The sequence below is a fragment of the Chrysemys picta genome, chromosome 2 (genome assembly GCF_011386835.1).
Source record: "Chrysemys picta bellii isolate R12L10 chromosome 2, ASM1138683v2, whole genome shotgun sequence".
In the NCBI taxonomy this organism is placed as follows: Eukaryota; Metazoa; Chordata; order Testudines; family Emydidae; genus Chrysemys; species Chrysemys picta.
The window spans coordinates 148,660,001-148,712,195 of record NC_088792.1 but is presented as its reverse complement, the minus strand read 5'-3'; the positions used below and the strand labels follow the sequence as shown (position 1 = coordinate 148,712,195).

The 52,195-nt window shown below is 60.3% G+C and overlaps 3 protein-coding genes and 1 long non-coding RNA gene across 6 annotated transcripts; 2 read left to right on the top strand and 2 right to left on the bottom strand.

Moving 5' to 3' along the window:
* The first annotated feature begins 10,699 nt into the window (after positions 1–10,699).
* CNNM3 (cyclin and CBS domain divalent metal cation transport mediator 3) lies at positions 10,700–28,913 on the top strand. Its single transcript, XM_005279238.5, is given in 10 exon segments — positions 10,700–11,060; positions 11,062–12,163; positions 22,309–22,452; positions 23,017–23,169; positions 23,460–23,629; positions 24,118–24,214; positions 24,501–24,634; positions 25,258–25,393; positions 26,381–26,497; positions 27,601–28,913. Coding segments are annotated over 9 exon segments (2,304 nt in total). The 5' UTR covers positions 10,700–10,766; the 3' UTR covers positions 26,455–26,497; positions 27,601–28,913.
* An 803-nt stretch (positions 28,914–29,716) lies between these two features.
* On the bottom strand, positions 29,717–39,481 carry ANKRD23 (ankyrin repeat domain 23). 3 transcript variants are annotated; one of them, XM_024110487.3, is made up of 9 exons: positions 39,372–39,480; positions 37,326–37,481; positions 36,581–36,709; positions 36,144–36,251; positions 33,940–34,038; positions 33,599–33,697; positions 32,929–33,027; positions 32,447–32,545; positions 29,717–31,910 (listed from the first exon to the last, which is right to left on the bottom strand). In XM_024110487.3, exons 1-9 carry the CDS (start codon positions 39,396–39,398, stop codon positions 31,809–31,811), a joined length of 918 nt encoding a protein of 305 aa, XP_023966255.1. In that variant the 5' UTR covers positions 39,399–39,480; the 3' UTR covers positions 29,717–31,808. The 3 variants fall into 3 exon arrangements, with proteins under 3 accessions (XP_023966255.1, XP_065440381.1, XP_042715261.2); XM_065584309.1 differs by lacking the exon at positions 32,447–32,545 and having other exon boundaries at positions 39,372–39,481; XM_042859327.2 differs by lacking the exons at positions 29,717–31,910; positions 39,372–39,480 and having other exon boundaries at positions 32,273–32,545; positions 37,326–37,667.
* Positions 38,944–40,529, top strand: LOC135981531 (uncharacterized). The gene is made up of 2 exons (XR_010598583.1): positions 38,944–40,215; positions 40,291–40,529. It is a non-coding gene; the product is annotated as an uncharacterized LOC135981531 (long non-coding RNA).
* Positions 40,530–41,737: 1,208 nt separating this feature from the next.
* ANKRD39 (ankyrin repeat domain 39) lies at positions 41,738–44,714 on the bottom strand. Its single transcript, XM_005279273.5, has 4 exons — positions 44,478–44,714; positions 43,810–43,916; positions 42,513–42,716; positions 41,738–42,031 (listed from the first exon to the last, which is right to left on the bottom strand). Exons 1-4 carry the CDS (start codon positions 44,569–44,571, stop codon positions 41,888–41,890), a joined length of 549 nt encoding a protein of 182 aa, XP_005279330.2. The 5' UTR covers positions 44,572–44,714; the 3' UTR covers positions 41,738–41,887.
* Between the last annotated feature and the right edge of the window lie 7,481 nt (positions 44,715–52,195).

The following is a 52,195-nucleotide window of genomic DNA, read 5'->3' as shown; positions in this document are numbered from 1 at the left end:
GCATCGCTTCAGCGGCCGTGGTGCGGGTAGCGTTGTGAGCGCGGGTGTGAATGGGGCTGGGTGGGAGTGGAGGGGCCAGGCCATTGGAGCGGTCAGTGAAAAGCCCCTTCCGGACGACATGGCTTGTGAGGGGCCTGCTGGCTGAGGGGGACCATGGCGGGCGGGAGGGACAGTTGGCTGGGGGGGCTGTGGTGTGGGGGGGAAGGGGCAGTTGACAGGGGGGCTGTGGCGTGGGAGGGGGCAGCTGGCTGAGGGGGACCATGGTGTGCTGGAGGGGTAGGGCAGAGCCCTGGCTGGGGCCGGGGCTGGGGGCCTGACCTCTCCGGGGTGCGGTGGTTGCGTGGGAGGCTTGCTGTGGGGGAGCTGCTGGAGCTGGCTGGTTCGCACTCCCCATTGACACACCAAGGGGCAGGGGGCCGACGGACTCAAGCCGGCCCAGGGGCACAGCCTCTCAGTGGATCCAGGTCTTCCCACCGGAGCATAACTGCTCCGCTGGGGGGATGGGACGGGATGCCAGAGCCCTGGGTCCCTCTGTCCCTTCCCACAGCCCGGTGCCAGGATGGCCTTTCTGGCCCAGGACCTCCTGTTTGAACTCCAGCCCACTGGCTGTTGAGCCACGTCAGCTCTCTATTTTCAACCAAAGATCCGTGCAATCCACCCCGGAGTTCAGGCAGCCCCCTTCGGCAGTGCAGTGAGCAGAGATGCTCAGCCCCTGGCTCTGGCTGGCCTACACTGAAAGGGGAAGAGCAGGGTGCTCTGGGGGGGGCAATCACTACATCTGGGCATCAGCAGAAATTAAACGTAATTGTTAATTTGTAACGCTTCTCAGCATCCTCATGGAGCTGGGGGGAGAGGAAGTTGGACAGATCTGTGTGGTTTTAAGGCAAATTTAAAAAAAACGGTTGGGTTCATATATTTCCAGTTGCTTAAATTAACCATAAATATATGGCTATGTAATGAGTTATAGGATGTAACTAAATCTGCACTTCCGCTCCTCAAAGTGACTTGGTCTGAGCGGGATTCGGTGATTCCTGCTTTGGCTCAGTCTCCAGATCAGATCTGCGTTTAGGCCACTCCAGGGCGGACAGCAGAATGAAAACCGCGTACACGAGAGCTGGTGCCCTGGTTGTCAGTGCTGCAGTGTTTGATAAAATAAGCGCTCCAGCCGCAGCCGCTGAGATGTTCATGGAATTGTTCACCTCGCAGGGGGAACTCACCTGACCCATTTGTCTTTCCCATACCGAGGCTTTAAACGGACTTTAGAAGTTAGTGCCCACAAGGACCGCTGCTTATAGGCCTCAGAGCCCAGAGAACTTTTCTACTGGTGTCCTTAATTACATAGGTGATGTTGATGTTCTGACACCACCTGCTCAGGGTTAGAAGAATCAGGATTGGTTGCCCCCACCATCAGTGATACAGTATTCCTGCTGATACAGTATACCTTACCCCAAAATGTACTGTTGGGAGCTTAGTTGTGTTAGGGAAGCAGCTCTTCATACTGTTGGATTTATTCTGTTCGGCGTTAATGGTGCGCAGAGAACAAATCTTGCACACTGATGTATTGCATGCTGATGTTTTAAAAGGGTATTGCAAAGCATATGCTGGCTGGCTGGCTTCCACGGTTGAGTTCAGATCTGGAGCCCTCGTTTGGGATCTGGGAATAGTGCTGGGTATGTTTTGTTCGTGATGAAAGCTCTTCAGGGGCTAAGCAGAACTAGAGTCTGTTCCACAGGAATCCTCCTCCTCCTGGGCGAGATGGAGGGATGTCAGAAAAATCCCATTTGCAGATCCTCAGAGAAGTCTAGAGACATTTGAATTTTCTGTGAAGTTGCTGAAGTTGTTTTCTCATGGAAAAAATGGCATTCCTGCTCCTAGCCTTTAAAGTTGCAATCCTCACGACCTGGAAAAAATTCCCCCTTCAGCCCCACCAGAGCCAAGCGCTCCTGGGAAGTGTCTAGTCCCCGTTCTGTTCGGGTCGAATCTTCCAGCTGGGGGCAGAGGAACTCCAGTTTGACTCTCCAATCCCAGGCAGAGTTTGCAGCTCTGGCAGGTGGAAAAAACTTCCTTTGAATTGTAAACGGAGCCAGCTCAGCTTCCTGGTCCACATCTTCCAGTTTTCCGGGCTAATTACAGAGAGACCTTTGGTTCCCCCAAACCTCTCTCATCCCCATTCGTGATAACCGCCATCAAAATGTGAAGGAAAGCCATTCAGTATATAGACACAGCTTCAGAGTTCCCCCAAACTCCCCCCTTAGGGTGCTCCAGGATAAAGGGTGTTTGGGACAATAAGATGAGCAGCTCTGATAATGGATTGGCGCAGGGAGTTGGTCTTTTGCGGGAAAACAAGCCATTTTGACATAGTCACTCAGGGTAGAAGCACACTGTAAAACAACGGTTCAGTTGGTCTTGGTTTCCACTGATTTCCAAGGCAGCCTGAATTTTCTCAGTCTTGATGCTCTGCCTGCAGCTGGGAGGTCGCCTCCTGTGTCATTACGACGGCAGCCCCGAAAGGGACACTGGCTCATTGGTGTCGTCTAGGCTGCTATTAAAATCTGGTTTGCTACAGTATGGCTAGACAGGGAGAGTCTGGCCTTCCCTTGCTTTGCTCCTTGTGTGACCTTATACGCCTGGGAACGAGGGGTGCAGGAAGTCCCCTACAGCATGGGTGGAGAATTCGGGATTGGTCGCCTTCCGCCCTTTGAGCAGGTGACACCATGAGGTGCAGAGAGGTGAAGGATCAGGCCCAGGCACTGTGCTGTGTGTGGATTGGGAGCAGATGGGTTTAACTGCACTCCGGCTCTGCTCATGCTGTGCTGCTCTGTCACTGGCTCTCCAGGGGAATTTGCCATCACTCTAACCCAGGCTGTTGGCAACAGCTGTTGTAACGCATCTCCCTTGGGCTCATTGGCTGGGGAGATCCGTAGGCAGTGGAGCATGGTTCCATTTACGTACTGTACCATCTCGATGCAGTTTTCGTTTGACTCCCTGCAGCCAAGGTGCCAAGCAGCAGTGGGAAGCTGTGTCCTTACCAAGCGTGCTCCATGGATAGACTCGCTGAATTCTGCCACTGACAGATTTGCTGTGTCTCTTCTCAGCACTATATTCCAGGGATGGGACCCCTTGTGTAGAAAAAGGTCCTGCGGCCGTTAGAGTGGCGGCATGTCTGGAGCACATGACTGGGGCTCAGGAGACGTAGGTGTTAATTCCAGCTCTGCCACTGCCCAGCTGTGTGACCTTGGGAAAGTCCCTTCCCCTTTTCTGTGCCTCAGTTTCCCCATCTTTGGAACTGATGAAACTCTCCTAAGTTATATGGGGATGTAGAGCAAAGTGGCACCGGAACATGTAGCATTTCTTCTTGCTCCAGCACTACACAGCGCTGCAAGATCTGTTGGGTTTTAATACAGGGCTTTCTCAAACACTGTTGGGTGCATGCCATTTCTCAGTTGGTTTGGATGCAGGTGCCAGTGTTTTGATAGCACCCTCCCAAATGGGAGGGGCCCTTTGGGCCATGAACATGCTCACAGTCTGTGAGCAGAGCTAGTGACCAAAGCCCCCAGGCCGCTCCTCAGATTTCACTGAGAGGCCAGTCCCATTGACTCCTACAGAACCACAGGCCTGAGCCCCGTGGGGCGGACTCTATTGCAGATAAATGGGATGGGGGTGCGGAGGGGAGATCCCAGGGGAAATTAATCTGGCCAGGTTAGAGAAGAAGCTGGGAAGGGAATGGATGTTAAGGCATCCTTGTGCAATTGGATCCAGCCAGGGCAGACCCTTGTAAAGTAACAGAGGTGCCGCATGGGCCGAATGAGTCACCTACCTGGACTGGGTTGCAGGATTGGGACCAACCTAGCATGCTGCTCAGCATTTTGAAAGGAAAACTCCAGTGGTTGGACTTTTTGCCAGGATTTCCCAATTCTCCCATCTGCAGAATGGGCTTTTACTTCGTTATGTTGCATTTAATTCGAACCGTGTCCTTCCCATTGAAATTCAGGGGCAGATACACACTATGCATCTCCAGTCACCCTTCCGGAGAAGTCTGGCTCCCTCCTCGGAGGAGTCTGAGCCATCCGTTGCCATAGAAATACCACAGCTTGCACAGGGATTTTTCGAGTGCATCGTTGTCCCTTGGAATTTCTTCCTTTACTGGGTACAAGTCTTTCACTTGCCGGCGCTTTTGTCTGATTTTTAATGTTCTGATTGTGTGGGAGGTTTTTTATTCTAGACAAAAGTGCAGTGGTTTCCAAATGCTGCCCACTGGGGCTGACTTTATGTAATTTATTGTGTGGGGGTTATTTTTTAAATTAAGTTTTTAATATCCATTCCTATGAGGAGAGACTCGAGAGATTTAAAAAATCCGTTGTTGTTTTTTTTAAAGAAGAAATATTTCTCTACAAAGTCTGATTGGGAAAAAAGGTGTTTTCTTCTGAAGCCTCTTTCTCCGATCACTCGTGAATTTGTGTATGGAAACACCCATGTTAATGTCACCTGTCTCTTCGGAGGCCTATGGGCAGCAGTTCTTTGACCAGGGAGTTAAATGAATGAAAACAGGCAGCTTCTCTTTCGGTACATGTCATTTCCTGTTCTGTTGGAGACCAGGAAGTGACCTCAAAAGGGATGATGCTTCAGCCATAGTCATGTTTCTCATATTCAGGACAGCACCTAAGCATGTGCTTAAGCCCCTTTGGAGTCACTGGGAATAAAGCACATGGGTAACGTTAAGCACTTCTGTCCGTGTTTTCCTGAATCGGAGCTGCATGCACGTCTGTAACTTCAGTGGGTTGATTCGCTTGGTAACTGTTCTCTCCACTGACTTCAGAGGACTGACTCCTAATCTGTGCTGTCATAAGAGTAGAATTGAGCCCCTCGTGTCCTTGGTTATCAGAAACTAGACCTGTTTCAAGGAGCAAATTGATTCCATTTAAAGGCCCAATTGATGTTCTCTCAGTAGCTTTTATGAGTCCTGTTTAGCTTTTATCCAGGATACTACAGTCTCCATGAAACAATGCCTCCATCTAGCCCAGGGGACTGGGTTCGCAAACTGCGCTGCTGGCACCAAAGTGCAGAACAAAGCGAGGGCATGTGCCGATCCAGATCAGATCTTGTCCCCACTTGGCTTCAAAGGCCCTCGAATGTTGTGGCCATTCCATAGTCTGGGGGCCTGATTCTGCCCTGCCCTGCATACAGGCACAAAGGCATTGTGTTCGGATTTGGGCACGTTTTATACTCTCTTGTGCACCAGTGCGAGTGGCTGCACAAGGGGCAGGATAGGAGAGAATCACACACATCCTCTGCAGGGAATTTTAGCTCCTCAGTGCCGGTTGTCTCCTCTCCCCTGAGCTCTCCTGATTCCTTTGGCTTTCCTTCTCCCTAGCCAATCAGCAATAACCCCCACACTGGACTCCCCAGCGTCGCTGGCTTTGCATCACTGATGGGGCCAAGGGGGGAGATCCAAATACTGTAGACAGGCCACGCCAGGTAGCAAATGACTAATATTTATTTTGCACCAGATTTAATTTGTATATGTTTGTGATTATTTTGGGGATCGTCGTTTCTTGTATATTTTTTTTTAATTGTTCTGAGTTGTGCCCTTTTAGGAGGGGATTTTGTTTTGTTTCATTTTTGAGTCTGCGTCTCTTGTCACTAAGAAATTATGATATTTGTTAAACGAAATATGGAATTTATTTTTTTGATTGGGTAATAAAATATCTCTCTATATTCCCTTCCTTCTGTGCTTTGTGGCCCCTGAAGGTTCATTCCCAGCCGTGCAGGCGGAGGCCGGGAGGCCGAATTTGCGTATGTCTAATTTCATGGGCAGTGGAGTGTCTGTTTCTGTTTAATCGTTTCTCTGTTCATGTGTTGGTGGGAAACAAATTACGTAACGTCACAAATGCTGACATTTTGGCCACATCCTCAGCTGATGCAAGTTGTTGTAGCTCCCTTGAAGTCAGTGGAGTTCTGCTAATTTACACCAAATGAGGATCTGCCCTGTGTTGTTTTATCCTATTTTCATTTCTTTATTCAGCTGTAAGGGCCAGGTCGCCAGCTGATGTAAATGGGCCGTCGCTCCATGAGAGTCAGTGGGCCAGATCCCAGCTGGGACCAATGGGCTGTCGCTCCGTGAGAGTCAGTGGGCCAGATCCCAGCTGGGGTCAATGGGCCGTTGCTCCGTGAGAGTCAGTGGGCCAGATCCCAGCTGGGGTCAATGGGCCGTCGCTCTGTGGGAGTCTATGGGCCAGATCCCAGCTGGGGTAAATCAGCATAGCTCCAGTCACATCCGTGGTCTGTGCTGCTTTACACTGTGTGAGGATCTGGCCCGTCGAGTTTAGTAAAGAGATGAAACGGGAACTGGGGCAGCACAGAAAGAAACAGAGTTTCTTATATTTGCTTCTTCATTTTCCATTCACCAATTCAAAGCCGTTAGTGCTGCCCTGCACCTCCAAAGCTAACCTACCCCCACCCACCAGCACTGCTTTTGACTCCAAGAGCAGCTGAGAATTTAAAGGGACAGGGCAGAGTTTGGGTCCTAAACTTACTTTAAAACAAAAAAAAACCCTCATTTTCCTGATTTTGTTTTAAACGAGAATCCTGATGACAGTGGCAGTGCGTCCAGATCGATCACTCTGTCTGTGGGGTTTGTAGAATGATGCCGCTTTTGCCAGGGCTTTGCAACGCCACTGCAGGGGTTTGCTAGGCCTGGAGAGCCAGAAAATGAAACTGACTTCTACACAAATGTGAAACTGACCAGTCCATTTTCACTAGGCTGGGGGCTGTGCGTGCAGCACCCTGCATGGTGGGGCCTGACCTTAGTGGGGCTTCTGGACACTACTGTAATACATCATATATAACACCACAGCATGAGAAAGAGGTTCTAAGACTAGGCCCTTACTAAGGACCTGAGGCTCTAAATACAGCCAGGCCACAGCCTGTGGCCGCGGGTGGGTGGCAGCGTTTCCCTGGGCTGTGACAGATGAAAAATGGGGTCTTTACAAGTCTGTGAACATGGGTGATGGTACGGAGCCCCCCGAGCTTTCCCATCTTCATGCTGCACCTCAGAACCGTGTCCGAGCTGGGCAGGCTGTTCTAGGCTGAACCAACGATCAAGAAAACCGCAGGATCAGGCGTGTGTCCCTGCTCCCCGCTCCACTCGCTCTCCTGATGTAGCACAGGAGAGCGGACCAGGCAAGGGCTAGGCCCTGAGCCAAGTTTTGCAGTGTCTCAGTGGCATCTGAGCCTCCCACAATAACTAAACAAAATGAGCTCACACTTATTAAGAGGCCTAGTGGGTCGGGCATTTCCCCAGAGCTCAGGAGATCTGGGTTATGTTCCTAGCTCTTCCACCGCCCTGCTGGGGACTCTAGACAAGTCATGGCACCCTCTGTGCCTCAGTTTCCCCTCCCACGCTTGGTTTATTTACACTGTAGGCTCTTAGGGACAGGGCCTGTCTATTGGTGCGCAGGTCCATTGCCACTGACTGCTGCCATGACTGGTTCGAATCTGCTTGCTAAGCCTTGGAACGGCAGAATAGGGAGGGCTGGGGCTAAGCTGGACTTGTTCTCTGGGGAGGACTGGGTGCAGAATTGCTCCTGCCCCCCTCCCCACAACACCCTCAGCTGGGACCACTCCCAAGAGCCAGTGCTCCTGCCCTGCTCCTTACAGCACCGTCAAGTGGGGGAGAGGCCAGGACTGAAGTAGCTGGGAGCTCCCCCCACATGTAGTGCTCTTGGCCCACTCCCTACAGCGCCCCCTGTAGACTGAAGTAGTGGGTGCGTCCCATTGGCAGCACTCCTGTGATGTTCCCTGTGGTGGTGTCAAGTGGGCAGCACGATATTTTGATTAAAAAACTAGAATATAAAATGCTCAGTGCCTTGGCACACAATGCTGTGATGGGGATGCGGAGGTGGGCAAGGCTGTTTAGTCAAGTCCAGAAGGGACCATTGTGATCATCTAGTCTGACCCCCTGTAGAGCACAGGCCAGAGACCTGCCCACAATAATTCCTAGCGCAGATCCGTTAGACAAACAGCCCATCTGTATTTACAGTTACATTTAGCCATATTAAAACACGTCTTGTTTGCTAGCACCCAGCTCCCCAAGTGAGCGATCACTCTGGATCAGTGCCTGTCCTCGTCCTTATTTACCTCTCCCGCAAGTTCGTGTTTCTTCCAGCATGACTTTGTTTTCTTCCAGATTATTGATAAAAATGCTAAATAGCATAGGGCCAAGAACCAATCTCTGCAAGGCCCCATTGGACACAGATCTGCTCAGTGAGGAGTCCCCATTTACATTTTGAGACCTCTCTGTTAGCCAGATTTTAATCCATTTCCTGTGTGCCCTGTTCATTTTATATCCTTCTAGTTTTTTTAATCAAAATGTCATAAAGTACCAGGTCAAACACCTTACATGACATCAGCTCTATTACCTTTATCAACCAGACTTGTAATCTCATCCCAAGGCATATCAGGTTAGTTTGGCAGGATCTGTTTTATACAAACCCATGTTGATGGCATTGATTATTATTCATACTACCCTCCTTTCGTTCTTTATTAAGCGAGTCCCATATCAGCTGCTCTATCTTGCCTGGGATCAATATCAGATTGACAGGCCTGTAATTACTCAGGTCATCTCGATGACACTTTTTGAATAATGGCACAACATTAGCTTTCTTCTAGTCTTCTGGAACTTCCCTGTTGTTCCAATACTTATTGAAAAGCAACATTAATGTTCTAATGAGCTCCTCAGCCAGCTCTTTTAAAACTCTTGGATGCAAGTTATTTGGACCTGCCGATTTAAAAATGTCAGACTTTAGTAGCTTCTGTTTAACATCAACCTAAGATACTAGTGGAACTGAAAGAGTTTTATCATACACTATAACTGCATCATCTGTTTTTTCAAAATACAAAAAAGAAATATTTATTGAACATTTCTGCCTTTTCTGCATTATTATTGATAATTCTACCATTTCCATCTAGTAATGAACCAATATCATAGGGTTTTTTTGTTTGTTTCTAATATACTTTAAAAACTCCATCTTATTGGCCTTAACTTTTGCTGGCCATAGAGTTAATAAGAACATAATAACGGCCATACGGGGTCAGACTAATGGTCCATCTAGCCCAGTATCCTGTCTTCTGACAGTGGCTGGTGCCAGATGCTTCAGAGGGAATGAACAGAACAGGGAAATTTTAAGTGATCCATCCTGTTGTTCAGTCCCATCTTCTGGCAGTCAGAGGCTAGGAAGAAACACCCAGAGCATGGGGTTGCATCCCTGACCATCTTCGCTAATAGCCATTGATGGACCTATCCTCCATGAATTTATCTAGTTCTTTTTTTGAACCCACTTATACTTCCTTCACAACATCCCCTTCCTTATGTTTTTTTTTTTAAAACCTGCTGCTTGATAATTTAATTGGGTGACCCCTGGTTCTTATGTTATGTGAAGGAGTAAATAACGCTTCCTAATTCACTTTCTCCACACTGGTCATGATTTTATAGACCTCTATCATATTCCCATTTAGCCGTCTCTTTTCCAAGCTGAACAGTCCCAGTCTTTGTAATTTTCTCTGATATGGAAGCTGTTCCAGACCCCTAATCTTTTTTGTTGCCCTGCTCTGTACTTTTTCAAATTCAAATAGATCTTTTTTGAGATGAGGCAACCAGAACTGCACGCGGTATTCAAGGTGTGGGCACACCATGGATGTCTTTGTGTGTTCCTTGGCTTCTCCTCAATTTTTGACACTGCCTAGCTTCTGATTTATAGGCATCTCCTTCCTCCCTTCTTTTTTTTTTTTTTTTTTAATTTAAATAGCTGCCTTCACTTCCCCCCTAACCCAGGTTGCTATTTTACCCAAGACAGCCTTCTTCCTTGACGGTGGGATTGTGGCTTTCTTGGCATCTAGTAAAGTGTTCTTAACCAGGTCCCAATGATCACTCATGTTTTACTGAGTACATTCTTCCTCCCAGCTGATTTGGCTCATCAAGTGTTTTCAGACCTTTTAAAGCACCAAATGCATCTATCACTGGGCTGGCCTTTCTGCTGTTTGTGCAGTCTAACCCTGATTTAGAGAAAAAGAGGTGAAATCCTGCCTCTCTGAGCCCTGTCCCAATTTGCTCAACCTCTGCCTTGGACAGGGAGAAGTTCCTCCCACACAGGTCTGAGCTGTGGGTAAGTCTAAATTAGGGTTTCCAGGCATCTGTTTTTTGACCACACCGCCCAGTCGAAAAGGGACCCTGGCGGCTCCGGTCAGCACTGGTACCTGCTTCTCTGGGGTGGGGGAGTGATCAGTACCCACTGCCCTGTGTGTGTGTGTGTGGGGGGGGGCTCAGTACGTGCGGAGCTGCCCTAGCTGGGGATGCTCAGTGCCCGTTGCCCGTGTCCAGGGGTTCGGACCTAGGAGCATCCTGGAGGTGCTAGTCAGCCCTGATCCCTGCCTCCCTTCTGCAGTAACTCCCCTGTGCACGGGTCCTGCAGATAAATGTCCCCGTGACCATGCCTGGCTCGAGGGGGGGCACGGATCCGGCCCCCTCCCTAGCTGGGCACCGAGGGGTGCAACCTTCCCAGAACCAGGGAAAGGGGCCTCTGTCCCTTTAAATCCCAGCCCCTCCCCCTCCTTGTTTATATCACGGTGCAGACTAACTTACGCTCTCTTTGCCTGGGGCCCTCTCCCGCTGCCCATTGGCCGGAGCCCGTCAGCCGCACTCTCTGATTGGCCGGCCCGCCGCGGGCAGGCTAAGGTGCGCGGGTGGGGAGTCAGCTGACCCACTTGTCGCCATGGCGGGCGGCTGGGGGCTGCGCTGGGCCGTGGCCGCGCTGTGCTTGGGCTGCGTCGCGGGCCGGGAGGAAGGGGCCGGGACTCCCCCGACCAGCGAGGCCCCCCCCGAGCCCGGCCCCGCCCCCACGCGGGTGCTGGGCTTCCGGCTGGAGGAGGGGGCCTGGGCCCGCGGGGGCCTGATCCGGGCCGCCCCGGGGGCCAACTTCTGCCTGTGCCTCTACGGCACCGGCCTCAGCAACCGCAGCTGGCCCTGGGTGGCCTTCGCGCCCGAGGGGGGGCCCTGCCCGGCCCGGGGGGGGGGGGCCCTCCGCCCCCCCGCCCGCCGGCGCGCTGCAGGTGCTGCCGGACGCGCGCCCCCGGGGCGAGCACGCGGTGCTGGTGCGCGTGGCCGTGTCCCACGCCGGACCCCGCGGCAGGTACCAGCTCTGCAGTCGCCTGGGGCCCGGGCAGCCCTGGGGCCCGGCCGCCCCGGGCGACGCAGTTCTTGTGGACGAGGACGAGGGTGGGGGCGGGCGCGCTGCGGCGGTGGCCCTGCCGCCCCCCTTGGCTCCCTGGCTGCTGGGCACGCTGGTGGCCCTGCTGCTGGCCCTGTCCTCCCTGCTGCGGGTCCTGCAGCTCAGCACCCTGTGGCTGGACCCCGTGGAGCTGTACGTGCTTCGGGACTGCGGCTCGGAGGCGGAGCGCAAGGCCTGCAAAGCCCTGGAGCTGGTGAGGCAGCGGGGCACCTTTGCCCTCTGCTCCCTGCTGCTGCTGAGCTCGCTGGCCAACGCTGCCCTGGCCGTGCTGTTCTACTGGGCCGTGCGCATGGTGGCACCTGCTGTCCTGGCCGTGTCTGGCTTGGTTTTCCTGCTGGCTGAGGTGCTGCCCTTCGCCGTCAGCTCGCGCTGGGGGCTGGCGCTGGCTCCCCGCGGGCTCTGGCTGACCCAGCTCTGTATGCTACTGACCTTTCCCGTCTCGCTGCCGCTCAGCAAGCTGCTGGAGCTGGCCCTGCAGCACGACGCCAGCACCTGCCTCCTGCGGGAGAAGATCGTGGACATGGTGCGCAACAGTGACCCGTACAACGAGTTCGTGCGCGAGGAGTTCAGCAAGGGCGCCCTGCGCAACAAGACGGTGGAGGACGTGCTGACGCCGCTGGACAAGTGCTTCATGCTCAACGCCAATGCCGTGCTGGACTTCAAGAGCATGTCCATGATCATGCAGAGCGGCTACACCCGCATCCCCGTCTATGAGGAGGAGCGCACCAACCTGGTGGACATGCTCTATGTCAAAGACCTGGCGCTGGTGGACCCGGACGACTGCGTGCCGCTCAGTACCATCAGCAAGTTCTACAACCACCCCCTGCACTTCGTCTTCAACGACACCAAGCTGGATGCCGTCCTGGAGGAGTTTAAAAGAGGTAACCGCCCCTGGGTTGGGTGACCCGGGGTTCGTGCCTGATGCTCTCCCCTTGCAGCCAGTGCTGACCCCAGTGCTCCAGCTCCATGCTAGGGGGTGCTGTGCTGCAGGGGGTGGGGTGACGGGGGCTCTGGACAGGGTGCTGTCCCCTTGGTGTTGGTGCTGACCCGATGCTCAGGTGCTGTGCAGGAACCAGGCTGAGGATTCCATAGGAGGTGCAGTCCCCTCAGTCATTGGGGAAATTGCACTGCCTGGAGTGGGTTGCTTAGAGGCGCTTTTCTCTCTGGATCAGTACTGTCCCCAGTGCCCCACCATGGCGGAGGGAGCCTGCCACTAGAGACCCTGCACAGTCACTCGCCAAAGGTGCTGGGGCACTCCAGTGAGTTATCAGCCCCAGCACCCTGGCCAAACTTCAGCCTCCTGGCTTCAGCTGTACGCGGCAGTCTCCTGTCCCTGCCCTATTGTGGTGGTAACGTACGCTACCACCTCTCGCCCCAGAGAGCAGGTGGCATTTCACTTCTGAGTGCCACAATCAGAGAATATCAGGATTGGAAGGGACCTCAGGAGGTCATCTAGTCCAACCCCCTGCTCAAAGCAGGACCAACACCAACTAAATCATCCCAGCCAGGGCTTTGTCAAGCCAGGCCTTAAAAACCTCTAAGGAAGGAGATTCCATCACCTCCCTAGGGAACCCATTCCAATGCTTCACCACCCTCATAGTAAAAAAAGTTTTTCCTAATATCCAACCTAAACCTCCCCCACTGCAACTTGAGACCATTGCTCCTTGTTCTGTCATCTGCCACCACTGAGAACAGTCTAGATCCATCCTCTTTGGAACCCCCCTTCAGGTAGTTGAAAGCAGCTATCAAATCCCCCCATTACTCTTCTCTTCTGCAGACTAAACAATCCCAGTTCCCTCAGCCTCTCCTTGTAAGTCATGTGCTCCAGCCCCCTAATCATTCTTGTTTCCGTCCGCTGGACTCTTTTTCCAATTTTTCTACATCCTTCTTGTAGTGTGGGACCCAAAACTGGACACAGTACTCCGGATGTCGAATAGAGGGGAATGATCACGTCCCTCGATCTGCTGGCAGTGCCCCTACTTATACAGCCCAAAATGCCGTTAGCCTTCTTGGCAACAAGGGCACACTGTTGACTCATATCCAGCTTCTCATCCACTGTAATCCCCAGGTCCTTTTCTGCAGAACTGCTGCCTAGCCATTCAGTCCCTAGTCTGTAGCAGTGCATGGGATTCTTCCGTCCTAAGTGCAGGACTCTGCACTTGTCCATGTTGAACCTCATCAGGTTTCTTTTGGCCCAATCCTCTAATTTGTCTAGGTCCCTCTGTATCCTATCCCTACCCTCTAGCATATCTACCACTCCTCCCAGTTTAGTGTCAGTTTAGTGCCCCCCCCAATCTGGGGGCATAGCCTGTAGACTGGTTTGTACCGTGCAGTATGCAAGTCTCCCGTGTAGAGTGGAATGTTTTATGGTCCGAGACCTCACTAAGCAAGAGTCATAAACAGATGCTGTGTAGGTGGGGAGCCCAGTTGTTCAGTACCGGGCAGCTCACAGGATGCTGGACTCTTAGGTCACTTTCTGTGGAGTTTCTTCCACCCAACCTGATTCTAGCAGAAATGTTTTTGAGACGCCTGCACCGTAGGCCCTCGGAAAGGTTGGAAGTGGGCTATAAGCACAAATCTCTAACTCGTGAGCTGAAATCTGCTGCTGAAACAGTATGCAGCTTGAGTTGAGGCGTGCACTGGTAATCGGACTGCTGTGATTTGTAAGTTCCTATGTCTCAAGGCCCCATGGTCTGCGGGGGCTGGACGCATGACTCTGATCTGCCTAGAACAAATGCTTACAGGGCTGGAAACTTCCCCAAGCACTGGGCCAGCAATCAGAGAATACAGGGGCCTTAGGATGCTGTGACTGCTACTGTGTTCAAAGTAATGCTAAGGAGCGATGCCTTCTGAATGAGGGTCTGGGAACAGTGCTGAGGGGCCCCACCGTCCCGGTGCTGGGTCAGGCTCATCGCTGAGGGAGGGGACAGAGGGGTTGCGATGTCCCAGTAGCCATGCAGCATAGACCTCAGTTGCTTGTACCTCGTGACCCTGAGCTTAGTCCGCTAGACCATGCTAGAGTGCTTGGTCCCCTGGCTAGTTCTGAGCTGGCCCCTCTGTGCTGCTGAGACGCTGCCTAAGGTTGCAGCGCTGATTCCATTAGCCAGCCAACAGGAGGCGCTCTTGGGGCAGAGGAGAGCATGGTGCCAGGCGTGCATGCTGATGCCCCGTGAGTAACACTGCCTCCTGCAGAATGCTGGTGCCTATCATCAGCTTCCCATGGGGAGTAAACCTGTGTGTCATACCCAGGGCCCGCAGTCAGCAGAGTGCCGGGGTTGCAGTGGCAGACTGAGCTTTCCTGTGCCAAGGAGGCCTGAGACACCAGGCCCAGCCGATGCTCTGGGGCACGTTTCTGCTGTCTGCTCTGGCACAAGAGTGTCCAAAAGCACCTTTCACTGAAGGCAGATGGCACTCCCTTCCTCGTAGATCCCTGCAGATAGCCACGCGCCCCGGGCAAGCAGTGTCTGCGTGAGCCGAATTGTTCCTGGGCAGCCAAGGAAAATGCCCTTAACCTGGCCTCCCCCAGCTCTGGGGCTTGACTGGCCTCTGACTGCTGGGAGTTAAGGTGCAACCATCATGGGGCAGCTCATTCCTCATCTACTGCTGCGGGGTTTTCTGCACCGCCCTCGGAAGCAGCTGGTGCTGGCCCCTGCTGGAGATGGGACACTGGGCTACACGGGCCTGGGCTGTGCTCCAGCGACACTTTCTCATCTCCTCGCCATGGTAACAAAGCCCTGGGAGGTACCTCCACGTGCAGGATCTCCAGCCATGCCACACGCCTTGTGCCAGGGCTGCTGGACCATCGCTGGGAGCTCCTGGGGGCTGCTGAGCAGGTCACAGTCCCCACCCTTGTGGAAGTTCTGCCCGAGCGATCCCTGCCACCCCTCATCAGCCGGACCCCCTCGGAGCCCACACTCAAACAGGAGGGAATTGCAGAAGTTCCTCTGGTACCTGTGGGTGCCTCATGGTCTAGGAGCCTCCACAGGGCCAGGGCCAGCGCCCGTCCCGCCAGCCCCACATTGTATGCTGTTAGGACTGGCCTTCCTCCCCCCCAACCCCCTTGCTGCAGGGGGAGGGTGGGCTGGGCTGTGCAGCAGAGCGGATGGCACCAAAGGGAAGTGACTGGCTGAGACCCTCGCTAGGTGATGGACGCTCGCCTTGCATTGTCAGACTAGCCGAGCCCCAATACACCGATGGGGTGAGCAGGAGTTAACTCTTTCAGTGCTGCTGGGCAGCCAGCTTCCCATGTTCCCTGGGAGATGACTAGGGATGGCCATGCTCCAGGCGCAGGCATGTGCATTGGAGCCAGAGCACCGACTGATTGCAGCCCCCGGTCTCTGGCTGCTCCCAGCTGCGTCGTGCAGTGCAGGGCATTGACAGCGACGGCCCTGGGCTGGCTCCTCACGGAGTTCTGGCTGATGCCACGTTTGGCTTGCCACAGCGGATTGAGCGCACTGCCCTGTCCCTGGAGGGGAGTTTGCTCAAAGGCGGGCACAGAGGCTCGAGTTCGGCAGGATTTCCCTGCGCCAGGTATTGTGACTTTTCTAATGCCGAGCCAGAGCCCTGCCCCTCTCTGTGCGGTGATCCCTCTCTCCTGCCCTCTCCCTGCTTGGCACTTCCTGGCGTGTGTCTTTGGAGCAGCTGGAGGCGGGTCCCTCTCAGGGAGACAGGCCAGAGTGCTGCTCTGAAAACTGACTTGCAAAGGGAAATCAGTGGTGCTTGGGCCTCATGCATGCAGCTGTCATGTTCTTTGTTATATTGCTCGGGTTTTTTTGCCCTTGGGAACATCAGATAGTCCCGTTTTTGTTTCTCTTGGCCTCCTGGGAGCACGCTCAGCCCTTAGCTGAAGGACTGTTTAAAGATTTAACAGAGAGCTTTGCTCCCAAGTGGTTTGTGGGTGTCGGAGCTGCATGTGGTTAGCAAAACCTAACCAAACCCCACAGCATTTTAAACAGCCTGATTGCACACCATGCCCCCTCGTGGTGCTCTCCTTGCCCGGCCGCAGAGCCTGGTGGACAACAACCAGCAGAAAAGCCCTTTTGTGCTGACCTCCCCCAAGGTAGTGCCGATTTCAGTACAGTCAGGAAAAGCCCTCCCTCCCCGTGGGTCCTGGGGAAGGTCACCTTCAAAGGCAGCCTCTTCCCTCCCGCAGGGTGGGGGTGGGCCATGCGTCCCCAGGCCTGCTGGGCTCCAGGGCATGGGCAGGCAGAGCTGGCTTTGGTCTCTGCGGGGAGACGAGCCAGGTCCCACTGCTGCCATGGAAACATCTGGCAGGGCCAACTTGTTGCCTGCGTGACCTCAGCGTCACTGCAGGGATCTGGCCGCTCCGTCGTGGTGCAGAACAGCTGAGTGCGTGTCACCTGCTCCGGGCTCAGCGCTCTCCGGGGCCCTTGGAGCAGGCTGCTTCACTCTTGGCTGGAGGCAGGGGATGGAGGGGGATCTGTGGGTCTGGGGTCGAGCCCAAAGCTCCCCCCAACTCCTGCACCAGCCGTATGGGGATGAGCCTCAATGCTGTGCAGCTCTCACATGTCAAAGCCAGCACTGGACCGGGGGCCTCCAGCCAGCTCCTGGGCCCCCCCAGCTAAACAGAGGGCGGGGCAGGGAGACCTTGCGCTAATGTCAGGGGCAGGGCGGTGGGTGGCTGGCCTTGTTAAGGCACTGGACTGGGCTGTAGGAGGCCTGAATTCAAGCCAGGCTCTGCCACTGACCCCCTGTGACCCTGGGCAAGTCCCTTCATTTCCCAGGGCCTGTAAAAGAGAGAACTCTGTTGTCTCTCGTGGGGCGAGCCCAGCTGTAGCAGGGTCTGTGCAGTGCCTGGCACACGGGGGCCCTTGTGGACTGCTGGGATCCAAGTGCAAAGCAAACTGGCTCTGCTTGGCACCTCACATCCGTCAGAAGCAGCTCATTGTTGTGCCCCCAGCCCCCGCAGCTTGCGTCACGTCCGGGTCTCAGGACATGCGAGCTCTGAAGGTGCCGCCCACCCCCAGTGTCCATGTGGCGTTCATCCAGGGCCGCGAAGCCTTCCCAGGTGGCCTCCCCAGCAAACGTGAATGGCCAGATACCTGGGAACACCTGGCCAAGGGGCTACAGATCGGACACAAGGCTGCAGCGGCTCAGAGCCGCTCACCTGAGCCCTGGAGGTGCCGACAGGGAGGAGAACATCCTGTTTGTTTGCTGAGCTCAGACAACCTGAGTTGAAACCCAGTGTGCACGAGAACAGCTCAGGGAGACCCCAGTGCAGAGCATGATCTGCACCCCACGTGTGCCCGTGCAGCGGGGACACAGGTCAGTGCAGGGAACGTCCTGCAGGAACCCCTGTGACGCAGGCTTCGGCTGAGACACACCCCCGTGGGCAGGGCTGGGGGCGATGCCAGGCCTGGTGTGCCCAGCGGCCCACTCTTTTGCTGTAGCACCTCCCTGGGCGGCTTCTCCTGTCATGCCACTTCCAGCGTATCACTCCCCTTCCCCCATCCTCAGGTATGTCCTGGCTGGCTGGCAGCAGGTGTGAACCAAAAGTGCTCCTGTGCCCAATCCCGACTGATTTCTGCTGATTCCAGAGTACGCGCTGTCATGGAGTCCCCGGGCGATGCTCTGGAACTGCTCCCCACAAAGCCAGTCAGGACTTTGGGGAGCCTCCTCTCCCTCGGAGCAGACTGTCTTCAGGGCAAGAAGCTCACACGGCTTCACCTTCCTGGGTCTCTCCTTGGAGCTTTCAGCATATGCCCCTCCGTGCGCTTCCCACAGTGAGTCCACCCCGGCGGGGTCCTGGGGAAGCCAGAGGGTCCTGCACCCCCACTTCGCAGTTAGACATGACTCTCAGCCAGCCAGTAAAACAGAGGTTTATTAGATGACAGGAACACGGCCTAAAGCAGAGCTTGTAGGTACAGAGAACGGGACCCCTCAGCCGGGTCCATTCTGGGGCCCAGCGAGCCAGACAACCCCGTCTGCCCTCACTCCTAGTCCCCAGCCAGCTCCAAACTTAAACCCCCTCCAACCACTCCTTTCTGGCCTTTGTCTCTTTCCCTGGCCAGGAGGTCACCTGATCTTTGTTCACCTTTAGCTATTCCCTTGCAGGGGGGGTGGACCCTGGCCATATGTTGCCAGGAGACAGAGTGTTGGCCATTTATGCATACTGGAGACTTAAGAAATGCATAGGGGAAACTGAGGCACACACACAGTATTCAGAGGAAACATTAAGAACAGTCCCACTTTGTCACACAGGCAGTCAGCCCTCCTGGGTTCTGTGTTAGCTCTGGGAGGAAAGTGGGGCTGGGGGCTGGCAGTCAGGACTCCTGGCTTCTATTCCCAGCTCTGCTACTGACTTATGTTGTGACGTTGGTCAAGTCACTTCCCCCCTTCCGTAGATTGCAGGCGACAATAGGGATGCATGTCACTAAGTGCTCTGAGCGCCTTAGAAGTGTGATAGGAGCTCAGAGCGTTTCTGTTGAGCCATTGTACTGCAATAAAACCAGCCCTCCCAGACCGGAGACGTGGGATCGACAGCAAGAGACCAACTGACCTCGGCCTACCTGCTGAGCGCTCTCTGGCCAGCGCCTGACTCTGCTGCATGTGGTGCCTGGATGGTGTCACCAGTCTGAAGCAGCTGTGATGCCCAGGGGACACTGCGGAGATGCCTTTGAGGGTCCAGATAACTTGCATCCAAGAGTTTGAAAAAGCTGGCCTAGGAGCTCCCTGGACCTTTAACATTGATTTTCATTAACTCTTGGAGCACAGGGGGAAGTTCTAGAAGGCTTGAGGAAAGCTAATGTTGTGCCAGTATTTAAATAGGGTAAACTGGATGACCGAGGCTATCACGGGCCTGTCCGTCCGACACCGATCCTGCAATAAGTAATGGAGTGGCTGATCCAAGACTCGTTTAATAAAGAATTAAAGGAGGGTAATGTAATTAAGGCCAATTAACATGGGCTTATGGAAAATCCATCCTGTCAAACTAACCTGATAGCCTTTTGGATGAGATGACAAGGTTGGTTGATAAAGGTAACAGTGCTTCTGTCGGGCATTTGAATTAGTACAGCACAGCATTGCTGATTAAAAACTGGAAGGACATACAATTAACCTGGCACGTGTTAAATGAATTAAAAGCTGATAGGTCTCAAAATGAGAGAGACACAGTGGATGGGGGCAGAGGTAGCTCAGTGGTTTGAGCATTGGCCTGCTAAACCCTGGGTTGTGAGTTCAATCCTTGAGGGGGCCATTTAGGAATCTAGGGCAAAAATCTGTCTGGGGATTGGTCCTGCTTTGAGCAGGGGGTTGGACTAGATGACCTCCTGAGGTCCCTTCCAACCCTGAGATTCTATTCTATTCTATTCTATGAGGTAATCTCTTTCACTGGACCCACTTCTGTGGGTGAGAGGAGCTTCCAGCTCCACAGAGCTCTTCAGGGCTTGGAAAGGACCTTGGTGTCCCAGCTACACACCAGGTGGAAGGGGTTGTTATGTGTAACGAGTTACACCTGTCATGTTGGAAGAGCCGTTCAAGGTGAAGTGGGCAGTTAACAGCTCTGCAGTCATGGGACAGCGGAGGGCTAGTGGGTTACAGATTGTTGGAATGAGACAGAAACCTAGGATCTCCGCTGAGTCCATGGTTTCTAGTGTCTAGCAAAGTTAGGAATTTACGGTCCCTGGCTTGTCTTTTGAAGGTGTTGTGCAGGTTTCCTTTGAAGATGGGGGAATAGCTCAGTGGTTTGAGTGTTGGCCTGCTAAATCCAGGGTTGTGAGTTCAATCCTTGAGGGGGCCATTTAGGGATCTAGGGGCAAAAATCTGTCTGGGGATTGGTCCTTCTTTGTGCAGGGGGTTGGACTAGATACCTCCTGAGGTCCCTTCCAACCCTGCTATTCTGTGATTCTAAGACAAGGACCTGACAGGTGGGATGTAGGCTGATCGCTTTGTGAAGTGTGTTCGCCCACAGGTGATGGGGTGTTTTTGTCTTTTACCATGTTCCTGGGTGAGTTCATTGGAGAGCGCAGTGATTGTCTGGTTTCACCCACACAGTTGTTGGGGCATTTACTGCACTGGCAGAGGTACCCACATGCTGTGACAGGCCTGCGTAGGACCCATGGATCTTGACTGGTGTGTTGTGGGGGGTGTTGATCATTGTAGCAGTGGAGATGTGTCTGCAGGTTTTGCATTGGTTGTTCTGACAGGCTCTGGTGCCGCTTTGAGTTGGTGGGTCCTGGTCTGTGGGGAGCTTATTTCTGATGATGAGCTTGACAAGACTGGGGGTTGTTTGGAGGCCAGAAGAGGAGGGTTTGGGAAAGATTTATTTCAGGATGAGGTCCCTGTCGAGTATGGGTTGTAACTGTTCGATGATACCCCATGTGGGTTCCAATGTGGGGTGGTAGGTGACATCTGGGAGGTGCGGTCAGTGGGGCTCTCAGTGTAACTGTAAACAGGAAAGCCTTATTGGATGGGTGTGTTTCTAGAGGGGGCCTGCAGGGATCGGTTCGTGACCCTGTGCTCTTTAATATTTGTATCAGTGACCTGGGAGAAAACATAAAATCATCCCTGATCAAGTTTGCAGATGACCCAAAATTGGGAGAGTGGTAAATAGTGAAGAGGACGAGTCACTGATCGAGAGAGACCTGGTTTGCATGGTAAACTGGGCGCAAGCAAACAGAGTGTGTTTGAATACAGCTGGGAGCAATGACCGCAGGCCAGGTTTTCAGGATGGGGGACTCTCTTGGGGAAAAATTACTCTGGAAAAGATATGGGGGTTAATTAGCTAAACATGAGCAGCCTCTGCGACGCTGTGGCCAAAGCGCTAATGCGATCCTGGGATGTGTAAACAGGGGAATCTCCAGCAGAAAGATTTTTCCCTCTGTATCTGGCCCTGGTGTGACCACTGCTGGGATCTTGTGTCCAGTTCTGGTACCCACAATTCAGGAGGGGTGTTGATAAATTGGAGAGGAGGGCAGAGAAGAGCCACGAGAATGATTAAAGAATTAGAAAACCTGCCTGAGAGTGAGAGACTCAAGGATCTTAATTGATTTAGTTTAACAGAGAGACTTGATCCCAGCCTGTCAGTATCTACATGGGGAACAAAGATTTCATACTGGGCTCTGCAGTCTGGCAGAGGAAGGTCTCACACGATCCAATGGCTGGAAGTTGAAGCTCGACAAATCCTGACTGAAAAGAAGGTGCCCATTTGCAACAGGAAGTGTCGTTACCCAGTGGAACAATTCACCCTGGACCGTGACGAATTCTCCATCCCTGACCATTTTCAAATCAAGCCTCTAAACACTCAGTTCTAGGACTTATTGTGGGGCAGTTCTCTGGCTGGGGCTGTGCAGAAGACCAGCCGGTTCAGTGATGGGGGCAGTATACGTAGTTGTGTGGCACCTCTGAAGGCAACATACACAACCTAAAAGGTGTCCTCCATGTGATGACCTCGCCATACGGTGCACACAAACTCGCCCCGCATGGAGGGTGCCGTTTGGTATTGCAAAATGGTGCGCAGCCAGACAGAATGGTCCTGAGGGACCTGGCCCGCAGGTTGCCAGTTGGACCCCCGCATCCCTTCTGATGGAATCTGTGAGTCCCATAGTCGGAGAATGGGAAGGAAACAGGGCTGGGTACCAGCCACCTGAGGGCTCCCCAAACCCCAAGAACAAGTATCCCATGCAGCCCTCTCCGCTCCCCGGAGCGTACTGTAGTGCCTGGCCTGTGCACAGCCGGGCGAGGGAAGGCCCTGCTCCGAACGGGACCCTTGAGGTAAATCTCTCCCTTGGCCGTCTTTTCTGCTGCTGGAGTGGGGGGACAGAGTGCTGGGGGGCAGGAGAAGGGGGATACTGCCTATCCCCTTGCTCTCCCCCCTGCCCCACCCTTCCTCTCTGCTGCTCCTTAGTTATTTTTAAAAAGCTGCAGGCAGAGTTCTCTAGTGGTCAGAGCAACTCCTGGGTTCTCTTCCTGACTTGCTGGGTAGCCTTGAACCTCTGTGTCTCTCCCCCTCCCACCCCCCCCGAGGCCTCCCTGGTGCCTGTAGCAAGCTGTGTCACCCGCCCCCCAGGCAAATCGCACCTGGCCATTGTGCAGAAGGTGAACAACGAGGGAGAGGGCGACCCCTTCTACGAGGCCATTGGGCTGGTGACGCTGGAGGACGTCATCGAGGAGATCATCAGGTCGGAGATCCTGGACGAGTCGGATGACTACAGTGAGTGAGCCCCGCCCGGCGCGCCCCGTGGCTTTGCTCGGTCTAGGGGGCCAGCAGAGCTCCTGGGGACAGCTGCGGCAGGCGGGCAGCGCTGTGGGTGCATTGTTCTGTGCAGGCAGCTCTGCACCCGTCTCCCCCAGCCCCTTCCCTCTCCACCCAGGCCAGGCTGGCAGCAGCATGCGAATTCCCCCAGGACCGCTCCCAAACTCTTCCTCAGGAGGGCAGTGTTGTCCGGGGCTGGAATCCTGGGTCACCCGGGGTCCGGTCCCAGCTATGGGAAAGGAGTGGGCTCTAGCAGTTAGTGTGAGCACTGGCCAGTGCTGTATTCCCAGCTCTGTCGCTGTTTCCTGCGTGACTTGAAGCAAGTCCCTGCCCGGCTCTGTGCCTCGGTTTCTCTGTGTACGGTGGGGGGTGCTGAGGTCCCTTTGCACTGTGCTTTGGGATTGCCAGCTTGCAGCTGCTCTGGGGGTGACTCTCTGGCCCCAGAGCCCGGGGACCAGGTTTATGCTGCCGGCTGATGTGACTCCAGCTCCGCCTGGCCTGTCACCTTCTCTCGTGCCCTAGAGGAGAACAAGGTGCGGAAGAGGCCGGCCCCCATGGGCACCCTGCTGGAGCACAGGAAGGAAGATTTCTCCTTGTTCAAGGGCTCTGACAACGAGCACAAGGTGAAGATCTCCCCGCAGCTCTTGCTGGCCACGCAGCGCTTCCTATCCCGAGGTGAGTCGGGGCAGGGAGCCAGCTGCCAGCCGCCCAGCCCTCCCTGTACCACCCGCCTGGCTCCACAGCCAGCGAGCCCAGCTGATCACTGGGCTCCCCCTTCCTGTGGGAAGCCCTGGCTTGCCTCCCCTGCAGACCGGTCAGTCTGAGCCTGTTACACACAGTGCAGTCAGTCCCCTGGGCTCAGGGCAGGGGGAGCAGCTGGGGAGCACCCCCCCAAGCTCCCTGCTGCGCCCCGTCCCTGGAGCCAGCGGCTCAGGCTGGGTTCTCTGCCCCTCACTCCCCACCAGAGGTGGATCTGTTCAGCCCAGCCCGCATCTCTGAGAAGGTCCTGCTGCACCTGCTGAAGCACCCCAGCGTCAACCAGGAAGTGAAATTCAACGACAGCGACCGTCTGGCGCCCGAGCACTACCTGTACCAGCGCAACCAGCCCGTCAACTACTTTGTCCTGGTCCTGCAGGTACTGGCCTGCCCCAATTTCTCCCCCCTCTTTCCCCCTCCCCCCCCTCCCCCTGAGATCAGCTAGGCCTGGTGCGGGAGAGGAGCCAGCCAGCCAGCCAGCAGGGCACTGGGCTGGATTCTGTCCCTGGCTGTGCTCTACGGAGTGACCTGGGCACATCCCTGTCCTCCTCTGCGCCTCTTCCCCTCCCTCATGATCTGAGCTCTGCATTTCACCGGACCGGGCAGCACCCTGCACAACAGGGCCCATGTCTGCCCGCTCTGCTGCACGCCTAGAGAGCGGGAAGGCAGGCTGAGGGGCGGGGCCAGCTTGGCAGCAGGTATTGGCAGACAGCCAGGAGGGCACCTGGCCTGGCTGCCCCCCCCCCCCCCCCCCCGTGACCAGCGAATGCAGCAGCGGGGAGGTCTCTGCCGGCTGGGGCTGGGGGAGGAGCCTTGCCGAGCAGCGGGCCAGCTGCTGACCCTGACCCGTGGCCCTCTCCTCCGCAGGGCAGGGTGGAAGTGGAGATCGGGAAGGAGGGGCTGAAATTCGAGAATGGAGCGTTCACATACTACGGTGTCTCGGCGCTGATGGCGCCCTCCTCAGGTGAGCACCCGTGTCCTGCCACGGGCAGCAGGGCCGGGCCATGGGTGTGAACCGCCCCTGGGAGCCTGTTGCTGTGGGGAGTCCAGGCCCCGAGTTCTGCACGGCTCCTGGCCTGGCTGGGGGGTCCCAGGCTGGCCCTCGCTGGCTGGCTGGGAGCAGGAGGGGGGATGAGCCTGGCTGTACGTCCATAGGCCATGGGCAGGGAGACCTGGAGACCAGGGTCCTTCCCAGTTAGCAGTTGGGGTGTTGGGCTCTCAGCTGGCCCCTGATTTCTGCCTCCCAACAGTTCACCAATCGCCAGTGTCCACCCTGCGGCCGAACCGGCGTGAGCAACCGCTGGACTGCAACGAGGGCACCTCCCATTCCATGTACTGCCCCGACTACACCGTCCGGGCGCTCACCGACCTGCAGTTCATCAAGGTACAACAACTCCACAGCTTCAGCTGGGCTGGGAGCAGCCAGGCCTAACCCTGTGTTTTTATGGGCCCTACAGACACGCCCCACTGGGCTCGGAGGGGCAAGGGGCTGCGCAGGGTGAATAGAGGGGCAGCCCCACCCTGCGCTCGGGAAGGAGCAGCCAGCCGGGCAGCGGAGAGGGACTGCTACCTCCTCCTAGGGTTCCAGCGCTGGCTCTCTCCTGGGACCAGCTGGGTTCAGATTCAGAGCGTGAAACGACTCTGCTGGTGCTCAGCAGTTCCCTGGGCCTCTGGCCATGTGCTCTGTGCCTGAAGGAGAGCCAGGCCCTGGGGTGTCCCTGGTGGCACTGCGCTTTGGGGCAGCCTCTGCCCCCTTGTGATTGCGCTCTGCTGCCACATCCCTGGCTGGCAGACCCAACCTCTGGGGACACCTGGGGGTGCTTTGCCCCATCCCTGCTCTGGTCCCCTTTTCTCAGGGATCATGCGCCCCTCTTGGTCTCACTCGCTTTCCCACGCAGCCGCTGCGCCCGTCCAGCCTGGCCTTGGGTGGGCACCATCCCTGGGGCTGGAACCCGGGCCCCTGCCAGGAAAAGGGAGCGCTCAGGGTTCTGGCTCGCCTCTCTCCAGGTGACCCGGCTGCAGTACCTCAATGCCCTCATGGCCTCCAGGATACAGCCGTCCCCCCAGTCGCCTGACAGCCTGGAGCTGAAGATCGTCCCCAACAGCCAGACGAAGCTCCTGGATGACAGGAACGCCATGCCAGGTGCTGGGGGCACAGGGGGCGCTGTGCAAACACGCTTCCCGAGGCTGCCATGCCCCACTGGGGATCCACTTAGCTGGCATTCGCTGGAGCGGCCCAAAGCACAGCACCCTGGGGGCTGCTCGAGTGGGCATACGCCAGGCCTCCATGTGCCCAGCGCGGACGGGCTGGGCAGGCTGTGGCCAGCTCCAGTGCTCCCAGAGCCCATCCTGGCTGCTGCGTGAGGACTCGCTGGGATCGGAGCCCAGCTGGCTGGCTCCCCAGGGCTGGGGGCTGCCTGCACCCACCCCTCCATGCTCTCCCTGCTTGCTGTCCCCTGCTGCCGCATGCGCACGTCTGTCTTTAACCCCTTCGCTGCTGCCCAGTGGCTGCACCTGGCGTCTCGGCCGGCTTTCCTCTCACACACTGACCAGCTGCGTGTCTCTGTGTTAGAAGATGAGGAGGCCTGTAAGCTGGGCCCCTCCCCTAGCTACAAACCCTCATGCTGCAGGGCGTGACGGAAGGGGTCAGGAAGGAACTTCCCCAGGGCAGGTGACTCCAGAATTGCCCGCAGGGGGATTCTTGCACCTGCATGTGAAGCAGCTGGTACCAGCCCCCACCAGAGCACTGGCTGGACCCAGGCCTGGTCCAGGCTGGCTGGGCTCATTCTCTGACCCAGCTGGAAGGCAGCACGCTGAGGGAGATGGAAAGTCTGTAGGGCTGAGGATGGGGCTGTCTGGAGTAAGCGCCCATCTCCAGCGTCCCCTGGAATGGCCCAATGTTGCCCAGCCTCATCTCGCCTCTCCCTGTCCAGCACCCATGCAGTGACCTGGGGACCCCGGCCTCTCCCAGCCCCGTCAGTAGGCGTTCCCCATCTCTGCTGTTCTCCACAGTAAGCAGCTGAGGGTTGCTTGACAGCCGCTGGGAGCATGCACTGGCGGGCACCCCCCAGCCAGGCCAATCACCCCGCCTGCTTGTCATGTGTCTTTCACGCTCTTCCCTCGTTTTCAGCAGCTGAGTGTCTCTCTCGCGCGCTCTGTCCAGCCACACACTCTCTCTTGGGCACAGCTGAGCTCTGCAGTTGATAGCGGGTTCTGCGGGATCCATGGGGTTACTGATGGGCAGGAGGTAAATATCTGAGCCTTCGTCCGCTTGGTACAGCAGGATTCTCAGGGTCTGTGCTCCCTGCTCTGCCCATGGTGCACAGGGTGGGGGGGTTGATCTGCTCTGGGAGCTGTGTCCGGTACAGGGGCCTGGCTGTCTCCATCCTAGTCCTTCTGGGTGCCCTCCACCCCCTGTAGCCATGTCTCTTCCCCAAGGCCTTCAGGGAGGCTCTGAAACCCAGTGCCGCCGTCACAAGTCACTGGCTGCAGCTCCAGGCCTGCCCGACAGTCACCGTCTCATTTCTGGAGCTCTTGGTCCCCGTGTGCGGCAGGACGGGGGTAGGGCAGAGCTTGGTGCTGCCTTCTCTCAGGAGAGGAGCCATGGGAGTCTGCTGGTACCACCCCAGCGGGTGGTTGGGAAGAATGGCCACAGGCAACCATGTGGAACAGGTCCGAGGGAGACCAGAGCGGGCTTGGCCTCCCTGGTAAGGAGCCAGACTAGCCTCGGTCACTGCCGGATGCTCATGCACCGTCCCAGTGGCGCCCCCTGCAGCCTGGGTGCTGAGCAGTTCCCCCAGGCAGTGGGAGGGTCCTTCCCTTTGGCTCAGCCAGTGAGCCACGGCCCCCAGCTCAGGGCTTGTTTCCTGCTTGGACTGGTGAACGGGACCCCCTCACTGGGTGATGGATCAGTGTCCCGAGGGTAATTAGCCCAGGTCATGGCACTGCAGCTCTGCAGCAGAGCCCGAGCTCTGGCCCTGGGTGGCTAGAGGTGCCGGTGTGATGGGCGCAGGGGGTTGGGCTGGAGCATCTCCCTGGTTCCACTGACTGCTGGCGGGAGCTGCTGGGCCCAGCCTTGCAGCAGGCAGCATGGCCTGCTGGGCTGAGACCTGGATCTAGCCCCAGCTCTGCCACTGGCCTGGAGGTGACCTTAGGCAAGTCCCTGCCCTTCCCCCTGCCTCAGTTTCTCCATCTGTGCAAGTGCCTTTGGGATCTGTGGGTCCTAGAGATGGAAAACGCTGGCTGGGCCATGGCAGGGTTGTGCCCTGGGGCACCATCCTTGGAAGCCCCCCACCCACCTCCTGGGGCTGAATGGGTGTGTAATGGCCGTTCTCTCTGCTCTGGTACCAGGAAAAAGCAGCCAGCCCCTTGGGGAAGAGGAGCACACAGGCATCTAACCCCTCCCCCCGCAGGACCTGCTGACGGCAGCGTGAGAGCTGGCGCCATCCTCAGGGCTGTTCTAGCTGCCTCTTGGCTGGGAGTCGGGCCCTGGGGACTCGCCTGACAGCAGCAGAAATCTCATGGGGTGGGATGCCCCAGACGCCCTCCGCGTGCGCACGCACACACACACACCGTGCTGCCTGAAGGGGCTGCCCCAAAGGATGCCAGCCACTTGGACTCTGCTCCAGAGGATCTTGCTGCATCAGGACCAACTGCCAGGGCAGCCAGAGCTGGATTCCAGTCCCCGGGAGAATGACCCGATCCCCCCTCGGTGGCCGGAGCCCCGGGCAGCAGCAGCACCTGTGCCGACAAACCTCCAGGGCGCAGCGCTCAGATTGAACCAGACCCGCTGGCTGCTGGGGGCACCTGGCGAGCTGGGTGGGGGCTGCAGGAGAGGTGGTGGGTTGTGGGCTGGTTTCTCCATAGGGTGCCCTCTGTGTGTGCCTGGACTAGGGTTTACTCTCCTTGGCGTGTTCTCTGCCAGGCTGCCCTGGGCTGTCCCTCCTCTGCCAGTGTCAGCCTGGGCCATTCCTCTGAGCCCGCCAAGCCAGCTGTGCTCCAGGAGCCATGCTGGGATGCCTCGGCCTGCCCCAGGGCAGAGTTGTATGGCCAGTTACCTGTCTAGGCTTCCCTTCCCCTGGGGCGCTGGGTGTCACCCTATCCCTGCCCTCCTAAGCCAGGGCCCATCACTGCCAGCCCCTTCCAGCGGCTGCCAGCAGAGAGCCCACATGGGAGGCTAGGCTCTGCCCCTGCACCCCTGGCTGTCTCTTCCCGAGGCACTGGGGGTGCTGCCCTTGCCCCAGGCTCTGCAACCTGAGCCAGTCTTCACAAATGGGCCCGGTGGGGCTGGCCGTCAGTCAGCGGGGTTGATTGCTGAGGTGCACAGTCCTTGCAGCCCTGTCCTCCCCTCCCCCCGAGGATGAGAGATCACAGGAGCCCCAGGTGCCGCGATTGCAGACTGCGTTGAGCAGTCTAATGGACGGAGATTCCCCACCCCTTGGACACGTTGCCTGGCCACAGGCCCCGGAAAGCTCACGGCTGCTAGAGGGCTAAAAGTCTGACATGGACACAGGACCACTGGGCTGAACACCTGCCTTGTTTGCTCCTCTCTACTCCCTGTGTTTTCAAGGCGCCAGGCGCTGGGTGGGAGAGCAGCGCCTGGCCCCAGAACAGCAGAGCCTGGCGAAAAGCTGGGGGCGTGCAGGTAAAGGAGTTGTAATCTGCCCTGTTGTATCCATGCCTGTCTGTCCCTTTCCCATGGCCTCTGCGCGGTGTGGGGAGGGGCCTGGGCTGGATCTTACTGCACGAGGTAGGTGCTGCCGTTAAGTGGGGTGGAAATGGGGGGGGGGGGTGGCTGCAGGCACTTCTTGGGTGAGCAGTCCCTGTTTTCCCGTCCCGCCCCCCCAGAGCCCCTCAGGCACCAGTACAGGGAGGGACCAGGGCCTGCCAGCCAGGGGTCAGGGGCCAGGCCTGCACACCTGTCACGTCTTGGCTAGAGGAAAAGGTTTTCTGTGAAGGCTCCTGCACCCTGAAACGGGGCTTCCTGCGAGGGCCACCCACCCTCGACGCTGCCCTGGGTTAACCCCCATGAGCAGACCCTTCCCCCTCTGGCACAGGACAGGAAACACCCATTCCAGGGCCCAGGCTAGTCACTTTCCCTCCCCAGCGCTGGCCCCCTCCCTCTGAAACCTGCACAGTTGCCTGCAGTAAAAGGAGGTGCCCGGGCTGGGCTGAGCGGGGAGATGCTGCTGGAGAGGGTGGGGGCCGCTTGCTGGCACAGTTCATGCAGTGCTGCCCTGCAGTGACGGGGGAGACAGGTGTGGAGAAGGGAGGGACTGTGAGCCAGGTGCCCCTCCCCCTTCTAAGCTGCCTTCTTCCTAAAAGACCTGGTGTGATCCAACCAAGCTGTGATCCAGCCCCCCGTCTGCCCCACATAGTGCAGCCAGGAGGCCAGCGCTCACACCCCTCTGTTGCCCTGGCACGGCGCCTGGGTAGCAAGGGTGGATACAGAACATGGCACTGCCGCTGCTTGGAAGGGAGCTTTATTCAATTGCCTAGGGGCCGGGTACCCGCAGGCCTGGAGCCCACTCTGCAGGGAGCTGGGGGCTGCGGCTAGGGCAGATTCCCGGCTGTACCTGCTGCCGCCTTGTGCACTTGTGCCTGCTCTGGCCTGTGCCCATCCCAGCAGTATTGGGGCACAGGTGGGGCCGCTTCAGGCAGTGACTGGCACTGGGAGCTGTAGTCCCAGGCAGGAGCCAGGGCAGGGGTGCAGGGAGTGTCTCCTCTAACCTCACCCCCCCAGCCCTGGGCACAGAGTTCCTTACCCTCCCAGCAGGGAGCTAGAGCCTCTACCTGCCGGGGGCCCTGCTAAGGCCAGCATTCAAAGGGCACTGGTGCCAGGCCGGGGGGGAGGGAGGGCAGCCCTGTACCAAGTCTGCGCTATGCCAGCGTTGCAGGCACTCTCCTAGGCCGGCTGCCCCAGAGCGTGGGTCCATCCAGCTCCATTAGCACCCAGGTAGCAGTTCTGGCGGGGGAGAAGTGCTGCCCGTGCCAGCGTGTGTAAGAGGGGGCCCAGGGGCCATACTCCAGCCGCAGCAGCTTCCTGGGCACATTAAATATGTCCGTTGCAACCCACATGGTCTCAGCCTGACCTGCAGTGCTGAGGTGGCAGCCTGCGGCTCTGAGAGCTGCCCAATGGGCTGGGCATGAACTCAGAAGCTGGCTCCATTCACTGTTAGCCCCATTTTACACATAGGGAAACTGAGGCAGGGGACAGGACTCACCCAAGGCCAGCAGCAGAGAAGCAGGACCATGTCCCTCAGCCTGGGCACCTTCCCCCTAGGACTTAGGGAAGAGCCAGAACCAGGCTGGGGTCAGGGCAGACTCAGTGTGTTGCCGGTGGGTGCTGGCTGGCTCCAGGCTAACTGGCTGGAGGGTCCCCTGTTCCTTGGGCTCTAGTCTCCCTATCTCCACAGGCGGCTCAACCAGCTCACCTCCTCCGGGGCCAGCAGCGCTCCCGGGGACTGGGGGAACAGAGGGGGCTGTGCCTGTCCTGTGCCAGGCTGTGAGAGGGCACCTCTCCCCCCAGCTGTTAGCCATCTCCTACCCTGCTGCTGTTACCCACTGCCTGAGCCCAGGGGACACGTATGGCTGGGAGCTGGCACAGCCAGGCTGCTGGAGGCCAAGGGTAAGGCAGGGGCTGCGCTCACAGCTACAGGAGGCTGGGTGCAGCTGCCCTCTTGGCCATGGGCAGAGGTGAGGGGCTGGGGGGGAGCAGCAGCAGGAGCCCCTCAGGCACCAGGCCCTGCCAGCCAGGGGGTTGGGGGCCAGGCCTGCACACCCTTAGGGGGCAGCCCAGGGCACAGAGTGACCGTGAGACGGCCGAGGCCAGGCCAGGAAAGCCGCCTGCCTCCAGCAGCCAGGAACCTGCGCTGGCCTGGGCCCTGCTGACCCGTCTCACTGCCCCATTTTCTACCCCCAGGGCTGGCTCAGCCTCTCCCTGCAGTCAGCCCCGCCCCCCCAGCTAACCCTGGGGTGCAACAGGTGCCTACCCCTGGGGGGCAGCAGTGTTCCTTCCAGCATGGCCTCGGGAAGGCCGCAGGGCTTGCCTGCCCAGAAGTGGGAGGGGGCCAGGCCAGGGCCCAGAAGGGGGAGGGGGTCCGCTCAGACCCCCAGGGCAGTTCCTCTCCTTGTGATGCGGGCCATGGGGAGATGGTGCCTCCTAGTGGTTGGAGTGGGGCTGGGCAAAACAGCAGGACTCCTGGGTTCATCTCCAGCTCTCCCACTAACTGGCTGTGTGGCCATGGGCAAGTCTTAGCCCCTCCATACCTCAGTTTCCCCAAGGGATGGCAAGGACCTCACCTGGCCAAGGGGCAGCTCCAGGGAAAGGGACACATCCCCATACAAGCAGGAATAGGGGAGCGTCCGGCTCAAACCTCACCGCCCTCCCCCCACCCCACGAGCCCTCCAGAGACGGGTGGCCCTATCCCCTGGCCAGACATGGGAGCCATGTAGGGATGAGCACGGCCTGCAGAGGGCACTGAGGTGGCTCACGGCAGGGCCCAGACCCCCTCAGTGGTCAGTAGTGGGGGAGGGGATTGAACGCTGGTCCTGCTGCGTCAGTGCGGCCGAGGGGGGCGCTGCTGGTCGGCACACGCCTGCAAGGTTTGCCGGATGCCCCTCTGCCAGTCCTTCACCAGGTCCACGGGTCGCAGGGCTTCCTGCGGGGAGCAGACTCTGTTAGGCTGCCGCTGGGCACGAGCCCCTTCCCTGGCACTAGGCCAGGACGGCCGCCGTGAAGCCAGCGCGCACTCTATTCAAGCAGTCCAGGGAGGGGGCAGAGCCCGCTGGGCTGGGCAGGGCAGGGCAGGGCTTTGCAGAGAGCATGGGGCAGGCCTGGAGGCAGCATGTGGGGAGCTCTCCCCTGGGGCTCCTGCAATCAGCCAAGACTCCAGTTGGAGTAGGAACAACCGGGCCGAGGAGCTTGAGCAGGGCTCACAATACTCGTCCCATATCTGACCACGAGCTCCTAGCCACGGTCCCAGAGCTGGGATACAACCCAGAAGTCCGGGCTCCCAGCCCCCACTGCTGCGACCGACTAGCCCCCACTCCCCTCCCAGAGCTGGGACAGAACCCAGGAGTCCAAGCCCCTAGGGTTGGATGTCTTGTACCATTGGCTACAAGCCCCCTGGCTGGACAGGGGGAGCAGCCCCTGCCCTCCTGAGCTGCCCCTGGGGGAGCCCCACATGGTGCCCACCTGGTTCCGGACGCTGAGGTTGGCACCATACATCAGCAGGGTCTTCACAGCCTTGAAGCGGCCCAGCCGGATGGCGTCGTGAATGGGCGTGTCCCCCTCCTGCCAGCCAAAGGCACGGGCAGCTCATCGGACAAGGGCCCATGCCTGGCACTGCCCCCTCCCCTGCCCATGCACAGCCCTGCTGCAATGTGGTGAAGCGGCCCAGCCGGATGGCGTCGTGAATGGGTGTGTCCCCCTCCTGCCAGCCAAAAGCACGGGCAGCTCATCGGACAAGGGCCCATGCCTGGCACTGCCCCCTCCCCTGCCCATGCACAGCCCTGCTGCAATGTGGCTGGCTCTGGGGACCCGCGCAGCACCCAGCCGGCCAGCCCAGGGTACAAGCCTGCCCCCTGGACCCTGCAGCATCAGCCAGGGCCCCCCCCTCATGGCTCCGGACAGCGCCCCCGTGGAGCGAGGCTAGGGGCTCAGGCCCCGGGTGCTACCTTGTCCTGTGCATCAATCTCGGCTCCACAGGCGATCAGGCGCTCGGCGCAGTCACAGTGCCCTGTCCGGACAGCCACGTGCAGCGCCGTGCTCCTCAGCTGCCGGGGAACAAAGGCCTGTTACCATGGCAGCACCCCTGGAAACCGCCCCGCCAGGAGATGGCCTCCCACCATGGGGCGTTCACCCCTCCCCCACAGCCCCCAATACCCAGCTGCCAGCACCACACCCTCCCCAGGGTCCCCAGCTGCCCACAGCATGTTTGGGCAGGGAGCTCGGACCAGGCCCCAACCAGCGCCAGGAGGGAGGGGCCCAAGCAACAGAGCCCAGGCCTGGGGCGGGAGCCCCTCTCCCCACTGATCCATCTCACCTCTACAGCACACCCAGTTTAGGACAGGAAGTGACAGGAAATAGAGGTGTGTGGATGGAGTGATGTAGGGAAGGTGGCTGGGCGCAGAGTGAGATCCAAGGCTGGCATCAAAACGGGACCCAGAGAGCAGGGAAGGAGCCTGCCCCATCAGTGGGTGAGGGGCAGAGCCCCAGGGAAACCCACCCCCCAGCAGAGTACCCAGAGGGACCCCTCAGCCACGCAGCCCAGGGAGCAGGAGCTCTCCCGGCCATGGCAGAGGCCCCGGTGCTGCCCCCACTTGGCTGCCAGCCCCAGCTACTCACCTTGTCCCGCGTGGAGATCTTGGCTCCTCTGTCCAGCAGGCGTTGGAGAATGTCCAGGTGCCCCCCGCGGCAGGCCCAGAGCATAGGCGTGGCCTCCAGCTGGGCAGAGCGAAGGCAGAGTCAGGCGCTGAGCTCCCGGGGACCACAGCACGGGGCTGCTTGGGGGAACAGACTCTGGGCCCCAGGTCACCGCGCCTGGGAGGGTCTCTAGGTTTGCCAGCCCTTGGGAATGACTCTCAGAGCAGGACCCAGGGGGCTCTGACCGCACCGTGCACCCTGGCCATGGGAACCGGCAGGGGGAGGAGGACAGGTCAGTGGGCACCAGACGCTCGCTTGCTCACCATGTCCCTGGGCTCCAGCTTGGCTCCAGCCGCCAGCAGCTTGTCCACGATCTCTGCATGGCCCCGGAGGCAGGCCCAGTGCAGCGCCGTGCACCTGAACTGCAGCAGAGACCCAGGTTACCCGATAACAGACAACCCGCCCCCCCTCAGCACTAGATCCCCGCTGCCCCCGCCCCGCTCTGCTAGTCCCCCCCTACACACTCCGGGTGCTAGATCCACCCCCCCACACACACGTACACACACACACGCGCACACACTCCAGGTGCTGATCCCCTCCCCCCCATGCCAGTGGCCAGTGGAGAGGGCGGGGCTCTGGTAACACCAAGTTCTCGCTGTCTCAGGGGCGTGGCTGGCTGGGTCTGGCTCACACCCCAGGTCTCGCTGGGGGCCTGTGCCCCCATGCACACGCCAGCAGGTTCGAGACGCCGGAGGGCTTGGGCTCTGGAACAGCCCCCCATGAGCATTGCTGGCCAAACGCCATCACTAGTTTGAAGCGAGCGCAGGACAAACAGTCGAGAGGGGGCGTCCGTTCGCTGGGGTGTTTGAGCCCATCGGGGGCTGGGCTGGTTGAAGTCCCATGTTCCTAAAGCTCGTGCTTCAGGGTTTCAGCTGGCCACTGCCAGGGTCAGGAAGAGATCCCTCCCCCCCCCCACACACAGTGTATTCTGGGAGGTTAAACGGGGACAGCCCCAGCTGGAGATGGCCAGTGGGGAGGGCTGGGCTCTGGTGGCACCGAGCTCTCTCTGTCTCAGGCGCGTGGCTGGCCGGGTCTGGCTCACACCCCAGGTCTCGCTGGGGGCCTGTTTCCCCCAGGTCAGACGCAGAGACCTTGGGGGCTTGTCAACTTCCTCTGCAGTGTGGGGGGTGGGTCCCTTGCCAGGTTGTCTGGGTGCGTCTCTTCATCATCCCTGCCACTGCGGGGCACTGGGCACCTCAGTCCTGGGGCACATGCCAGCCTGGGCTCCTGAGGGCTGGGGCTTTGGTTGTTGGGTGTGTGGGTGCTGGTGGCCTGGGATATACAGAGGGTCAGACTGGGTGAGCTGGTCCCATCTGCCCTTAAGCTCTATGACCCCCCCAGAGGCTCTAGATCCCCCGTGACAAAGTGGGAGATTTTCTTATCTTTTCGTGGTTTTCCAATGGTTTGTACGCAGAAGGAGTGGGACTCAGTGCCCCTGGGCGTTACTGGTTTAACGAGGTGAGGGGAGAGGGAGTTTGTTGTTACAGAGGACCGGAGAGGGAACTTGGGACCCCAGCCAATGGCCTGGAGGAGGGACACCCGGCGACTGGTGACCTGACGACCCTCACCGGAGACCCAGCTCAGGAGTCGCAGCCAGTTCTGGCCAGTGGGAGGACAATAGGCTGCGAAGAGAGGACCCCATGACCTAACCAGCCAGGGGGGCGGAGAGCAGAGGAGGCCCAGAGGACCCTGTTTACCTGGAAAGAAGACAATGGACAGAGGCGGGGCCTGGGGCCAGTGATATCAGATGCCCAGCTGGGAGCAGGGGGACTCGGGGCTGGAGAGGGGGAGCAGGCAGAGCCCACCTGGATGCAGGGGAGACTGGGATGTGCTGGGCTGAAGGAGGCCAGGCGTGAGGGTCAGAGGGTTTCCTGTGCTGTGTTCAGACGCTCAATAAACCCTCCTGATTTATGCTGGCTGAGAGTCACTCCGGTCTAGAGAACAGGGTTGCATCAACCCCTTCGGGGTGGGGGGGGTGGAGGCCCCTGGGGTCCAAAGCGAGTGGACTCCCTGAGGGGGCCCACGGCGAGAAACAGACGTGCTAAGGCTCCGAGAGGTGCAGCTCCAGGAGGTGGAGGGGCCTGACCCCAAGAGAGAGTGGACCCCGAGAAGGGCTGTCTCACCGAAAGGGGCACCCCCCACGGACCGCATGGGGCCAAGAGTGGGCATGATCTGTGAGTCTGTGACACCCCACCTCCCCACACACACACACACGCTCCAGGTGCTAGATCCCTGGTCCCCACCCCCACCCCGTGGCAGGCTGTACACACCCTGCCCAAGGAGCATTCTGCTGGGGGCGCCCGGTCAAAGGCTACAGCTGGGTCCCCCCGGCCACAGAGCATCAGCCTAACCAGGGGATGTCCCATGGCACCCGGAGCGGCTCACCGGCAGGCTGGGCTTGTGATGATAACCAACTTTGCCGAATGCACCTCCTGGGTTAAAGCCCCAGACCCCCCCACACACACACCTGGTCGTGAGCATCGGGGTCCCCACCGTCTGCCAGGTACTTGTCAATCATGGGAACCTGGTTCTCCAGCACCGCCTGCAGGAACCGGGCAGCGTCCACAGGCTCAGCCTAGGGCGGACAGGGAGGGGTGAGTGCCCGGGCAGTGCCCCCCCCAGGGACACTGCCCAACTGGCTCAGAGCATCTTGCCAGCATCTTCCCCGTTCCCCCCAAGGGCAGCCCCAGCCTGCATGTGGGCTGGCACCGCTGGGCCTACCCGCTCGGTGTGCCACAGGAGGGCGGGCTGTGAATCCCCTGGGAGCTGTGGCCCAGCCACCACTGAGGGGGCCAGAGCAGGGGGTTCCTGGCTCCGGACTAGTCCAGCTGGCTGGGACTGAGTGACCTGAGCCCCCTGTGGCCAGGCTCCCATCCTGGGCTGGGCAGCAGGGGCATTGCTCACCGGCACAGCCGGCTCGGGCTCCTTGGGGCGGACCCTCTTCCGGCTCCTCTTGTGCTTCCGCAGCCTCACGATCGCCTCCAGGTCTTGGAGACTCTCCAGCCGCACACGGGTGCTGTCGAACGTCTCAAGCTGGCCGGGGGGAGGGCAGAGAGCAGGTCAGGGCAGAGCCAGCAGTGCCTGGAGCCGGCACCAGCCGCCCAGGAGAGCGGACAGGAGCTGGGGCCATGACTCACCCAGCTGGGTTTGTCCTGAGCACGGGACAGGAACCGGGGCACTCAGGGTCCCCCCAGAGTCATCTAGGCCCATCTGAGCTCCTGGCACAGAGCCAGTTCAAGGGGGTCAGATTCTAGGACGAGGGGGGGACAGGGGAGAGCTAGAATCCCCGACACCTGGTTCCACCAGCCTAGGGAGACCACTGCTGAATACTACAGTGCTCTCCGCTGAACAGGAGCCCGGGGCTGGGACTGCAGGGGCTGCAGTTTGGAAGTGAGGGGCTCCAGCAGAGATGGGGGTGAGGGAGGCCAGGGCCGGGGTAATAGGGGCTGCAGGTCGGGAGTGAGGGGCACCAAATGCCATTCTGCCCTTCACAGAGCAGGACAAGCAAGCACAGAGTTAAAAGAGCTAGAAAGGCTCTGCCAAGAGGACCGACACCAGGACTGGGGAAAGACACTATGGATCCTATAGGATCCTGCCCCCTGGAGCAGGAGATGCGCCCACCCCACCCTGCCAGGGGCCAGCTGTTCACCTTCTTCCTCTTCTCTTCCTTCACCTTCTGCTTCTCCTCGCTGACGGCATCCCGGACCCTGGCCACGCCATGCCGCCAGCCCTCGGGCTCCTGCGCTGCTCCCCTCGCCAGCACCTCGAAGGCCCGCACCTTCCCCTCATACCTGTCGCCACTTACCTGGGGAGAAGGAGGGGCAGGAAAGGTAGAGGGTGCAGCCAGGGCATGAAATGTAGGAGATGGAGCATCCCCATGGGACATGGGGCCTTTCCCCTCTGGGGGGCACCAGCTCCGATCCACCCCCAGGGCAGGGACTGGCTGGCTCATGGGGGCAGGGAATGGGACCTGGGACCTTTACCGCCTAGGGGGCACTGGCTCCCATCTAACCCCAGGGTGGGGACTGGCTGGCTCAGGGGACAGGGAATGGGAGACAGGGGCTTTCCCGTCCAGGGGCAGTATCTCTCATTCGGCCCTAGGGTGGGTGGGGAATGGGACATGGGGCCTTTCCCCTCTGGGGGGGCACTGGCTCCAGCCCCAGGGCTTGAACTGGCTGACTCAGGGGGGTGGGGAATGGGATGCGGGGCCTTTCCCCTCTGGGGGGTGCTGGCTCCCATCTGGCCCCAGGATGGAGACTGGCTGGCTCAGGGGGCACGGAACATGAATTAAAACTCTGGGGGTGTTGCGAGGCCAGGCCATCTCTACAGCTGGGAAACAGACACGGAGCAGGGTAGGGACCTGCCCGGGGTCATAGCGGGTCAGTGGCAGAGCTGGGCGCTGGGAAGGAGGCTGGAAGTGCTCTGCCCAGCTCCCCATGAACCCTGTCACTCCTAGCTCTGCCAAGTGGGAGTGGGAACGGGACATTCCCAGGTTGGGCCCTTAGCAGGCCTGACCCTGGGCTGTGCACGGCTCTCCCTGGATCACTCTCTCCCTGGCTGGCTCGGCCTCCCCAGCCCAGGTGGCACTGGCTGGGCCCCATACGCCCAGGGGAAGGGGGGTGTCTAGTTCCTGCTCTGCCATCTCCCGTCACTGCTGCCCAGGCGTCCTGCTGGCTGCGGCTGGCATTCCGGCCGTGCCTTGCTGCCCTGGAGGGCCGTGCACCTGTCCCGGCCCTGGCCAGCGTCAGCCCCTATTTATACCCCCCCCCCAGGGGCTGGTGGGCCCAGCATGAAATAAACATCACGTGTGGCGGATGCTGCCCAAGGGCAAACAAGTGCCAACAAGCCTGCAGGGCCAGGGGCTGCAGAGTGCCAGGGGCAGCAGGGGGCACCCAGCCCACCCTGGGGAGACCAGGGCAAGCACCTACAAAGCAACAACTCAGTCGCACAGCGGCCTTGGCGCAGCTCAGAGGGACCAGCCCAGGGGCCGCCCAAACAGACCCCGCGGCACCGAACACCAGCCCTGGCGCGTTAGCCATGCCCCAGCCCCACACGAGTGGGAAGGCGCAAAGGGGATCCCACCAGACCCACCGTGTAGGGACACCTGAGGAGAGCACAGGGGCAGGGGGTGACCCGGAGGGGGGACAGCTCCCTGGCACAGTTCCCTGCATCCCCCCTCAGCTACATCTCCACAAACCCAGCCCCAACAGCGGGGAGGGGAACCCACTTGCCACCTCACCGCAATGAGGGGCGACAGCCCGGGGGGGCCCCCGGCCTGGATCGGGGCCCAGCGAAGCGACAGCCCAGCGCCCTGGAGACCAGGCCGTGGCGCTCTCCGGGGGGGGCTGGGCTGCTGGGAGCAGACATTTGCCCCATAACCAGCCCCCCCATCGGACACGGGGTCAATCCAGAGGCCCCCTCCCCCGACCTAAGGAGAGTCCAGCGGGGACCGCCCTGTACCCAGCCTCGGCCCGCTGCGCCCTCCCCGCGGCCAGGGCTTCTGCCCATGCAGCCACCTCTGGGGTGGAGCGCGGCAGCCGCGCTGGACAGGGCCGCCAGCGAGAGCCCGCGGGACCCAAGGGCTCCGCAGCGTCCCCCGCGGACTCCGTCCCGCTGCCCCGCACAGGAGGGTGCCCCGGGCGCTGCGCTCCGCCGCCCCTTGGCCCCGCCGCAAGCCGGGGCACCCCCCGCTCACCAGCTGCTGGACGCTGATGAGCTCCATGATCCGCCCGCTCCGGCGCCCGCGCCCGCGGCCGGCCCGCCCCACCCCGCTGCTTTTATCCCAGCGGCCCAGGGTCGGGTCCGCCCCCACCCCCTGCTCCGGCCCCAGCGACCCGCCCGGCTCCGCCCCGGGCTCCCCCTGAGCGGCCAGCAGCGGGACACGGGCAGCGCCGGCCTGGGCCAACCGGCCCCAGCGCGCAGGAGGCGGTGGGGGTCCCACAGGGCTCTGCCATGGGGTGCCCCGACCGGACAACCCTTCCCGGAGAGCCTCACGAACACCCCTGGGCCCTTCTAGCGTCAGAGTCGGCAGCCACCAGCCCCCTCCTCAGCGGGGACACTGAGGCACAGAGCTGGGGCAAAGGCCTGGCCGAGGCAGGACTAGAACCCAGCTCCCCACCCGGGCTAGTCTGACAGGTAACCCCCCGCCACGCTGCCCCTCGGCCTCAGCCCCAGGGAGATGGGCCTGGGGACCAGCTGACGTGCCCAGCCCTGGCCCGCCCCCGTGCCAGGCGCTGCGCAGGCACAGAACAGAGACAGTCCCTGCCCCATACTGCTCCCCTCTCTGGGTAGGGGAGTCAGGGCGAGTTTGTACAAAAAAAGGACGGGCAGTTTGTGAGGGATTTATTATGAATTTATGCTCTGCGAGCATGTCCCCTGCCCCCCAGAAACAGGGCACCTCCCAAGGACACTATACACTGCAAGGAGTGGGGGGCTCAGCAGGGATCTGACCAATCAGTGCTGGCCCTAGTGTGTCCCTAGGGGGCGCTGTGCTGCAGGCAGCAGGGCAGGCATGCAGCAAGGGGCACTTTCCCCTGTAGGTCAGTGCTGGCACTAGGGGGCGCTGTGCTGGGGGAGCAGGGCAGGCGCACAGCAGGGGGCGCTCTCCCCTGTAGGTCGGTGCTGGCACTAGGGGGCGCTGTGCTGTGGGGAGCAGGGCAGGCATGCAGCAGGGGGCACTCTCCCCCATAGAGCAGTGCTGGCCCCACTGCCTGTGATGCTGCTGGCCATCACTGAGGCCAGCATCCACGTTCCAGCCCCTGCGCCTCCCCATGCAGCGTCCACTGATCCCAGCTTGGGGGGACTCTGCTGGACCCTCCCTGGGAGACAGGGTGGGGCAGTCCCCCCTCCCCCCCCCCCAAAAAAAACCTCTGCTTAGCACTGGGGATGGGTGGGAGGGGTGGCTTTCTGTGGGCCTATGGTGATGGGGGGGTCCCTTTAGCATGTAAGGGAGGCATAGAAGAAGCCACCCCATCCCCAGCCAGATCACTGTGCAATAGATGGGGAGGGGTCTGGACTTCCCTCCAATCCAGCTATGGGCAAGTGGGGAGGGTAGGATCCCACCCCCACCCTGCTTCCTGCCAGAAATAGGCTCACAGGGCTTGCAGCGGGGGCTGGGCAGAACAGCAAGTGGATAGTTGAGGGGGCAACACAGGGCTGGGGTGGGCACTAACCCCTCTTCCCCAGCAGAGGGCAGACACGCCCTGCCGGACCCCAGAGACCAGCCCCTAGCAGCCGGGACCACCAGCCCACAGACAGGGCAGGGGACTAGGCAGGGAAGAGTTAATGGTGCTAACGTCCGACATCCTGTCACCAGATCCTTGGGGGCTCCAGTTCCCCAGCTCAGTGCCAAGGACTGAAATAGCCCTGCGACAGGGGACATCCTATCCCCCCTCCCCGCTTCTCCCTCCAGCTCAGGGTTACCAGAGAGGAGCCCCTGGCAGCCTTCACCAGGCCAGAAATCCCAGCAGAGGACACCATGCTGCCCTCTGCTCTGGGCACAGAGCAGGCCACTGGCCTTCACCCCAGCCAGACTCCTCCTCCCAGGGGTTGGGAGCCTGCAGCCCTGCCGGGTGGGGTCTGTGGTGGCGAGCAAACCGGACCAGGCCACACCGGTCGCGCGTAGCTAGTGCCTCTGCCTTCCCAGCGGAGACCAATAGCTCTGGGCAATGCCCACAACCAATATGGCTGCCTCAGTTTCCTGCCAGACATGTGGCCCTGGGCAGTGGTGCCTGGCCCATGCAGAGGGCTGGGCACAGACCCCTGCCCCCCACAGTGCCACCCCGCCACCAGCCACTGCAGCTGCCTGAGCGCGGAGCCAGCAGCCTCTTCCCTGCCTGTGGAGGCCAGGTCAGCACATTGGGAGCCCCTGAATGGGGACCCCAGCAATGCAGGCTGGGAACCCAGGAACCCTGGTGTCCTGCAGTGTCGCTGGAGTCCCCTTGATCTCAGCCCCTGGGTGGGCTCCCGCCAGTCAGTGACACCGGAACAGGGTTTATAGTGACTCCTTCCTTTTCCCTGCCCAACTCTGCCCGTTTCCCTCTCCCGCCGCTGCAGCAGGCTCCCCAGAGCAGCCACCCAGTGGGGCATGCGCCCAGATCACCCCAGGGCTGCAAGCTCAGAGCCCAGGGTGCTGCAATCCCGCCGCAGGCCAAGAGGGGGAGACAAAGCCCAGCGCATCCTGGCACAGGGCCACCCCCCCACCCGCTGCTCTCAGGTCTCCAGGAGGTCCCGCAAGGCACCGCTGCTGGGGACCAGGTCACATGCTCTCCTGGCCCTTCTGTCCTGGATGCCCTTCAGTCCCGGGCTGTGCTGCAGCAAGAGCTCACAGAGCTCACGGTGGCCTCCCTCGGCAGCCTGCGAAAGGAGAGCAGGAGTGAGGGTGGGGGGCATGCTCCCGTGGGGTGGGGGGATGGGTGGCACGCTCCCAGGGGGCGGGGGGCAGAGTACGGCACAGACCCTAGGAGAGTATTCGCTAGACCAGGATGCACAGGGAGGAAGGAGACGTCTCCTCTCAGCAAAGGGGAGGACCAGGGCCCAGCTGGGGTGCAGGACAGGGCACTGACTCTGCAGCCCCCTCGCCCACAGCCTCCAATCGAACCACCTCGGCCCTGGGGCCCGGGGAACAGAACTGCAGCCCGCTGCTCTGCGAACAGGAGCTAAAGCAGAACTTTCCCGGATGCAGGAACGGGGTGGCATTGTCTGCTCCAGCCAGCAGAGGGCGAGCGACACCTGCTGGGACAGGTCTACCTGCAGGGGGCAGCAGTGTGCACTGAGACCCCCACCAGCAACAGGGAAGGACACGGGGACAGTGGAGGGAGGGGCCCCAGTACTGCACCTTATGCAAACTTGTCATGCCGTCGTCATCCGCGATGCCGGGGTCGGCTCCATGGGCCAGCAGCAGCCTGGCCACGTCCACGTGGCCGCAGTAGCTGGCTCGGTGCAGGGCAGTGGCCCCGCCGTGGGTCTGGGCGTTGCACCGGGCCCCACTCTGCAGCAGGAACTGGCAGACGGCGCCGTGCCCATTGCGGCTGGCATAGTGCTTTGAAACACAGGGAAGAGGGTGCCTCAGGAGCCGCCTCTGCGCACAGGTCCTTCTGCCCCCCACGCCTCAAAGCCCACTGCACACCCGGCCCAAGGATGCTGAACTGCAGCTGGCTCTGGGGAGGGACATAGCCCAGCTCACAAAACAAGTTTCCAGGGGATCTAGCTGTTTAAGAACCTCCATTTAATACCCCACCCAAGTCATGGCATTTTAGCACCATGCAGGGAATTGGCACACAGCATTGAGGCCTTGGGTAGGTAACGCTCGCTCGCTCTCCCCCAGGGGAACAGCATCCCCTAGGGAATCCAACCAGTCCTCCACCACGAGATCTCCCAGCCAAGCCCTCAGCCAGTTCATTAAATCTCAGGCCTTGTCTACACGCAGACGTCACACCGGGGAGAGCAGATTTAGCTCAATGGGTGCGAGCCGTGGCCTGCGTGGGCCCAGCCCCGGGGGTTCTCCTTGGACCTGCGCTCAGGCAGATGGACACGGATTTAAGAGCGCCCGCACACAGACACGTGCCAGGTCAGCTGCCTGGAGTCAATCCCCTCTCTATCTGAACTGGCATAGGTGGATGGGGGTCAGGCAACGAGATCACAAGGCTGGATCCCATCTCACTCTCCCCTTTGAACCCAGCCAGCTGGCACCAGGGGCACCTGCTGCTGAGAACCCTCCTCCCCCAAGTGCCCGGTGCCCTCATGCCCCTTCCCATGCACCTGGGTGAGTCTGACTGACAGGGTGGTTATGGGGCCGCAGCTTTCCACGCGAGTCCAGCCCCGGCCCCACTGGTGCTCACCCCGTACCCCCTCCCACCATGGTCTCACCCTGCCCCAGGGCGACACATTGACCCTGGGGCCGCTCCGCTGAGGCTGCGAGCTCGGGGCTGGTCAGGACCCTCCGGAGAGCAGCTCCTACCATGAAGGCATCTGCCCACAGGGAACTGAGACCCAGCACACTCGGGTCACTGTCACCCTGCAGCAGGTGCCCCAGGGAGTCCCCAGCCCCAGGACACAGCTCTCCGGGGGGCCACTTAGCTGCGCCCCCTGGAGGCCGACCGAGGCACGACCCGTCCCCGGACCCAGGCACTCACCAGGGCGGTGTAGCCGGCCAGGTCGGGCTCGCTGGGATCCACCCGCTTCTCCACCAGCAGCTTCCGGACTCGCCCCAGGTCCCCATCCAGGGCAGCCGACCAGACCCCTAGAGAGAGGCGAGAGCTGGGGCCCGGCGTGGGGGAGGCGGGCAGCTTCCCCCCAGTCCCCGCCAGCCGCTTGGAGCCGCTACGCCCCCCCCATGACCCCCCAGCCGGGATCCACCCTCCCTCCCGGGGCAGCGCCCCCCCCCCCATGACCCCCCAGCCGGGCTCCATCCCTCCCCCCGGGGCAGCGCCCCCCCCCATGGCCCCCCAGCCGGGCTCCATCCCTCCCCCCGGCGCAGCGCCCCCCCCATGGCCCCCCAGCCGGGCTCCATCCCTCCCCCCGGGGCAGCGCCCCCCCCCCCTATGGCCCCCCAGCCGGGCTCCATCCCTCCCCCCGGGGCAGCGCCCCCCCCATGGCCCCCCAGCCGGGCTCCACCCCCCCTCCCGGGGCAGCGCCCCCCCCCCCATGGCCCCCCAGCCGGGCTCCATCCCTCCCCCCGGGGCGATCTCCCGCTGCTCGCTCCAGGGCCCCCAGGGACAAGCGCCCGGGGGCGGAACAGCCCCGCTGCCAGGGGCGGGGAGGGGGGGGGGGCAGGCCGGGTCCCTGCTCCCCACCCCGGTACCTCTCTCGAAGTCCATCTCCGCCGCGGTCTGGTGCACGCCGGGCACGGCCGGCCCGTGGGAGCAGCAGGAGCCGGGGCGGCCCGAGGAGGCCATGCGGGCCCGATCCCCGGGGGGGGCCCAGTCTCAGCCCCACGCCGGCCAACGGCGCCCTGGGCTTCGCGCAAACCCGTTTTCAGTTCCCCGGTTCCGGTTCCGGCTGGCGCGGGCCGACCCGCGTTTGACCGGCCCCGGGCTCCCGCTGGGCGCCGAGATCCCGCCCCCCGGCCGGTTCCCCGGGCGCGCTGGCAGCGCGGAGCCGCCAGGGGGCGCCCGAAGCGCAGGGTGCGGGGGGCACAGCCAGGCCAGGCTCCTCCCACGGGCTCCCCCTCGGCCGTGCCTGGGTTGCCAGCCCAGCGGTGCCAGGCCCCGGGCGCCTTCGCCCAGGCTGAGCCCGGCCGGCCGGACACGCTGCATCAAGGGGGCGTTCAGGCCTCGCCTGCGGCTGGGCAGCTCTGCGCTGGGCACATGTGACGAACTGGGCCTGTTCTCACTGTGGTCTGTGAATGCTGACAGGGGAGTGTGCTGGGATAGTCTGCATTGGAGGATGGGATCTGCCCGGGGGCGCATTCCTGGGAGTGTAACATGAGAACCCAGGAAGGGGTTGAAGGCCAGGTGACTCCTGAGCCCGGGAAACTGAACAAAGGCTGTGGGAGGGGTCGCTGAAGGAGAGTGCTGGAAGCAGGCTGGAGAGGTGGCTGGGAGACAGAGATGGCTCTGACCCCCCCCCCCCGAAGGGGGGTGGGCTGGAATGCCCTGGGACCCCAAGCTGGACTTAACTGAGGGGGTCCTGTTGTCTGTGCCTGCAAGACCTGTCTTGGACTGTATTCCTGTCATCCAAATAAACCTTCTGCTTTACTGGCTGGCTGAGAGTCATGGTGAATCGCAGGAAGCCGGGGGTGCAGGGCCCTGAGTCCCCCAATACTCCGTGACAACTGGTGGCAGCGGCGGGATCTACTGCACCCCGTGGACGGCGCTTCCTGCAGTAAGTGACTGGGGAGCAGTAAAACGAAGGGGGATTGACGGGGACCAGGCCTGCTGAAGAGGGGGAGAGAGACGGTTATTACCCCTGGGAGTGTGTGACCAGCGAGAAGGACTTTTGCAGTAACAGGGTCCCCCCGGGGGGATCGCAGCGAGTGGTCCCAGGGGCGGAGGAGTCTGCAGCTCGACCCTGGCAGAGAGGTGGTGACCTCGAGAAGGGCTGGCACACTAGGGGTCCCCCTGGGAACTGTGGGGAGCTGTGAGCACACAGGCCGGTGAGTGGCCAGCAGGAAGATGTATGCCAAGCGGCTTAAGAGCGACCTGGTGGAGCTGTGCAAGCAGAGGCGGCTGCGCATTGGGAGGCTCACCAAAGAACAGCTCATTGCCCAGCTGGAGGCGGAAGATCGCGCGAATGAACTGATCCCTGCGTCTCAGGGAAGCAGCCTGGCAAATGCAGTGCAGGCACCAGTGTCTGTCCCAGCTGGGAGTGGTCAGCCCGCTGCTGAGGGCTTCCCGAGACCCCTCCTTCCTATGCCTAGGGGAAGGGTGGGGAGGAGCCCAGCAAATACCGAAGGCGCCGTGACCCTCCCGTCCAGCAGGGGATCCCCCCGGCGAAGCCCGCCGGCCAGCAGAGGATCCTCCCGGCGACGTTCGGCATCCGGGGAGCGGAATTGGCTGGAATGGGAGAAAGAGCTAAAACTGAGAGAGCTGGGGGATCGTGAACAAGAGAGACAGCATGAACGGGAGGAGAAAGAGAGACAGCATCAGCGTGAACGGGAGGAGAAAGAGAGACAGAGACAGGAGAAAGAGAGACAGCGTCAGCATGAACGGGAGGAGAATGAGAGACAGCGTCAGCATGAACTGGAACTGGCGAGATTGAAGGGCAGCGAACCCCCGGCTGCGGTGAGTGAGGGGGGACCCAGGACTGCACGGAGCTTTGATAAGTGCATCATGGCCCCATACAAGGAGGGGGAGGACATGGATGACTTCCTGGAGGCCTTTGAGACGGCCTGCGAGCTGCACCGGGTTGATCCCGCGGACAGACTCCGGGTCCTTACCCCCTTACTGGACCCCAAATCCGTGGCATTGTACCGCCAACTGGAAGAGGCAGAGAAAGGGGACTACGAACTATTCAAAAAGGCCCTGCTACGTGAGTTTGGGCTGACTCCTGAGATGTACCGGGAAAGGTTCCGGGGTCAGGATAAAACCCCTGAGATCTCATATCTGCAACTAGCCGCCCGCATGGAAGGATACGCCAGCAAGTGGGCTGATGGGGCCCAGACGAAGGAGGACCTGGTCAAACTGCTGGTACTGGAGCAACTGTATGAGCGGTGCCCATCTGACCTGAGGCTGTGGTTGGTGGACAGAAAGCCAGAGAACCCGCGACAGGCAGGCCGGCTGGCCGATGAGTTTGTAAAGAGCCGGTCAGGAGATAAAAGGGAGGAGTCCCAAAGGAGCAATCCCACCACAACGCAGAGAGAGAGTCACCATGGGACCTCCCCGTGGGAAAATACAGAAAAACCCCATCAGAGGGGAACATCCGGCATCAGGACCATCCGACCCACTCAAGGGGACTCATGGGACATGGGCTGCTACCACTGTGGCCAAAAGGGCCACATACGGGCCCAGTGCCCCAGGCTCAGGGACAGACTGAGCAGGCCGAACCCACAGAGGGTTGACTGGGTAGAGACCCAGCCCGGCGAGAGGCAGCATTCCCAGGGAAGGGGGGCTGGCAGAGTACCACCTGCTAAGGAGGGAGGAGAGCCCCAGGCCAGCTTCTCTGGGGGGCCAGATGCTCCGGATTCAAAGTTCTCCGTTTACAGGGTTGGCGCGGGGCTGTCCCTGCGGAGCGAGTGCCTTGTTCCCCTGGAGGTGGATGGGAAGAAAGTTTATGGTTACTGGGACACGGGCGCAGAGGTGACACTGGCCCGGCCCGAGGTGGTGGCCCCAGATCGGGTGGTGCCCAACACCTTCCTGACCCTGACCGGGGTGGGCGGGACCCCATTCAAGGTTCCCGTAGCGAGGGTACACCTGAAATGGGGGGCCAAGGAGGGCCCCAAGGACGTGGGAGTGCACCACCATTTGCCCACTGAGGTGTTGATGGGGGGGGACCTCGAGGACTGGCCAAGCAGCCCCCAGACCGCCTTAGTTGTGACCCGCGGTCAGAGCCGGCGAGGGGCACTGCGCCCTGGCCTTGGGGGGGGTGCCTTGCCTGAGGCGCAGGACCCTAACCTGGTGGGGAGGGAACGCCCAGGGACGCGGCTCAGGGAGGCTGCAGCTTCGGACCCAGCGGGCAAGAAAGAGCAGGTGGCCATCCCCGTCCCAGCTGCTGAGTTCCAGGCCGAGTTACAGAGAGATCCCTCCTTGCGGAAGATAAGGGACCTGGCCGACCTCAATGCGGTACGGACCATGGGACGAGGTGGCCGGAAAAGGTTCCTGTGGGAGAAGGGGTTCCTGTACCGAGAATGGGCTCCCCCAGGGAAAATGGAGTCAGGGGGGAGCAGGAGGCAGCTGGTGGTACCCCAGAAGTATCGCCGCCAGCTGCTGTGCCGGGCCCATGACATTCCCCTCGCAGGGCACCAGGGAACCTGGCGGACCCAGCAGAGGCTGCTCCGGAGCTTTTACTGGCCTGGGGTCTTTGTTACTGTCCGACAGTACTGCCGATCCTGTGACCTCTGTCAGAGGGGGAGGAAGGCCTGGGACAAGGGGAAAACAGCTTTAGGACCCTTGCCCAGCATAGAGGAGCCTTTCCGGAGGGTGGCCAAGGTAAAAAGGGCGGCTCTGAACCAAGAGAGCCCAAAGCACAGACCTCCAGACTGGAGCGCTGGGAGAAGACCACAGCCCAGTTGGAGCCCCAGGGGTATGGGGGTGGGAAAAGGGCACAGGCCGCATAAACCTTCCCACATGCAAACTGCGAGTGCCATCAAGCACCCCAACCTAAGGGGGGGCGTGAAACTGGAGGGGCCTGGTGTAATTCTCACCAAGGAATGGGAGGGATGCGGGGGCATCCATGGGAACGGGGGTAGGTTCGAACTTCCCCGGGTCACTGGCTAAAGTGACCCTGCTCAGTTCGGTCTCGAAGGGGGAAGAGATGTGACGAACTGGGCCTGTTCTCACTGTGGTCTGTGAATGCTGACAGGGGAGTGTGCTGGGATAGTCTGCATTGGAGGATGGGATCTGCCCGGGGGCGCATTCCTGGGAGTGTAACATGAGAACCCAGGAAGGGGTTGAAGGCCAGGTGACTCCTGAGCCCGGGAAACTGAACAAAGGCTGTGGGAGGGGTCGCTGAAGGAGAGTGCTGGAAGCAGGCTGGAGAGGTGGCTGGGAGACAGAGATGGCTCTGACCCCCCCCGAAGGGGGGCGGGCTGGAATGCCCTGGGACCCCAAGCTGGACTTAACTGAGGGGGTCCTGTTGTCTGTGCCTGCAAGACCTGTCTTGGACTGTATTCCTGTCATCCAAATAAACCTTCTGCTTTACTGGCTGGCTGAGAGTCATGGTGAATCGCAGGAAGCCGGGGGTGCAGGGCCCTGAGTCCCCCAATACTCCGTGACAGCACAGGGGCATGATCTGGGCAGGGCAGCACCCGCAGGATGCTGGCATGGGGCAGCGCAGGGAAGGGTGATGTCCAGAGACATGTCCCAGGGTGCAAAGAGCCATCCTGGTGCCAGGCTGGGAGTCTGAGACCTAGGCTCCAGCCCTGCCACGGCTACCGGCCCCAGGGTTCCTGCTGGGACAGGGGGGTTGTGGCCCGCACATCCTGTCCCCACGGCCACTCTCCCAGTAGAGCGGCCACAGGAACATGCGGGACAATCCTGAGCCCGTCGCCGTGGGCACTGAGCACCTGGCAGCTTTCCGGGTCAGCGACCTCCGAAAGGAGCCAGTGCTGGGAGAGCCTGGCAGGTGGCAGCCGATCTCCCCGCTGGCTGTGAGGGGCACCCAGGAAACACGGTAACCCAGTAACCCAGGCAGGGGCTTTGATCGGGCTGGAACCTTCCACCCCCACCTTCACTCCAGTCCAGACACTCAGGTCCCAGCAGGTCTTGATGGGGATGGAGGAGAGCCCCGCCCCCATACCACAAGGAGTGCTAGGAGCCCCTCTCACTAGCCCCCCACCCCAAAGCACCAGGCGTCCACACTGCTTGGGGCAAAGCGAGCCTCGGGGCCTGGGGACAAGCAGGGGAAAAAGCTCCAGGGGGAGCAGGGGAGGCCCCTCTAATTTACAGGCCCCCCTCCCTCTGCTCCCCTGCCCTGCAGACCCATGGCACAAGCTCCAGACGCAGCTCTTTCCTTTGAAAGGTCGCTCTGCAGTTCCCAGCCCCCCCGCCCGGAGCAGGCCATGTCCATACACCTGGTCCATCCAGGTGGCTGCATTACAACCTGTCCTTGGCCTCCCTCCAGAGCAGGATCCCAGCCCTGCCTGCTGCCCACAGCTTCCCGCCCTCCTGCCAGCAGCGCTCCCAGCTTGGGCACAGACGTGCTAGAGAGCCATGCCAACTCCCCAACAGCTAGCTCCAGCTCCAGCCCCGCAGCCCTGCCCATCAGTGTAAATTACCAGGGGGAGGGTTGGGATGGCGCACCTGGGAGCTGGGCCAAGCCTTCCCCAACTCACCGAACGCACGCCTCCACCAGATGGGCCTGAGCCAAACACGGTGGGGCGGCTCAGATCGCCCCCAGGCAGGCAAGGCCCCTGCCCCATGGTTCTTGTAGCATGGGCCTTATCCCATCTGGCCGGTGACCCCTGGGGCACACAGGGAGTGGCTTGTCCTATGCAGGGTCAGCAGCGATTGGCGTGGTTTGGTAACCCCACGTGAGGTGGGGCTCCCCTCCCAGCGTCTTGGCTGGCCCCCTCTGCAGCTGTCGCCCTGTGCTCCCCGCACACTGCCCAAGTGCACCCTGAAATTAACCCACTAGCCTTCCCATTAGGGGAGAGCCCTGACCCCAAATGACAGGCAGCCCTGGCCAGATGCAGCCCGGGTGTCTGTCATTTTGGAGCTCCCTGGCTTAATTACAGCCTCTGTTCAGAGCCGTGGGCTGCTGCTCACATCCGGCACTGGCTCCCTCCTCGGTGCTGGCGTGGCCCAGCCAGGCCCTCAGATTGCAGCCCGGGGTGAGCGGGAGGCCAGGCAGCCACTGGCACTGTTGTGGCTGGAGCTTGGAGCACGTCCCCTGACATGGAGCTCCAGGGGGAGGTGTTACGGTTGCAATTCTCAGCTCTTCCGTGGACTTGCTGGGTGACCCTGGGCCAGTCAGTCAGTACCCCTCTCTGCTTCAGTTTCCCCCTCTAGAATGGGGCTAATGAACCTTCCCCATCTCTCTGGTTTACATGGCTTTGGGCAGGCTCTGTCTCTCACTCTGTTTGTGCAGGGCCTGGCTCAACAGGCCCCTGATCTCCCCCGGGACCGCTAGGTGCAGCTCTAATACAGGGCAATTCATCTTGGGGTTGGGCTAATGCAACTCCGGGAGAGGGTGGAAGGCCAGCCCTGGCTGTGTCCCAGGATGCAGGCTGGATTGCAATGGGTCCTGGCTGATGGCCGTGGCGGGGGTGCCAAGGGGAACAGCGGAGGAGGTGCAGGCTCTGGAACTGGGCTGGGCCCGTCTCTGATCAGTGGCGTTATAGGAACCTGCTTGTCGCCCCTGCTGGAGCCTGCCAAGCCGCTCCCACGGTGCCCGGTGCCAGGGAAGGGCGGGGAACTTCACCCCCCAGGTGCTGCATGCAGGTGCCAGCTGCTCCACATGGCAACAGGCCAGTGCAGCTTGTTGACTGCAGCAATTCCCATAGGGCCCGGCCGTGCCAGCGGGACAGGAGGGCTGAGCGATGCATTGTGGGCCGGTCCAGCCCATTGTAAACAAGAGACGCTTCTCAGGAGGTGGCTGTGGGGGGAGAGGGGGAGGATTTCTGACCCCCCCCCCCCCCCCCGAGGGCCTAGGCCCTGGCTGAGACCCAACTGCACCCATGGGCCTGAACCGTCAGGGTGACACGCTTCTTGTGGGCCACCAGCAGCTCTGGGCTGGGAAGGGTCCAGAGGGGAAGGATCTTCACTGGGCACATTCCAACCTTTTCTTGGTGACCCAGCACGGGTCTCCAGTCCCCCTGCGCCGCTCGCAGCCCTCCAGGGAGCCCTGGCATTGGGGGGCTCTGAGGAAAGGCCACGCTGGAGATGATCCATCCCCCCCCCGCCCAAGAAAGGGTCAGCCAGGCCGCTCCTGGAGAGATTGCACGTGCCCCTGGGCCGCAGGAGGAGGCTGTTCTTCCCCGGGGCAGCCTGTGCTGGCATCACCGCCCAGGTTCCCATCGGGGCTCGTGGGGGGCCGGCCGGCTGGCTCGGGGGGGTCTGGCCTTTCCCACGCTGAGCTGCAGCGCGTAGCCTGAAGGTGACGTCCCAGCAGCCAGCCCCTGCGTCAGCTTCCCATTCATGCAGGGCTGCATAACCCAGCCCCGAGGAGCTGCCCTTTCCCAGGCTGGGAAGCTGGGGCCATGAGAGCAGAGCCGGGCTCCCCCCAAGAGCTGCCTCTCCCTTGAGCCGAATTCCTCCAGGGGAAAGGACCTGACCTGGCAGTGCCAGGAAGCAGCGGCCAGGCAGAGCCTCCCCCCGCCCCTGGCATGGGGTCACCGATTCACCTGGGACATGCAAGATTGCCAGTGACTGGAAAAACTGAGACTCGAACCTGACACCCTGCCCTGGCATATAACCCAGGAGT

Excerpts from the sequence above, each read along its gene's own strand:
- ANKRD39 (XM_005279273.5), bottom strand. The coding sequence starts at position 44,571 with ATGGCCTCCTCGGGCCGCCCCGGCTCCTGCTGCTCCCACGGGCCGGCC. Across the intron at positions 43,917-44,477 it reads GGAGATGGACTTCGAGAGAG|GGGTCTGGTCGGCTGCCCTG; the intron begins GTACCGGGGTGG and ends GCCTCTCTCTAG. Across the intron at positions 42,717-43,809 it reads TGGCCGGCTACACCGCCCTG|CACTATGCCAGCCGCAATGG; the intron begins GTGAGTGCCTGG and ends TGTGTTTCAAAG.
- ANKRD23 (XM_042859327.2), bottom strand. The coding sequence starts at position 37,628 with ATGAGCCAGCCAGTCCCTGCCCTGGGGGTGGATCGGAGCTGGTGCCCC. Across the intron at positions 36,252-36,580 it reads AGCCCGAGCCGGCTGTGCCG|GCTGAGCCTGTGGACGCTGC; the intron begins GTGAGCAATGCC and ends TGTCCGCCCTAG. Across the intron at positions 34,039-36,143 it reads ACCCCGATGCTCACGACCAG|TTCAGGTGCACGGCGCTGCA; the intron begins GTGTGTGTGTGG and ends TCTCTGCTGCAG.